Source organism: Typopeltis vanoorti, chromosome 6, assembly GCF_054136105.1.
Source record: "Typopeltis vanoorti isolate ZY-2024b chromosome 6, IOZ_Tvanoo_1.0, whole genome shotgun sequence".
In the NCBI taxonomy this organism is placed as follows: domain Eukaryota; kingdom Metazoa; phylum Arthropoda; class Arachnida; order Uropygi; family Thelyphonidae; genus Typopeltis; species Typopeltis vanoorti.
In genome coordinates this window covers 77,580,042-77,652,130 of record NC_143554.1, presented here as the reverse complement: position 1 = coordinate 77,652,130, position 72,089 = coordinate 77,580,042, and the positions used below count along the sequence as shown (strand labels likewise).

Below are 72,089 nucleotides of genomic sequence, written 5' to 3'. Positions count from 1 at the left end.
CGGGAGTGTTTCGATTTATTTATTTTTCTACTTTTTTTAGACTAACTGCTTGTGCCAATTTTGTTGTTGTTTTATATATGTTATAGTCGTTTTTGATATTCTTCCTCAGTTTTTTACAAATAATTTTATATTCTAGACTGTCTTTTCCTCTATCTTTCAGTGTTCTTCTTTTCTTCAATAGTTCTATTGTTCTTGCTGATAGGCGTTCCCTGGTCTTAGGAGGAAGTTCATATTAGGTTCTTTCTTTGCAATTCATTAATTGATTGTCAAAGTTTGATAAATCTTCGTCGATGTCATTTTTTAATTTCCAGTCGGTTTCTTCCAGCTTTTTTCTAAATTCTTCTGGGTTTATCTGTTTTGAACATTTTTTACGGTTGGACTGTGCTCGTATGCGTTCTTCATTTTTTTATGTATTTTGAGGGTGGCCCTTATTGGACGGTGGTCTGAAGGAATGTCGCAGTAAGTTTTCCCAATGACCTCGACATTTTTTATTACTCTTTTGTAATCTGTTAGGATGAAATCAATTTCATTTCTTGTCTCTCCATTTGGAGATTGCCAAGTCCCTCTTTTTCCAGTTCTCTGGAATAAATGATAAAAGATATATTTAATATATTTTATGTTAAATATTATATTATGTTAAATGCATGTATTCCAAGGCGATTTGTGTAATTTGAGAAGGAAAGGAAACAAAGCTCGTTTGTGAAAGAAAAACATCCAACTGCGTAAAGAGAATCCTTAACTTGCCAACAGCAAAATAAGCCTGACACGCTTGAACGCATCATTAAAAGTATTATCAAACGGCACGTGGTGTCCTTCGCAGGATTAGTAAGAGGAAAAGGTCACTATAACACAATTACTGATTCAGATCACCTTTCTCTCTGTTAATTACTCTAAACCAAATATGTTAATGTGTCATTTGGAAAAACTCAAGAATGATCTTGCAATTTTGAAGTTAGAACACGGGAAGAAAAATGTAATTTGCTTCTGAACATATTTCTCTTCTGTTGCATCCTTTTATGGCAAATTGCCCAAATATCGTGCTGTTATTGCAGTACTTATTACCTTCTTATTCTCTTTGCAGATTTACTAAGACATATCCACCAAGATGGCTACGAATTTCAGTCTAGGAGTGGTTGATTACGTTATTATAGCCGCTGCTCTTCTCATATCCATCGCTATTGGAATCTACACGAAGCTTACAGGCGGGAAGCAGACGACAACGGAAGAATTCTTACTGGGGGATAAGACAATCGGAATTATTCCTATTTCCATTTCTTTAATGGCCACGTCCTTATCAGGCACAACAATTTTAGGAATTCCCTCCGAAGTATATAGATTTGGAGTTGATCCGATATTCTTTGTTTTATCATTTGATGCAGGGGCCATCTTAGCGGGATTTTTTATACTACCAGTTGTTTGTAGCACTACAAAATTCACAATTAATGAGGTATTTCTAATCTACTTTATTTCTAATAATAGTATGATTATTTTTCATTTGTTTACCCATTTTTATTAAATAGATGTTTTCGATTAAGACATGGTCGATAATCCAAAATAATAATCGGTAATATTATTCATTTTTCACACCACTGGAAGAAGAAAAAGTAATTTTTTTATGTATGTCAGCTAAGAGACGTACAGAACTTTAATACTTTGGGTAGATGAAGGTGATCCTTAGGATGCAGGTTCAAGGAATATAGCGCAATCGCTACAGCATATTAAAATTGTTAAGTTCAGTAATTCCCATTTAATATCAAATTAAAAAAACTCATTTTAGTTGGTACAATTTCAGACAGTCGCATTTAATTACTTTCACTAAGTTGATGATCTATTAAATGTTATGAATTTATCGAAACCATGAGCCTAAAGTCAGAAATGACAACAGCAGGATCATCAATTTAAGAAGATTTAACTCTTTGTCGTTGCCAATGATTTCGTATTTTGTAATGTGGTTGATTGACTGATGTTGTTTCTTGGGAAGAAGAAGAATCTTCTCACTGGAGGTTGTTGACTGACTCTTCAAAAGTAAGTTTAAATGAGATTAAATTATATAAACGCTTATCCCAATTGTCATGAGAGTCACAAACGTGCAGCTCTCATCTTATCTTCCCCCTTAATATTAAGTGAATGGTCTTTCACGTCAGAGTAATTTAGCTTCGCTTTGTAACACGTATTTCTCTAGAATTAGGATACTTTAGATGGATACCTCAAGTGGAGATAATTTATGTTATATCGAATAGTACTGCTGCTATATAAATAAAATTAGCAGCTTCACTGTTATCCCAGTAGGTTAATAAGTAGCCAGCGTATTTGGTATTAACATGTTGCTGTCTCATATGCAAAATAATATGGAATATAAGATTAAACTAAATTCCAATCCCATTTATCAAACCTTTTCTGTTAATTGCCCATTTAATAAGTGTTGAAAATAGTTTATAAACGTGAACTATTACTTTATCGCATGCTTTTAGAAGTTAATTTATTCATGTTTTATAAATTGTGATTCATTCTCTTTCACATTTATGTGCCAACTGCATATAAGAAAGAATCACATAAAAACTCACCCTATTTTTTTTCAGTATTTAGAGAAAAGATTTGACAAACGAATCAGGATGCTCTCCTCCATTGCGTTTTTGATTCAAGCTGTAAGTATTCTTGTAAAAAGAAAATACGATGAGGTTAAAAATACTCTAATGCCATGTAATTATATTCAGGGAAAACTCCAAACAAAGTTGTGAATATTAATGTAGAATCATTGGTAGTAATAGATTTTATACATGAGATATTTCGTGTATTTCTGTTTAAGTCGATTATTTGTTTTGTTTTTTCAGATTTTTCATTCTGCTGTTGTGTTGTACGCTCCCGCGGTTGCTTTGAGTAACATAACAGGAATGACAGACTGGGTATCAATAGTTATTGTTGGGGCGGTATGCACTTTCTACTGCTCAATAGTAAGTCGATTTTGTGGCATGTCCATATAAAATTTTATCCTGGTTTATGTCAACACCCCCTCCCCTCAAAACTCTTCCCACAAACACACACACACACACACACAAACACACACACACACACACACACACACACACACACACACACACACACACACACACACACACACACACACACACACACACACACACAAAGCATCTTTTTATTCTGCTTTAGAACAAGATCTATCCCTTTAGTAAGCATCTAGTTCAACAGTAAAAGCGAACATAATACCAACTGCAAATGGAATCCGAGTACTTACTCTCTCTCTCTGTTTCATAGGAAATGCCAGTTGAACCCTACAACCCATTCACTTATAATTACTTTCATTATAGTTCCGTAAGCATTTCTGCGACCTAATCTATTTGATTGGTATCAACGATATCTTGTTGCATTCTCCACGTCTAATATTAAACCTTTGTGTTCTTCTTGCTTAACCTAAGTTATAATTGAAATATAGTTATTCAGTTTATTATAGCTAGACTTGTTTTTCTATTTATTCCAATTTGCAAAAGTGGCTTTAAGAAACTTTAGGATTTATATTTAGGATTACACCTTGAAACGCTTGATTATGTTTCCTGTAAAACGTACATGTAAAGATTACGGACCAACATTTTTCAGTACTGTTTTTTCTAGAAGTGGTCTTAGTTAAGTATAATAACTTGCAAAAAATACAACAGTATCATATATTTGTAACTATTATCAACAAGCAATACTTTAGATATGTTTGATTTCCTATCCTAATGTTTCCATGACAACAGTAAGTTCTGCATATTCATAATATACAATGTGCATGTTTCTGTTATTATATGTAAGATATTCCATATAGACAATGTTTTTATTTTTAAGAAAATTGCTTCATAAAAAGAATGCAACTGGATATGTGAGCAGAACGTTCCAATTCCAACGCAATGTTAAGGTCTAGTAGCGCGCTAGAAAGAACTGTCAGATGTATACATTTAAATTTAGAAATTATCAAAATGAAGAGAAAAATAGGAGTGAGTAACAAGCAAGTCACGATTTTTAACAGCTACCTATGAACACTTTTATTTGAAAGGCTTCATGGCAAAAAACAAATTACAGACATTATATTAAAGTGATTAATTGGGATGAATTGGCATTGCAACTGCTAGAATGACACACACTAGCAGTTGCAATGCCAATTCATCGTATCATCTCATTGCCTCTTTGTTTTTGGTTAGTTTGTTTGCAAAATAAAAATAATACAATCTTACTAAATTATCTTCATGCGAAGGAGTCTTTCCAGACATTCATCCAACAGAGAGAGAGAGAGAGAGAGAGAGAGAGTAATAAGGTGATTCTTTCGTGTTTGCAATTGCTTTCACAAAAAATAATATGCTTTGTTATAGGAATAAAGTCACACGAAAAGAGATGTTCCAATACGAACTGTTTTTTTTCCAGGGAGGAATGAAGGCTGTGATGTGGACTGATGTGTGTCAAGCTGTTCTCATGTTTCTTGCTGTATTTCTAATAATAGGAAAAGGGTCTGCTGATATTGGAGGGTTCGAAAATGTCATTGATATCGGATACAGAGGAGATCGGATACATTTTCCAAGGTAAATATAAAGCGAATATAATGTCTAACAAAATTAAGTTGTGTAGTTGCTAACGTTTCTTATGGATTCTGTGTTGATTATTTTTTATTACAAAATATCTTACAGTTGTAAAATTTTGTAAGAGGTGTGCTCAAAAACATTTGTTTAATTAAAAATGTAGTCGAAAATCACTTTCATAGAAGGTATATTTTCTCATGAGAAGTGTGCTCAGAAAGAAGTGTGCTCTCATTGGAAATTACATCTGGACTATAAGTCCATGAAGTAACGTGATCTTTTTGAAAACTGGCGTGTTATTATTATTGTATATTGACCTGAATCCGATAGCATGCATCTGTGGATATAGGAGAACACATGCGTTGCACGTACAGCAATAATTATTGATTGCATCATAAACAAATTAATTAATGTAAATTGTATTTGCTAATGGCAAAGGTAGTTGAACAAGGATTTTGGGAGTAAGTCCAATCCTTTCAATGTCGAGGAAATTGTTAAGTTAGGAACATCTTGAAGGTCTTTCAAATGTGATATATGACCTAATCAATGTCTAATTTAAAGAATATCACGTCAGCAAACGACTACCAAGTTCGATCATGACAAGGCAATTTTTGATTCCATTTCACAGCTCAGAAATTCTGGAAATATGAAGGAACTGCTGACATAAACAAAACACGGGAGCATTAAATACGCCAAAAGGAGTATTGGGAATGCATTCATCAATGAACAACAGCGATAGTCTAATTTTCAGAAGATGACTTCATTAACTATCTAAAAGTAAAACTGCTATTTTTCGCATTATGCTTTAAACATAACTCCGACGAATTGTAAGTAAAATATTTGGTTATGGGTTTTGTTTAGGATTTACAGCCGAAACAATTAAGGCTATAAGGCCTTATTGTGTCCGTAAGCTGCTTCTGTTCTTCTAACTGGCTTGTCTGTTGAGGCTAATTGAATGAAAATTGAGGCTAAAATAATCAAAGATTTGATTTTTTTAACGATACTTGTGACATAATGATTAGAAATATATTCACTTTAGCACGAGAATGACGTTTAATTTGCGAGATATTTTGGTCTGAATATTGAAGACCATCTTCAGTGGCTACATAGGAATAGTTTTTTAAAAAACAAAGTGGAATACGAACAATTGATCATTCATACATAGAACGCGCCGCGTGATGTCATATCGCTAAGTATTAGAAGAGTAAACATTTTTAAAAAACATAATTAAAGACATAATTCAGAAATTCATATAATGATCTTACATAACAGTATATTGATAAATAAAAAATTAATGTGTTATCCTGATTAAACTTTCCCAAATTTTTGATATAGATATACAGTCATTACGATTCAAGTTAGGACTTTGAAGTAAGGCCTCCACACTTTCTTTAAATAAACGTTCAAATGTGTAGCGACATCTGTGTAAGAGGAGAGTCTTGGACCAAAGGATGTTGTGGTTTGTTTCTAATCCATGCTGAGCTAATCCAGATTTCTCAGGTATGTTCGACTATCAAACATCACATGAAACTAAATGGCTTCTCTGAAAAGAGTACACAACATCTTTTCGATTCTTACAAACCAACACAGAGCAACCAAGATTCAATACGTCGAGTTCCAATTCCTTACATTTCAGGGATTTCAGAACCAATTTCGAGAATTCTGAAGAAATATGATCTAACAGCCACTTATACACCTATTAACAAATTATCCACCCATTTTACTTCATCTAAAGATAAACGCTCAACCTTGTCTCTATCTGGTGTGTATCAAGTGCCTTGCAATTGTAATCTTTCTTACCTTGGACAAACTGGACGTTCCACAGAAAAACGATTTCAAGAGCATCAGTCATCAATTCAACAAAACATACCTGAGAAATCTGGATTAGCACAGCATGGATTAGAAACAAGCCACAACATCCTTTGGTCCACGACTCTGCTCCTACACAGATGTTGCTACAAATTTGAACGTTTATTTGAAGTAAGTGTAGAGGCCTTACTTCAACGTCCTAACTTGAATCGTAATGACTGTATATCTATATCAAATATTTAGGAAAGTTTAATCAGGAAAACATATTAAATTTTTTTATTTATTTTTTTATCAGTGTTATTTAAGAGCATTATATGAATTTCTGGATTAATATCTTAAATTATGTTTTTTAAAAAAGTTTACTCTTCTAATACTTAGTGATATGACATCATTTCTATGTATGAATGATCAATTTGTTCGTATTGCACTTACTTTTTTTTTTTTTACACTAGTCCTATGTAGCCACTGAAGATGGTCTGTAATATTCAGACCGAAATATTTCGCAAATTAAACATTATTCTTTTGCTAACATGTATATATTTCTAACGATCAAAGATGTCTCCCAACCAGAGTCAGACATTCGCGCTGAAAGCAGTGATGATGAAGCTGGGCAAAGAGGATTGCTCAACTTCAGAGAGTAAGGGCAAGGGCAGATTATTGCAATATAAATAATGTTCTGGGACAACAAAAACTGCTGTCTTTTGTTGTCCGTAAAAACAAAAGAGACAACAAATAATTTCTCTTTTGTTGTCCCTAATTTGTTTGACCATCGTTTTTATTACATTTTCTATATGTTATTCACAAAATATCAAAATTAATTATTTTTATCTGATTACCCTCCACAGATTGTTGTAACTTATAATATATTAGCATTGCGAATGGGGTGAGTTTATTAGTTATTATTATTTTTTAATTTACTTTAATTTTTACGTAATCCGCCAACTCTGCTCTTCAGACAAAAGATGAAGGTTTCCAAGCTACTTCATCACTCCCATATAAACAGGGAAGTGAGAAGTGGATGGTGTTTATATGGAGATCTTCTTCTTCCTCCTTTCACAAACATTATAATTTCTGATGATAAAGAAGATAAATACGAGTAAACTATGAAGAACATTCATCAACATCTTATGATCTCAGTTTCTAAAAAAAGTTTGGGTTCTAAAGAATCCCATTTTATACAACGATGATAATTTTTAATTGGCAATTTACTCACTATTTAATATGCAGAGATGCAAACTTATGATACTTTGAATGATGCTGAATAGCTTACAGTAGTAATGTTACGTAAGTATTGATTCCAAATCACTTTGAATCCGATCAAAGTACACTGGCGATAATCTGATAATTAAATTTTCCCGTACTTCTCTCGAATTATGTTTTATAAAATTTTACAGAATTGAACAGTAGCATACAAGTGGTTCAACCATGACTCCACGGTTGTCTTAAACAACAAAATTCATGAACTTACTAAATAAAAGTAAATTATTCGCCTATTGTGTGTGTGTGTGTGGAATTCACCACCAATAGCGGTCAAGGGAGTATTACTCATAATAAGGTAATAAGATTTTTAGATTATAAAAATCGCAATATAGTGATCTTATTTGATAACTGCATTTCACTTTTACATTTTTAGTATTGAATTTGACCTCAAAAAACGATACACTTTGTGGAATTTGCTGATTTCTTCTTCCATCATTGGTGCCTCAAATATTGGAACCAATCAAGCGAGAGTACAAAGGATTCTTGCTGCCAAGTCATTTTATCATGGAAGATGGTAAGTCCAACATGATCTCACAATTATTCTCAGAGAATGCTGTCATACATTAAGAAAGTAATTTGTATTTTTAAATGCAAATCATTCTCATAAGTCCTTATTAAGATATTTTCTTTTTTTAATGAGTAGGTCTGTAAGGTTTCATTCATACTTTTTCTTGGCCACTGAATCAATGCAAATCATAAACTTCCAATTCTGTCAATAATGATTTCGTTCATTAAATGCTTCATTAAAGGTGATAAAGCTGTTGAAAGGTATTAAAGGTATTAAAGTTGACTTCGTTAAAGGTACGAATGACTTCATTAATAACTTTAATGAAATGAACCCCTAAACTGCTCAATTTCAATTTCATTTTTATAAACGAAGTGCTGTGAGACATTAGAAGAGAAACCCGAAATTGAATTTATGAAAGAAGGAAGTGGACATCTGGAATACGTTGAGCAAAATCACATTCTTGTATCGAATTAACATTAATGTAAAGAAATCCATTTTGTAATTTTTAGCAAAATGGTAGCGAATTATTCTAGATTAATTTCTTAAATTAAAATGTTTCTTGATTTTTCTATCCCTTTCATGCAACTATGTTGTAACGTGTGCTTCTTAGAAATTTAATAGAAATTTAATATCAGTTAGAAACTGTAGTGCAACTCCTACTGAACCAGTCATTCGTCTAAATGTACATCAATATCAAAAAAATTATAACAGATAGCTAGAATAAATTGCAATTTTTTGTGCAGGGTATGGCATTATATGTTTCATCATGCTACCAACAGATGGCCTTATATGGTGCTGAACAGCACATATCAATATCGTTTACGAGATGACAGTACAAAAACTAATTTCCCTTGGTAGTAGTGAGAAGCATGATTTTATTATTATTATTATTACTATTATTATTATTATTATTATTAAGAGATGCCTCCAGGGAGTCAGGGACTAATGGAGGGAGGCGACATACTACACGCTCTTTTGTTCTTTTGTTCTTGAATTCATTGACACTGCTTACACTCACAATATCCAATGGAATTCATTCCAATCACGCACCACACTATGAGAGAAAAATCTAGACCACACATCCTTCTTGTCGGCCTTCATTCTCGGTTTCCAAGGATGCTCAAATAGATCATCACTTGAAAGGTGGCGTCTGTCAATAAGTTACGTTATAATTTGTGCTCCCACATTTTATCGCAACTGCAAGTGTTTTTTGTGTAAAATAAGCAGTAAACGGAAAACTAACAGACGGTACTAAGGAAACGATTACTTCAGCACAACTTGTAGTACCCATAGTCCATCAAATCAGTTATTTTTTACAATTAAAGAACAGCCTGATGAAAGCGACCATTATGCCTACCGTGCGAAGTAAAGATGGCAGCAAAAAATGCCAACAACGAAGGATTACCTCGAGTCCTATCAGCGTAGCGCCGAGGACCACCAGGAAACCGAATGCCAATACCAACTGGCGCCGCTGTGAAACCGAAGTTACCGAACGCCAAAATGGAGACAACAGTTGGATCATAGACTACAAACAAACCAATCTAGTGCAAAATCTAAGTGACGTCACTAGTAGCCACCAAGGACACCAGTATGTAGGCAGTGCATAGGAAACGTGCAATCCCTTGTGGTCAAATCCATGCATCACAGAACCTTGCATATCCACTTCACCAATATCCATGGTCTCAAGTCCAACCTTAATAGCATCCACTATAATACCACTAACCACTCTGCGCTTTTTCATTTCCTCTATTTAAAAGTTTATTTTCTCCAGTCCCATTCTCCTAACAGTGACATCATTCTCCTGTGTCATAACACTTTAATGTCCATAACACTAATTGGTTTTCCTATTCTAGTTGTACAGATCCTGCAGGTAGAGAGATGCTGAGACATTTGCCATCACTAACGATCTCATGGAAATTGTTCAAAAGCCGACCATAATACCAGATAAACTGAACCACTCCCCAAATACTAGATTTCTTCCTTACTAATGACCCCCCTCCAAATATACAGTGAATGTAGCGAGCCTTCTGGGTAATTCTGACTACCACCTAGTACTCATCTCTTCTCCAATGCAACAACGTTTACATAGTGGCTTCCACACAAGATTAGTTTGGCGTTATAACAGTGCCATCTGGGACAGTCTCCGATGCTACTATGCTTCATTCCCATGGTTGAATTATTGTTTCCGGTCTTCCAGTCAAAACGTATGCACCGAACGTATCACCAAAGTAATCCTCATTGCCAATTAAACATACATTCCCCACACTACTCTGAACTGCTATCCCCTATCTAAACCCTGGTTCTCCAAAAGATCTACAATATGGACATATGAAAAAATCAGGCATGCCACAACTGGCTCAAATCAAAAACCCCATTCTCCTTCAATGCCTACCCAGCTATTAAGCGACCACCAGTACAGATTCCGTCGATGCCGATCAACAGGAGTTCTAATCTCATACATCACGCATGGCTGGACAAATACCATGGAGAAATTTGGCGAATCCGAAGTAGTTTCTCTTGATATCTCTAAAGCTTTCGACCGAGTCTGGCACAAAGGGCTTACTAAATAAACTCCTTTCATTCGGACTGTCTCAGCACTTCTCCAGATGGATTGCCAGCTTCCTGTCTGGACGCACCCTATGTGTGATGGTAGACGGCTCAATATCCTCTCAACATTCAACTAAGGCAGGACGAATAAGGGGCCCCACAAGGTTCAGTTCTCTCACCGACCCTCTTCCTTCTGTATATTAATGACCTACTTCAGTCGACCACCAACCCAATACACAGTTTTGCAGACGACAGCACGTTGAACTCCTTCCTTTAATTTCACAAACACTTACCATACACACTTCAACTCACAGATCATCAACCACCAGTGCCTTCAATTCTAACCTTCAAGCCATCCTCCAATGGGGTTCCGATAACCTCGTCAACTTGATAAAACCCAGACATGATAAAACCCAGTTCTGTCTTAATATTCCCCAGGATTATTTTTGATAACACCCAACTTCCAAGACATGATGAGATTTCTTTTCTCAGAATTACCCTGAAATCAAGCCTCTACTGGCAAAAACATCACAACCGTTGCATCCTCAGCTTCCAGAAAACTAAGTTTTTCTCTTTCGCTCAAGGCGATACTTCACCTCTAAATGGGGGGCTCCTAATAGCGCCTTCAAAATTCTTGACTCAATACAGAGGAGAGCGGTTAGACTGATAAATGACCCATCTCTCACCAACTCGCTCCTCTCACTTTCACATAAACGCTTGGTCTCTCCAAGCTGTATATTCTATAAATATTTCCATGGGAAATGTTCATCTGAAACAGCATCAATAATTCCCCCACTCTTTGCTAAGCCCATTGGAACACGTACAGCTGCCGCCCAACATTCTTTCACAATGCCCCTTGAAACTCGCAGAACAAGTTTCTTTTTCTCATTCTTCATCCCTTCTACTGCTATACTGTGCAACGGTCTTCCTCCTGACGTATTTCCCAAGAAATACAACATACAGATTTTTAAATCAAATGTAAATAAATCTCTCTTTTCCCAATCCACTACCCATATACGATACTAACGTACTATAGGTACTAATAACATAAAATTCCATCAACTGAAATCCTGTATCACATTTTCAGACGTTTGTAAGTCTCAATCATATCCATCCTCTTTCTTCTGTTTAGTAGTGTCCACAGTCTACGAATTCTCAATCTGTCTTCATAATCTGTATTCCACAATTCCATCATTTTAACACTCTCCTTTGTACTCTCTCCAACACATCACAACGGAAACCAAGAGAAAATAGCTGCGCATGATAGACCAAGTGAGATCTTATCAAGGTATTGTAAAAGAGGCAAAATGACATTCTTATCTTTACATGTGAACGTTTGTTTCAGCATTGCAATTACCCTTTGAGTTGTATTTGCAATCTTTGCTACATGGCCCTGAATTTCTACTTCCTATCTACTAACACTACAAGATTCCTAGCCTCATCAGTTTCTTCTAGCCTAATCCCACCAATATAATACGACATTGAATATCTGATCACGCCGACGTGAATGACTTTACACTGAACTGATATCCATTTTTACACCCCCACGATTCCAGCCCATTCAAATCATTCTGCAAATACTGCATATCAGCAGCATTCCTGATTACCCTACCTATCATTGCATCATCAGCAAATAGCAGTATATCGCCTGTCAAATCCTTTCCAATATCATTTAGGTACAGATTGAATAACAGTGGACCAAACACTGATCCTTGCGGTACACCACTGGTTACTTTAAATCTTGCAGACTCACATTACCCCGTATACTACTTTTTGATATCTGTCAAATTTATATATATACTAAGGGGACTACGGCGCCCAACCCCCCCGTGTTCGAGACTGGTAAGCAGGTTCTCCTTGAATCCTGATGATTTGAAAGGGAGAATTCCCCCCCCCCCCTCCCCCACGGCGCCTACAGCGCCCTACCCCCCAAGTTCCGGACTGGTAGACTGGTTCTTCTTGAATTCTGATGTCTCGAATTTCGAAAACTCGAAAGGGGATCCCTCCCCTCCCCCTTGGCGCCTACAGCCCCAAACCACACCAGTTCCGAGCTGGTAAGCCAGTTCTCTGAGGTGGTAAGCTGGTTATTTTTGTATCAGATGCTCGGAGCTAGCTCCACCTTTGCCGAGAGTTGCTTCCCCTTCTTGCACTAATTCCGAGTTGCCCTCATGTTGCGCTACTTGCTAAGACTTGAAAACAGCCATTTTTGTTCAATATTAGCTTGGTCTTATATATCTATAAAAATAGTGCAAGCTTTAATATTTTTCTATTTAAAAAATGTATTATTTTCCTCAAATATTTTATATAAAAATAATTTCACTTCCCACACCAAATTATTATTATTATTATTTACTATTAAATATATATTATATTAAATATTTATTGCATTAAGGTGAAGCGGGAGGCTGAAAAAGTCCTTTTTAGGACTTCCAGGGTAATTGCCATTGCCAAATGGCAATGCTGTAGCCAATGAAGCTTTAACTGAGGCTCGGCTATTGCCGTTACCCAGCCATGACTAGAGCTTTTTAGCTCAATAACACTCCATCCACACAGATTATCTTCATTCAGATGACGGGATAAAGAATCAAGGACTCAGTCCATCGCCCAGTTCTTTTAAGAACTTTAAGAATTTATTGTATTAAGAAGCCGGACAACAAACGTGACATAAAAACGTTGCATAAAAATGCTTATCATTTTATATCTATAGGGTAGATATATATAGAAATCTATCAGGTTTTTATATGTCAGCGATAAAACAATGACTGGAATTGGTCTCATGTCATAAAGTGCATAGACATGATAACAAGTTTGTGATTTGGTTTTGAAAATAGCTTCGTCCAAAGAACTCATCGGGAATGCTGGATGCCGAGCACCTCATGAAGAGTCAAAAGCTTCGTTTGCATATGGAAATGTTTAATGCATTTTTACAATAACGGCTTTTCAACTGTACAAAAGAATAGTCATCATGCTACAACCCGAAAGTCGAAGCATGGTGTGGAACATTAGTCATCAACAGATGTCTCATTTTAGTGTTGAAGATATTAAATAACAAATTTTTCTACAACTGAATGCATGAAGGCCATGACAGGACAATTTATACCCATATTTGACGATTCTATGATATATCTTCGTTTACATCTTTGCAATCTAGGAAACACAACCAGTTTAGGTTAACCATGATATTCATTTTTTCTGGATTGGTTGTGCTACGTTTTCACATTTCGTAAACACCTCTTCGTTTTTTCGTTTAGACCATTCGCTTAATCAGTTATTTTAATCACACCTTTTTAATGAGAAATTAAGCAAAATAATACACGATTTATACAAGTTTTGATGTAAGTTTTATTTCATTCCAAATTTGTATTAGTTTTTGAACATCATTGCAAACTGTACATTTTTACGATTTTATTCAACATTCACTTAATTATATAAATAATCAACGCCGGATAATACAATCTATTACAACTGCGATCTTTTTTCCCAGGAATTATGACTTTTCCTACGCACAAAGCCACTCCATCATTAAAACACGTGAAATCGATTTATAAAACGCACTGACGACTTTACTGATTAAATGTTTGAATGCTAATTTAGTAAACTACAACGAGGTATATAAGTAACCCTGTCGTAAGTGACATTTAATAAATAATATAATATCTTCGTCTTTATCAATGAAATACTGCGCAAATTTGTTTTGGTATCAGCTTGATTTGGTTTTTAGAAGAAAGAACAAAATACATCTAATGAGGTTTCTGTGAATTTTTAAAATTATGCACGCACAGGTGAAAATGTTAAGGATATCTCAGAAAATTTCCAACGTAAATGTACTGTAATTATTATTATTATTATTATTATTATTATTATTATAGACCTAATTATAGAGGGCGCTGTGTAGGCATACGAACGGTCGCACGGTGATATCGCTGCTCCAGTTTTTTATAGTTTTAAAGTGGTTCCAACTCCTGTTTTAAGTTGAAAGTGCTCCCAAGTAACCCTACTTATCACGCCGAAGACAGTGATATAAAATTCAACGAGATCGGCTAAGAAGAAACCAAGTTTTGAAGTGTTGAAAAGGGAACAGAGAGGACCGTGGTCAACAACCAGCGAAGAACAAAGGACGTCGCCATCTTTATAATCACGCCTCACTGCCTAAGGGAAGAAAGGTGAGTCATGAAGTGTATCAAATGCCTGGAGGAGTTATCGTCCAACGGAAATAATATAACTTGTACGAAATGCAGTAGGATTCTACACTTAAAATGTGCCGGCTTTTCAGAAACAACCGGGCAACATAAATATGAACCCGATGTAACACGTGAGGAATGGAAGTGTGTAATCTGCTTGAGGAACAAAGAAACGCACCTAAGGCAGCCACCTACGATGCAGCCGATTATACCGGAGGCAAAATCAGATGACGAACTGAGCAGACAAAAAAACGCAGGTGAGTCCTATAATTTAAACTCTTTAAGTATACCAATAGAAAACGGTCTAGTGACTATAAAAGCCAGCTTAGTAGATCTTGTGCAAGAACTCTTTAAGAAACAGAACGAACAAATAACAAAAAAATCTAGCGAATATGAAGATTTGGTAAAACATAACAATTTAGCAGTTATAGAAGTGTTGCAAACGGTAAAAGACATTAAAATGAGCATTAACGCACTAAAAGACAGGCAACACAATTTGATGAAAGAGACATCCGAACTCCGTCAAGAACTTCATTCTCTAAAACTACAATACGAACGTTTAAATTAGCAACAACATAAAAAAGATCTTGTCATAAACGGTCTTCCTGAAACTGCACCTACAGAAAACCTCAGAGACGTGGTTTTAAAATTAGGCCATGTAATTGATATCCCCCTACAGCTTAACGACATTCAGACCGTAAATCGGATTCCTAGGAAGAGCAAAAACCAAGGCTTCCCACGACCTGCACCAGTCATAATTCGTCTTAAGAGCAAGTCCACAAGAGACAATCTCATAAAAGCCAGCAGGCAGAAAAAACAGTTGCCAAGAACTTGAACGCACAGCAAGACAATACACCAATCTTCCTATCCGAATGTTTAACAACATTCAACCAGAATCTGTTGTACCAAACAAGAAAAGCAAAAATTGAAAAAAATTACCAATTTTTGTGGACCAGAGATGCCAAGATATTCACAAGGAAGTCACAAACTTCAAAGTCGATACAAATTAAAAGCACAGAGGACATAGAAAGGCTGCCACTGTGAAGAAAAAAGCCTCCTAAATAGTTCAAAAAGAAGCCCACAAAAAAAAAGAACGTGAACCATCAAGACAGATGCAATAACACAGGATATATCGGCAATTTCACTTTGATCCGACCTTTCAGATCATTCATTTGACCTCCCAAAGATCTGCCTACTTCCAACACAGCAACCAAATCAATAACAAATATATATATATATAACCAGTATCACCCTCAGATAAGCTAATTACAAATCTTCGAGGGTGCAGTTGAGTTACATCCCAGTAGTAGTATTTATCTAACATTATTCACTTAACATTCTGTAATGAATTCTAGTAGTAAACAGAAAATGTGATAGTAATACTTCAGTTACATATTTAAGTTTAAAATTATATATTTAATTTACAATTTAAATTTTAAAAAAATTATTATTATATAAACTGCAACATAAGTAATATTGTTTAACTTGTGAGTCATTAATAATAAACACGATTACTATGATTATTATTAATGGTAATAATACACACTTTTTACTCTTGTGTCAATGAGAAATTCTGCAATGATAATGATATTAAGAGTAATTATAATCTTTACTGAACCATTTTGCAAGAAAAAGATGCATTGTTGCCTAAATGTTAGTATATTCATGTAATTATTTGAGAGATAATAAACTAAAAAATTATTATTATTATTATTATTATTATTATTATTATTATTATTATTATTATTATTATTATTATTATGTATATTCGAAATTCAAAAATTCTGTATAATCCTTATTGTAAATATTGTAAATATTATTATTGTATGTAATTTATACTGAGACATAATAAAATGTTTAAAAAAAATTATTATTATTATTATTATTCCTAATACCACCATTTATTGCAAATTGCAGATTATCTTTCTCATTTTACTCCTCAGATTAGTTATCCAGCGACTTTTGTTAATTTCATTTACATCTTCTAGCCCTTAAGTTGTAACTATATTATGGAAAGATTGATCTTATTATGGTGATTTAAGAAAGATATCAAGCTTTACTTGTCTGCATTCAGAACATATAATTTGTAAAAATTATTTTGTAAAAATTGTAAACATTTGTAATTTGAATTTAGAAAAAAAAAATATTTTTTACATAATCTTAACGCATAATAATCAAGAAATTAAATATACTAAACAAGTTAATTTTTAAAAATTAAAAGTAAAAAAATGAAAACAATTTCTTACACCTCTAATAATTATACATAATATTTATTATTAACATTTTGGAAGTAGTTCAAGATGAGGGATTGAATCAACCGTGAGATGTGGTGAATAATACTCTTGCAGAGTAATGGATGGCAATGCTGTAGCCAATGAATTTCTAACTGAGGCTGGGCTATTGCTGTTACCCTCCTGCCATGATCACAGCTTTAATAGCTCAATAACTCCTTATCCTTACACTGTCCTCTACAGACAACGGGGAAGATGAAAAGCATTCTTGCTTCGCCCCTTTAAGCCAGTCCTGTTAAGTACTTTCAAGATGTAGTAAACATTTTTGCTTCCGTAATGTACTAGAATCTTTGAAATCATTAGATTTCAAAGATTCTAGTACATTACGGAAGCAAATTCTAGTACATTAAGGTATAGTATAACATAAATTGCTGTTTAAATATGGTTATTCAAATATTATCATATTGAAGTAATTTTATGATTTCAAAGATTCTAGTATAAATTGCTGTTTAAATATGTTGATTATTCACATGTAAAAATGAATATTCTAATATTATCATATTGAAGTAATTTGAAGAAAAAAAATAAATAAAAAGTCACAAATATTTTGTAATTACCCATAGGGCCTTGTTTATAGGAATAGGGCTGATCACATGTTTTTCTTTTTCTTGTATCGCTGCTGGCCTTGTACTGTATGCTAATTTTTACGGATGCGATCCACTACAAGATCCGAAAAGTAATGTGTCGTCTCCAGACCAAGTAAGCAGTAATTAATTTCATAATTTAAAGATTTGTCTACAATATTAAACTAGAGAATATAAACATTCGGGGTTAAGTTAAATATTTCACTATATTTAGGCTACAGAAATAATTACATTTGGAAAACAACTGTCTTTGGGCCTTCACATCGGTAGCAATCTGAAATGGAACTCTCACATCACATTTTCGACATATAAGTTGAGATTGGTAATTAACAGAATATTTAATAAGCTGACGCCTTTTTATTCCCGTATACGGGGATAATCGAAATAATTAGAGTAGGCGAGGCCATTTAGCCCTATCTAACCTTTTGAAGACTGAGTGGGCAGTTCAATCTCCACTGGTACCCAATCAGAGATTGATGGCCAAAGGCTATCACTAATTAAGCGGTACACAGTGAAGAGAGACGGCTCAACATGTGCCGACATCTCGTGGTCCCTAACCCTAAAGCAATATTTTAATGTCTGAAATAATGTAGGTTCTACGGTCGATTTTCTTAAGTTTACGGGACGAAAAACCCGAGTTTCCGGGAGGAAAAACCCGCTTGCCCGTGCCAGAGATCGACTAACTCGGGAGCCGGTCGAAGAAAGGATTAGAAAAATTTCCTCTAGTCGCCGACTAGAATCGAAAGCAAGTCTTCCTTCGTGCGATTAAGCGCCGTGGTGTGCACACGCCACATCTACTGTGCTGTTAAAATATTTGTAAATGCATCATTCTTAAGATGTTTATTGTATTCTTGGGTTAAATACTCACTGCATTATGGGATTGGCTATTGGTGTGGAGATTACCACAACAATCTGCTTCCTTTGATTCTAATAAAAATCGAAATAATTAGAGTTTTAGCCATTACTGACTTCGCACATCCAACCAACGATCTGTTTGCTATTACAGAAACTCTATCTCTATGGCTGTATATTATATGTAAGAAAGATGGTTGTAAGTTTTTATACATATTATACATTATACATTTTATATAATGTAGACTATGGTTTACGGTGTGGCCAGAACGTGCTGGTAGCACCCAAGGCAAATAAACACATTTTTCATAAATCCTTTGAATACCTTGTAACAAGCAGCTACAATAAACTCCCAAATGAAATCAAATCTATATTCTCAGAATATGCTTTCCGAATAAAGATGAGAGACCAGCTTATGTGACTAAATAATGTTGGCTTGTATTTTAAACGTATATTATAAAAGATCACTATACTTACATATCATGTCCAATTATGATGCTAATATATGAACAATGATATATACCATGTTCTGTGAGCCCTCATAGATACAGTCACTGGATTTTGCCGGGACTGTATCGAGCTAATTTAATTTTCTAGTAACCAGTATGGCTGCGGCAATCATTAACTTATTTTAAATATTTTTATAAACTACAAAAACTATGTGATAATGTATTTTATCCTATTTGTATAAGTAAGTAAAATATTTTTATTTTTCTATAACAAAATAATCAGCCAAAACTAAATGTAAAAACCAATGGAAAATATGATAGTAATATTTGCATTGTATATTTATAAATATTACTTATACATAATGAGAATAATAAACTTTATATTGTATTCAATTGTATTTCAAATTATACCATGGAATACGAGATGCATATGATTAACAGGAAAGGCCTAGAATTTGCAATTCAAATGCACCTTACTTCTTCGCTGTGATTATGTTCCGAACGTTTTGCATCAGGCCATGTGGGCACAATAACCATCCGTATTTATCAATCAAACTCTGCTGACAACCATTTTAAAACCGATTGTGCACAGTTACGTAACAGCGCGCTTTTTTCGACTGAACGCTTTGTTGAATAGTTTTAATTTACACGGTTATTGTGCAAGGAGAAACCGTTCGACAAAGAAGTACGACGACAAACTGCAAAATGTTGCCACATACCGCTGGAAATCTGAATGATAGCGGGCAACCTCGGGGAATTCATAATTGATTGACTGTTCTAACTGAAAGACAGCTATTTTAAGTATGGAGGAAGAGAGTATATTTATCGTTTACTTTTCAGTATTATTCAAAGTACATTGTAATTAATTATTACAATAAATTTTTTCAATTTATTTCAGCTTTTTTCGTACTACTCTATGGTTGCGTTCTCTGCCTTTCCTGGACTTCCTGGTTTGTGTGTTTGTGGAATCTTCAGTGCCTCTCTGAGCACAATTTCATCTTCGATCAATTCTTTAACCACGGTGACTGTGGAGGATATTCTTAAACCTTTTCCTGTCTTCAAGCGTATTTCCATGCGAACTGCTTTCCTAGCCAAACTGCTTGGTAAAGATTTTTACTTCTGCTAATGTTTAACGATTTAAATTTAAATATTTTCTTAAACTGCTGCCGCAGAGTCATAACTATAGTTACTACTTGAATATATCAAGAAAATTACAGACATAATTATAAATAAATAAATAGAAAAATGAAAGACAATACCTCTCGCTCGCTCTCTAAGTCTAAACATGAAATAGTTTGATTTGATGTATTATATTTACATATAATTTATAAGGCTTATTATACTAGTATACCTTATTTATCTTAAAGATCATAATATGTCTTGTCTTAAGCTTTTTCACGAACCATTGAAGTTCTTTAGCTGTGGACTTCACAACTGCCACGGTCTCAAGGATAAGGTAATTAGCCCTATTCCTCTCGCTGTGTCCTATGTCTGTACATGGGTGTGTTAACAGGGCCGGTTTCCGTGTTCTGGGAGACGAAAAAGCCCAGTTTCCGGGTGAAAAAACTCCCTATGAGAACGACTAACGCACCTTTAGTCGAAAGAGACCATCGTCAAGATTTCTCACGTCACTGACGGGAATCCAATCGAGGTCCTTTCGACCAAAGCGATTCATCTATATTGACTGAGCTACAGAGGCTCAAAGATCATAATAGAAGTAAGTAGCATAATAGCTTGTGTAGTTCAGTGGAAGTGGCGTGTGCGCTTAACCGCATAAAGGAAGACCTCGTTCAAATCTAGTCGCCGACTAGAGGAACATTTTCTAACCTGTTTTCGACCGGTTCCCGAGTTAGTCGATTTCTGACGCGGGTAAGAGGGATTTTTGTCCCGTAAAAAATTTAAGAAAATCGACCGTCGAACCCACACCATTTTCAGACATTAAAAATATTGCGTGGATTAGGGACCACGAGATGGCTCTTGTTAGCCGTCTCTTGATTAAATTCGTGATAGCCTTGGGCTAGCAATCCTTGATTGGCTACCAGTAGAAATTGAGCTCAGTCTCCAAAAGTTAGATGGGGCTAAAAAGGCTTCTCCTACACCCTATACTGGAATAAAAAACATTAACTGATTTTTTATTTGATATAACTAATATACTTTGATGAATATTTTAACCGATTTAAAATTAACGCTTAAAAGTTTGTTAAACACCTTTAAATTTTTTATATCATGATATTACAATAATTTGTAATCAATTGCTTTGGGAGTTTTGTAAAGGATTGCCTTGGGAGTTTTGAAAAACCCTGGGAGGGTAATGGATGGCAATGCTGTAGCCAATGAAGCTCTAACTGAGGCTCGTCTATTGATGTTTCCCTCGAGCCATGATCAGAGCTTTAATAGCCCAATAACACCTTATCCCTACACTGTACTCTACAGATAACGGGGAAGATGAAAAGCATTCTTGTTTCGTTAAGTTTCCTTATATAAGGATATATATATAAGGACTTTGGGAGATTTAAGTGCAATGATTTGCCAAATTACTTTACTGAGCTTATGGGTTATGTCAATGGGGAAGATTTTGTTACCCAGCGTATTTTAAAATTAAGCGATTAAAACAGATGCATGTCGGCATTTAGGAACCGATAAAAGTCCTAATAATGCGTTATTAAAATTCAGGTTAACCATAACTCTACAATAAATCAAAGTTTTTTTAAATGAAAGAATGTATCGAAATAATTTTCATATCAGAGACAGTGCTGATAATACAAAAGATAGATCACCAGCAATATTGATTACATTTGAGGAGAGTTGAAATTTGATATACTGTATTTGAAATTTAACTCAGCTGATATATCAGAAGTCACATCCATGTAACCAAAAAAAGGTTCGGGCATGATAAAAGTCTTCTTAAAAAAAAAAAAAAAACCAAAACCAGCAGTACCAGAGCGCTTTCATGATTAAATGAATGTATTGGTATCACATTCCTTACTAGATTAATGCGCTCATCCACGACTTCAGTGGGATTCGAAACTACTGGAGTTGGTAGGAGAGAAGATGTGCTAATGACTCTGCAAAAAAGTTGAAGCCTTAAAGATTTCAATAATGGCTTGGACAATTGTGAAATATTTTTTCAGACAACAAATGCAACATTTTCAAAATTACATGATTGTAAATTAGGCATATTATAATTCTTTTTGGATCTATAAAATGACGCGTATTGAATAATATAGGCAGTGTTTGAAGAAGCTGTCAAAATTTCAATGAAAAAATAATTTATTATAATAATAAGGTGCAGATGTAATATATGATGCATGTGTGTGTGTGTGTGTGTGTGTGTGTGTGTGTGTGTGTGTGGAATTTGAAAGGAATTTTAACAATAAGTGATGAAATCTAATTTAATACTCCAAATATTTGTTAAAAAATGTTTAGTGGTTTATTTTTCTCTCTTCATTCAGCTTTGTTTTATGGATTGCTGTGCATCTCCTTGGCGTTCGTGGCTGGTTTATATGACGGAATCGTTGAAGCAAATCTGATTATGCTGGCAATGATAGGAGGACCAATGTTGGGTTTATTCATTCTTGGTATATTCACCATCAGGACAAACCACAAGGTGATAATTAAGAAAAAGCATTTGAACGTACGTAAATGAACTCCGGAAAACTGTCCTTTTGAACTCAATGCTTAACATAACAATTTAACTATAGAAGATAATTTTTTACAAAAATTTCATGTATACTAGGGTTTCATCAGACTTTGTATTTCCTTATTTTCTAATGACAATGCTCTCAATTATAATATTCCATTAGATTATAATTCAGGACGCTCTGGGGGAATCCCCAAATGTTTAATATATATTGAATAGTTCGGACTAGACATGCGCAGATTGATCCCTAGGGATGAACTAATTTATTTAAAGAACATTTCAGTAGATAATCAAACTCAGTCGCACAAGATAGTGTAATTTTTGCAATAAAAACTTAAAAATCCCTAAGTTAAAAGTGAAATATAGAAGTGAGAGTATTTGTAAGAAATCCTTTCTTATCTCTTAGGGTGCAATGATTGGAGTGATAGCTGGGATTGCGTTCGCTGCTTGGATTGGCTTTGGAATTGCATCCACTCGACGAAAGTTTTCAGAAATTTTGCCATTATCAGTGGACTCGTGCAATCACACATTCATCAACAGTAGTTTACCCACAGAAACGTCACCACTAATCTATGCTAAGAATTCATCGGAGACTATCATATTACAAGAACAGTAAGTCATTGTATTCAATGAAAGTTTTTAGTGGACAGCTATAATAAGGAAGTATTTAAAAACGTCTTAATTAGCTATAAACAATCAAAATATAGAATAAAGTTGTCCTGATTATATAGCATTATGACGATAATTGGATCAATTACGTAATTTCAAATACAGGATGTAACAGATTAATTTATTTATTTATATTATTTTTTTTTTACTTAAGTATAACTTCGATTAATTTTTATTGTTTTTCACATTAATTGTTTTGTTAATAAATTAATGAATTTTATTTTGGCGCATAAAATACAAGAATTAATCACGCGCAAATTTTCATGTGATGTTACAGATTTATGTTTATTTGAACTTTAGGTATGTATTTCCGTTATACAAAGTGGCGTTCATGTGGATTGGTTGTTTTGGATTACTGACAACAATGGTGATTGGTTACCTGATTAGCGTCCTAACAGGTCAGGATTTCATGACTTCGTTTCGTTTTCGTATTAAAAAATAGTTGAGAACACATTTTATCATTAATTTAAATTTTAAACAAATTTTATGAGTAAAGTAAGTTTAAGCTTTCTGCAAAACTCTCTGAACATTTCGTCCAGGTACCACACACACACACACACACAGAGGTATTTATAAAAAGTTTTGTACATGAATAAAAACATTCTTTTATTGTGTGTAGGTTCCCATGAGAAGATTGAACCAACCCTCTTAAGTCCATTTTTAAGAAAGCATCTTAAAGATAGAAACGAAGACACAAAAGAGTGGTAAGATTTCACTTTCTTGTATGTTCAAGGGTAGTGAGGAGTAAGAGAATTTTGAAGTTCGTGGCAATGAATGATGTCCGGTATATCAGAAGCACTTTTTTCATGCACAGCACGTAAAAATCAAACTAACACCCGATTAATTATCAATGTCTATCTCTGGGCCTTATAATCTATTTCTGAATTCTTTAGATTGTCACTGCGATGAAACAAGTTAAATCCGTATATTCTAATTTCTGAATAACAGTAGGCTACGCTTTCTTATGTGACTTAGAGAAAGAAAACTCAACAGAATGTTCATATCCAAATACTTACCTTGCAATGAAAGAACTTCCTACCAGTGCACTTGTGAGTAGCACATTTCATTAGTGGTGGTTCTGATAGTTAGTAGCAGAGTTACCATTATAATAATATTATAATAAAGTCTTTGGATAGAGTTTAGTTCGTGATATTTTATTTTATTTTTTTGATAACGATGGATACACGCACACTGATGCAACCAAAAAGTCAGTAATTTTCTTGGAAGTACTGAATTTGTAAGACCCTGAAATAACTCGTTTAAGATTGGGCCATTCAACTTTTTTAAAATTAATTTATTGTTATTTTTTCATATGTGATATTCCGATATACTCTCAGAAGATATTTTAGCTGTTTGTTGGAGATAACAATTTGGATATTTTAAATTTACAGTTTCACTTCTTTTTTTTTTTTGCAATTTAATTTATGTTCTTACACATTTTATTCTTACTTAGTTTCATCTATTTATTTTTGAGTAAAATAAGTATTATTTTAAAAACAAATATACACTGATAGTAATTTTATTTTGTTTTTCAGGAAAGACTCGAAAGCAATTCCACTACTTTAAATGGAATTGAATTTAAAATGAAGAAAAACGTGTTTTTAAACGATATTGTGCATTGTAAATAGAATTACACAATAAGTGAATAAATTACTATTTTGTGAATAGAATATTTTAAATAAATACATTATGTAGCCAACAGTTATATAGAAAAAGCTCCATATGAAGCTCATGATATTTGAAATTATTTACACAGTACAAACTCAATTTGTTAGATTTTAAAGACTTTTAAAGTTTCACTCGTAATCAAGGGTTTACTTGGAAGTCGTCTAATATATTTAAATGAACAACTCTGACATATTAAAAAACAATTTGCTGTGATGGATAAATGTAAGTCTGAGTCATATATATATATACAATAAGCGAGCATCATATATTAATTGATATAATTGCGATTGATTTGTGCGGTCAGCTATTTTGCATTTGTTACGCTATTTTTGTTCACGGTCTCAAACCACAAACACTTATCCTCAAATTTAATTGTATATCTAAAAGAGCGACAAAAATGTTCTGCTTCGAAATTATGACAAGAGAAATAATCTGACTTACCTAAAATTTTTCGATAATTTTTCTAAAGAAAGTGAAAAAAAAAGATCAATATAAATATTTAAGCAGAAAAAAAAGAAAAGCAATTGAAGAAATCGACGTTGAAAAATGGCAAACATAAAATATAGGGAAACCTCGCTTAACGCGAATTCGATGTGCGCGATAACAAGTTAGCGCCATTGAGTGATATGATACCATTTTCCGCTTTTAACGAGTGATTAATTAGTTACCAGGATTTGAAATTATTTACTTTTTGGTTGCCAATCTGCAGCAAGCGGAAAAGCTGGAAGTCATTAAAAGACATGAAAGTGGCGCTAGTAACGCCATAACCGTGCGAGACCTGGGATACAGCGAATCTATCTACAGTTTGGACTATATTAATTATAAGAGCAAAGATCAAGGAAAAGTTGCTACTGCTTCTAAAGCATGCAGATCACCTGAAATAGAAGAAATTTAATGATCGAGATGGAGCGTGTTCTATCACTCTGGATTGAGGACTATATAAAAAAATAACACCTCTTAGTACAGGGAATATTCAGGTAAAAGCTCTAATTATTTTTACCTCATTGAAAGAGACTAAATTTCAAGAGTAATGTGAAAGTTTTGCTGCGAGTTTTGGATGGTTTGTTTTAAAAATCGAACGGGACTGCATAACGTAATAATAACGTGGGAATCTGCTAGTGCTGATAAAGATTCTGCTGCCAAGTTTCCCGAAGAATTACAAAGCATAATTCAGGAGAGTGATTATGACTATCGGAAAATACTCACCATCGACGGAGTTGGTCTCTTTTTGAAGCGTATGCCAAACAGAATCTTTCCTAGTTAAAACTGAAGCATCTCAACCATCATGCAAAGTATCTAAAGATCGCCTTTTATATTTATGCTTTTATTAAGACGCAATGCATAGGCTTTAAACTCAAGCTTATGTTGGCTTATCGCGTGTAATATCCAAAATCTAACATTACTGAAGAAATCAGTACAATTGGAAAAGAACTTGGATTTAATGAACTCGGTAATGAAGATGTGACTTGCTCAAATATCATTCAAAACAGTTAAGCGAGAATGATATCATTCAATTAGAACAACAGCGTTCATATGAACAAGATGATAAGGAGTGCAAACAAGAAGAGAATGTTACGACTAAGAAGCTAACTGCAAAAGAACTTGAGCTAGCTTTCAGTCATGTTGAGCATGCTAAGGAAATTTTGTTTGATGCTGATCCTAATATGGAACGTAGCTTCGTAGTCCGCCGAAATATTGATAAAGCGATCGCCAGTTATCGCAAATTGCATGACAAGATGAAAAAGTCCAGCACGATTCAAACATCTTTACTTAATTTTTTGTTTTTGTAAAAGAGTATCTCAAAGAAATGTTTAGACATTAAATAAAAATTGAAGCAATTGAATTTTATTAACTTCGATGATTTTATCCTCTAATATAGCTTATACTGTATTTTTTAAAATTTACGCTAACTGTTGAATAAATTATAATTATTCCCATTGTTTGTGGTATTCGCTTAACGTGATTTCACTTAGCGCACATTAATAAATGGATTAATTAATCGCGTTAAGCGAGGTTTTCCTGTAATCCAAATAATATGAACATAAAATAAATGATAAGAATCCTCTGACAGTGCTTATTGTTGCTAAAACCAATTTAAATAATCTATTTATTTTACACAATTATAAGATAGACGTGTATTACATTTTAAAGTTATGCGTATATATGAGCATTAATACCTCAATAATACATTTAGCCAAATGTCTGGGGGAAAATACCTTCACCCATTCCTCAATTCAAAATCCATATTTCAAAACAGAATTTGGTTTCTGGACTTGTTGATCTGTCACCCACAAACGTGTTTAATTATTTTTTTTTAGGTACTGTCAATCCGGGAAATATTGTAAACCTATAATAAAAATACTGCATAGGGATTTTTGTTAAAAATTTGACGATTTTTATTTATATTCATATAATCCGGAAATAATAAGACCACTTGAGGTCTTTAATAACAGGAGCAGTGATCTTACACCGGTCCCCATCTAAAGACAATCACAAATTCCCATGATCACGGAGAGATTTGAACACAGCCTGATGGTCGTAGAAGAGTGATTGGCTAACCACTCGGCATCCAGATCGTCGAATTTTAGTATAGCGTTTTTTGATATGAACTGTGCGCTGACCAGTAACTTTCAGAACTCTGATTTCTTCAAACTATGTGGCCACACTTTTTACATTCTTATGTGTAACATTAATTACTTGACGCTCCATTCAGTATCTTACTATCCCGCCTCTATATCATCGCATCATATTCTGTTAAATGGTGTTCATTTACAAGCCGTTTTTAAAGACATCAGCCATATTTGATCTTTAATACTTAGTGTGCTGCAGCAGCATAATGTATGATGACTGTCCATGATGACATTTTTGTGGAGGTCCGATAATTCTAATTCACTTGCTTTTTTCGATACTGTAAGGAACTATAATAATTTAGTGTATAAGTATTTAATACACCAGATAAAATTCTTCTTATATAATATAGAGCTACTGTCCTATCCTCTCTGTGTAAATATTAGATCTATATTAATAGGTCTTCTATTTGTTGATATATCAAACTGAAATATGATCATAGCCAGTTATTTGGATAAGCAACTAAGTAAACACATGGGCAGTTAACTTTAGAAGGGAAAAAAGCCTTCATCATCTTAACTGCCACTGTATAATAAATTGTTTACTACTGCCGTATAAATTCACATGAATACGTTTTACAACGAATACACTGATGATACCCTTCGTATATTAACTTTATTTCGTTCATTTATTTATCATATACTAATTATGTACATAATTACATTTCACGAGTAGTTTAACTACTTACTTGATTTCGGAAGACAGGGATAGATTGAATGTATTGCATCAAATTCAAATAATAAACAAAACCGTGTACGTTACGCGAAATACATCAATGCAGATCAGAAAAAAATTTGCTTTTAAGAATCATTCCCATTAGAAGAATCGTAGAACGGGAACGAATGTAAGAGAATTCCATTTGTAAGAATAAATCGTGAAGTAAGAGATATAAACGCTGTTAGATCATTCACGCGTCAAACAAACTACTCACATTCTAATTTGATTGAAAACTAAAGCACGTGACTATATAATATCATCGATTCTTCATGCATTTCTGGAAACAAGCTTACCCTTCAACATACTTGGTCGTACGCACCGAGAACATTTAAAGAAATGAAAGTTATTTCAACCAGAAAGGTTATTACGATTTGTTTTCTAAATGGAAAAGCAGTAGACCGAGGTGGAGATAAAGAGATTGGGGGCTATATTTCATGGGATGATTACTTATTTCGCTAAAAACATTGCACATCATATTTTACATTTTACAAGCTCTGTCCGCTACTTCTTAAATATGTCCAGTAGTTTAGGATATGCATTACTCCATGCTTAAAGAAGAAAAAAACAAAACGCTGGAGTATTATAAAATCTTGAAAAGCTAAGTAAAATGGATTTTACAGTTGAAAATATGGGTCTTTCGTGTTCCCAATCGAATGGGTTCAAGTGATTGTTTCATATATGTCACGATAGCAAGTTTTTAGAAAGGGGAACACGTAGGAGGCTACAAAAGGTGCGTCTGGCAGGAGATGGGAGACCACTTCTTTAATCAGGAACATTATTATTGCATTATGAAATCTCTGTATGATTTAAAGCTCGACTTAGTTCCATATGGTTTTAAGAACTCAAACGTGCTGAGTTCAGATCATTGACGCCTAGGAAGCGGAATTGCACTACTGATATCTACTTCATCATAGAGACACCTCGTTAACTGACCTCTTTAGGAGTGTTTGTACCAGATTGATGCTTGGAGTCCTCCTAATTTAACCTTCAATACCTGATACATTCAACTTAATACAAAAAGGACGAAAGAAATTTCGTGTATTAAGTTGAATGCAAAAATTTTAATGCAAAAATAATGCAGACATGTGGGTGATCTTGAACAGTGTCAATCATGATAAACCGCATTGCACAAGAGGACGTAAATGCAAGGAGTAAGCAGTGTTGAAATGCGACGTACACTGGTAGGTCACTCGAGATCGACGGTATCCGATTCTGGAAACTGAAATTGTTGAAAGAGCCTCAAGATACCTTTAGATAGAGTGTATAAACTTAGGCAATAAAAGTGGGTAAGGTTTGTTCTTCTTCTATTCCAAAACAGGAGAGAAGAATACGTCAGCATGCATTCGGCTCATAAACTTTGTTGCTTCGGCCGTATTTTAAAATAGCGTAATTCACTACAATCGAATATTGCTTCGGTTTTCATATAAAGGCAGTTGTGAATGTGTTACAATCATTGGAAACAATGCTTGGGATTGATTTACTCAAGGTTCGCCACTGTTTGAAAGCTTCCATACAGTATACATTAGTTTGAACTATAGTCGTAGAATTGGAAGATGTGCCACTGAACTATTCAAGTTGCCCATGTGAACCTTTTAATGGTGATGTGCAGAGACGATTCAGTTGTACGAAATGTGTATCATGCAATGCTGGAAAGACTGGTGACATCGTCTGGGTGGATAGAAATGTTACCGTGGTCAGAACTGAACTCAGAACAAGTCTGAAGCTGAAAAATTATGAGGGATTAGAACGTTGGTTGCGACACCTGCACCGAGGAAAGTGAAGCCATTTCACTGTATCTTGTAAAACATAGATACAACTCTCTGCTTCAACAGAGATTTTTCTGTTGCTTCCATTAAGATTCGTGTATAAAAGCCAACTATCCTGCTTGCATTGATAAAGTATGTTGGTTTCACGGTTGCGCCTTTGAGAACTAAGTATAGAAGAATCATTCAATTTATATAATCTTCATACGAGTATTAGCATAGTAATATCTGTGAGCAATTAAAGGTGTTAAATAATTTAAAATGAATGGGTGTTTAAAATCACTGTTCCAAAAGATGTGATACAGTATATTATCTGCAGAAAATAGATCATCCCATAAAAATATACGTACATTCGAATTTTTGTTCCATTTCAACATTTCGAACATCACGCTTGCATTATTGTGAACAGCTTTTTAAAATAAGTGAGCAAGAGGTGGTTGAAAAGATTATTTACATATCTAAACTTTACTTTGAAATTCAGTTTTTCTATCATGATTCTAATTCCACCATTTGGTGAGAAAGAAACTGATTATTCTCTTCCCATTAAGATAAAGGATTTCGAGAATATTTTCCACCGAGATTCAACAATTTAAGAAAGAGCCCAGTTTCAAAGGAGACACGGTCCTCACATAGAAGTTTCTAGTGAAGTATAATTCTTTTTTATTTTTGATTTTTGTTTTTTTCAGTCATATTTCTATAAATTTTGAAATTTTAGATTTTGAATCATAAAAAAAAAAAAAAAATTCAACAATATGAATTTCAACAAAATTTCTGTTTGATAGGTTTCTGAGTGGTATCCATAGTAACTAAAGAAAATAGACATGCAGGTTTCATACATTTCACATTTGGTGATGACGGAATGTTATTAATATCGCAAATGTTTGTCAAATAATCAGAATGTGGTTTACATGGAAACAACCAATGACGAGTGGAAGGAAATACGGTTGCCTACTGAAGAGGTGGAAGCTCGAAGCAACTTGAAAAATTTGGTTGCAGCAGATGACGATATAGCTATTATTTTAATCCATTCTCTTCTCATAAAAGAAGATATGCAAAGCTGTTTTCTTGAGTTCTATTATAAAATTAAAAATTCTTTTTTTATAGGAAAAAAAAGCAATTTGTCAAAATATGTAAAAATTGCACTAAAATACTCATATATCAATAAAGATTTCGTTCCACAAAGATAATCCAAGTTGTGTTGGTACGAATTCAGACAACAGCGTTATAAAATCACGTCATTTCTTGCCTAAAAAGTAAAGAAACTGAATATTCTTCAGTGCAGTGGTGAACTACACTATGTTGACAAAAGTAATTGAACATCTAGTTGCGGTCATAAAATGCGTTTGGATTACATTTCCAATACCGAATGCGACCACCTTTGGCCTGAACGACAGCAATTACTCTTCGAGGAATGCTTTCAACCAAATTAGGATACGTCGCAACAGGAATATTCTTCTAATCCTCTCGGAAAGATTCCTCCATTGCAGAAGCTGATGACGACGTTGTGGTTTGAAACAAATTCGTCCCAGAGTTGTTCGATGGAGGTTGAGGTCTGGCCTCTGAACCTCCATGCACGACACTTCAGCTTGGTTTGTGAAAACCAGTCTCGGACATGCAGTGCACTACAGCATGGAGCATTGTCATGCTGAAACATGCAAGGTTACTGCCGAAGCACTTCCACAGCGTCGGAAGCATGAAGCTCAGGTGGCCATTAAACATCATGGTTTTCGGCACGTCGACCAAGGCACCAAGCCACACCCAACCGAAACACCGCCCCCCATTCCATTAGCCAGCCTTCACCAAACTTGACAGTTGGTATGATACAGTCCAGACGTTATATTTCCATGAGTAATATCCAGATCCAAACACGATCATCAAAGTGAAACATTTGGAAGCGTGATTTTTTTAGCTCCACATAACCCTTTTCCAATCACCTACAGTCTAGAAACGGTGTGCAAGACACCAGTCCAAAGATCGTTTAGCATTGAGGGCGGGTGATGTGTGGCTTGTTCGCAGCAGCTCTTCCATCGAACCTAACGGCATGCAACCTCTCTCTCTCTCTCTCTTTCTCTCTCCCTCCCTCCTATATGTGCTTATATTATTCAGTCTTACTTGGAAATTTGTAAACTAATAAACAAGAGCCAATAGAGATTCCTCCGCTGTTGATCATCAAGGAAACTTTTAACTTAGTTTGTTAATATTTGTACAAATAGAACGGAAAAATTGGGGGAAAAGATTAAGTATTTATTCTTGATATGTGATTATCGTTTTTTCGGTTTAATACAAAAGCTTATTAAGAAATCTTGTGGTACCGTTTTCTTGATTTCCGCAAATAGATTACGAGGTTTTCTCCCCAGTCTTTCGCATTACATTTGGCGATCTATGAATTATTATCCACAAACTTTGCAGCTAAAGATGCTTCGAGTGTTGTAGAAAGTTTCGAAGAAACTTATTTTGTACAAATCCAAATAGTTTGGTGGAGTTTTTAATTGCTGGTATAATTCAGGAAGTCAATTTAATTGATATCACACTTTATTATATAATGACCACTTTATTATTATGTTTAAGCTTCAGCTTGGAAAATATGCACTGCAATCAAAACATTTTTAGTCAATTAATTTACGCAATGCAATATAGATGGCAGCACTGTATTGCTTGAATTTCTTATTGAAATTTGAACACATTAGTTGTGATTCACTGAGTAAACTTTACCGGAATTCTCTTATTCATTTCATTCTCTATTTTGGTTTTTACTCGAAGCAGCTAATTAAAAAGAAAAGCCAGTGTTACATACGTGAGATGTGTTTATTCTGTTGCGTATCTCTCCATTGCAGTTGCAGATGAACGAAGCACAGCCTCTAGTAGTAACATATTTGTTCCTTTTAACTAACATTCAGTAATGTGCTGCCATCTGGTACAACACATGTCAAATTGATCAATCTCTGAGCATTGAGTAAAAGAAGTGCTGAAGGAATGATTAATTTTTAATGTTCTCATTGATTCAAAATTCACCCTAATAATCTAGGAGGATCACAAAATATGAAAAATTAACTAAATTACTTGTACACTTTTTTGCTAGTTTCCTATACTATTTTGTGCAATATTTTGATAGACAATAGTTAAATTAGAAGGAGTGTATCAGAGCTTGAATTGTCAAGACACTTTGAAAGACTCCTCTTTTCTGATAAAGCTGTAATGCTCCAGGTACGGCTTTTTCTGTTGTTTGCTATAAGACAGGAAGATCTTCGTCGGTAGTATCACATAATCAGAGAATATACCAGATTTGTGTCTTCTTTTTAATTATTATGTTTTCCTCTTTATCCTACAAACAATTCTCTTCATATCTTCCGATTTGACCTACGTAGCATATTCGATGAAGAGTGTATTTTATAGACATTTTGGTTCGCGTTAGAATAAAAAAATTTAATATCTTACATATATTGATAAAGATTACTTATATGTTATGTTGTCGCACTATATCAGAACTAAAATTTAAGCAAGGAATACCAAGGATGCAGTAATCCTTCCTCATTTCCAATATGAAAAGGATGAAATGTCTGAAATACTTCCATATCAGAAAAATATTATATAAAATTAGCCTTCACCCCAATATGTAGTGCGCCGGATTTTTACATCCTCCTGAAATACCTCATCCAGTCCCCTCACTCACACAACAACGAGAGCTGTAAAATACACTGTTCATGTAGAATACGTTATATAAGATAATAGGAAAATCCAGTAACATTCGCTTATCAGGGCATGTTAAATATGTGAAAAAGAAAGCAAAACATTAATGCAGATTAGCCTATGATGCGATCCACAAAGCCATCCCATACTCGACATTAAACAGAAAGTCCATAAGTACACCATAAATGACTTGTTAAATTCAAAGAAGCTTTTGAACGATTGCGCACACTTATTCAATGATTCCATCATCTTACGTCGAGTGTGATCATCGTCAATAAAGAATCTCCCATGCCATGACGCCATGTTGCGCCTTATGTTTGATACCTGATAATTTATATTTGAAATGTGCAAACACCATCATGCGTCCAATGTTAAAACCAATTTTCAACTTTTGATTAAATTCTAGATCTCTTGTCATTTTTCCTGACATCTGACAAAAAGACCCGTCTACACCTAATAGAAATAGAATGATTTTTGTTTCGTCACACATTTGTATTCTCAATTTTTTTATTTTATATTTTTTTAACAGTTGCTTACTTACTGATCATGATTCTGTAGACAAAGAAAGACAACGTAAGCAGCACGTTTCTGCTCATCCAGTTGTGCTGATTTCATAAATCTGCTAAGAAAGAAAAAAAGCTGCTGTTTCTGTGATCTTGCTTTGCTATATGTGAATAACTTTATGACATCATACCCCGGACTGCTTGTAAGGTGATCGTGGCAGTCATATGACTGTGTCGAATTAAGTATTAATTAAAGATTTCCATGTAAAACCTTTCTCAACTCCTGCCTTCCAACATTTCAACGTTACTTTTTGTTGCTTCTGAAATTCTCTAATATTTTTTATAGAATTCCTCTCTATATTAGTTATATATGAAGGGGGGGGGGGGACTAAAAGGTTCTGATAAACAATTAGAACAAAAACGAGTAGTTTGTGCAACAAGAGAAAGTTTTTTCCTGGAGGTGATTATGATAACGTCTCAGCCCACCCTCGTATGCCTTTGATAATCAGATGACACTTTAGGTGCCATGTCAATTTCGGATCCTCCGACATGCAATTATTCAGGAAGTGTCTGCGTAAATCTCGTAGTAAAAAGTGGTAGGATGTGCTGCATGTTTCACACTGTACTCGACGTCAAGATGCCACCTTCAGCTGAACTGACAAACTTCCAAAGTAGGATAGTAGTTGGGTGTCACATCGGTTTTTATTCTCTCGGTGATATTGCTATCCATCTAAGTTTCCCTCCCCCCCTTCTTTATGTCATTCGTAGACGAAACCTTGATCGTGCTACCACAGCAGGAATATGCCCTGCGAGACCATCCACCCTTAATGACCGAGATCGACGAGCTCTGCCTTGGAATGATCGAGCATCCCGCACGTCATCAGCAGCGAACCTCACTGTCTACCTTGAAATTGCTGCAGGGACATCCATCAGCTCTAGAATTAGGTTCTATTGAACAGCTGCTGAGATTAAGCCACACATCACCAGCCCTCAATGCTAAACGATCTTTGGACTGATGTTTTGCATACCATTTCTAGACTGTAGGTGATTGGAAAAGGGTTACGTGGAGCTAAAAAAATCACGCTTCCAAAGGTTTCACTTTGATGATCGTGTTTGAATCTGGATTTTACTTGGGGAAATATACCGTTAGGACTGTATCATTCCAACTGGCAAGTTTGGTGAAGGCTCGCTAAGAAAACGGAGAAGGTTTCGGTGGATGTGACTTGGTCCCTTGGTCGACGTGCCGAAACCATGACGTTTAATGGCCATCTGAGTTTCATGCTTCCAACGCTTTGGAAGTGCTTCGGCAGTAACCTTGCATGTTTCAGCATGACAATGCTCCATGCTGTAGTGCACTGCGTGTCCGAGACTGGTTTTCACAAACCAAGCTGAAGTGTCGTGCGTTGTGGTTCAGAGGTCAGACCTCAACCCCCCATCGAACATCTCTGGGACGAATTTGTTTCAAACCACAGCGCCGTCATCAGGTTCAGCAATGGAGGAAGCTTTCCGAGAGGATTAGAAGAATATATCTGTTGCGACGTATCAGTATTTGGTTGAAAGCATTCCTCGAAGAGTAATTGCTGTCATTCAGGCCAAAGGTGGTCGCACTCGCTATTGGAAATGTAAAATGTAATCCAAACGCATTTTATGACTGCAACTAGATGTTCAATTACTTTTGTCAACATAGTGTAGTTCACCACTGCACTGAAGAATATTCAGTTTCTTTACTTTTTAGGGAAGAAATGACGTGAATTTATAACGCAGTCGTCTGAATTCGTACCAGCATAACTTGAATTATCTTTGTGGAACGAAATCTTTATTGATATACGAGTATTTTAGAGCAATTTTTACATATTTTGAAAATTTACTTTTTTTTCCCATAAAAACGAATTTTTAATTTTATAATAGAACCTCAAGAGAACAGCTTTAAATATATTCTTTTATTAGACGAGAATGGATTAATATGACATCTAAATCGTCATCTGCTGCAACCAAATTTTTGAAGTTGCTTCGAGCTTCCAACTCTTCAGTAGCCAACCGTATTTCTTTCGTCCAATCGTCATTGGTTGTTTCCATGAAAACCAAATTCTGAATATTTAACAAATAATGTATATCAAAACTTACGATATTTCTAACATTACGGTTATCACCAAATGTGTGAAATCTGCATGTCTATTTTCTTTAGTTACTATGGGTACCACTCAGAAACCTATCAAACAAGATATTTTGTTGAAATTCATGATGTCGAATTTTTTTTATTTTTATTATTCAAAATCTGAAATTTCAAGAATTCTTTAAAAATGATTGAAAAACCAAAAAAGAAAAGAATTATACTTCACTAGAAAATTTTTTGTAAAGACTGTCTCCTTTGAAACTGTGCTCTTTTTTAACTTATTGAGTCTCGGTTGAAAATGTTCTCCAAACACTTTATCTTAATGGGAAGAGAATCAGTTTCTTTCTCACTAAATGGTGGAATTAGAATAATAACAGGAAAACTGAATTTCAAAGTAAAGTTTAGATATGTATATGATCTTTTCAACCACGATTTGCTCACTGATTTTTAAAAGCTGTTCACAGTAATGCACGCGTGATGTTCGAAATGTTGAAATGGAACAAAAATTCGAATGTACGTATATTTTTATGGGATGATCTATTTTCTGCAGATAATACATCACATCTTTTCGAACAGTGATTTTAAATACCCATTCATTTTAAATTATTTAACACCTTTAATTATTCACAGATATTACTAAGCTAATACTCGTATGAAGATTATATAAATTGAATGATTCTTCTATACTGAGTTCTCAAAGGCGCAACCGTGAAACCAACATACTTTATCAATGCAAGCAGGATAATTGGCTTTTATACACGAATCGTAATGGAAGCAACAGAAAATTGAGTTTAAATCCTATGCATTGCCTCCTAATAAAAGCATAAAAATGAAAATTAAAGACGATCTTTAGATACTTTGTATTTTGGCATACGCTTCCAAAATAGACCAATTTTGTCGACGGTGAATATTTTCCGATCGTCATAATCACTCTCCTGAATTATGCTTTGCAATTCTTCAGGAAATTTCGCAGAAGAATCTTTATCAGCACGAGCAGATTCCCAAGTTATTATTACGTTATGATCCAGTTCGAGTTTTAAAACAAACCATCCAAAACTCGCAGCAAAACTTTCACATTACTCTTGAAATTTGGTCTCTTTCGATGAGGTAAAAATATTGAAAGCTTTTGTCCGCATATTTCCTGTACTAAGTGGTATTATTTTTTTTATTATAGTCCTCAATCCAGAGTGATAGAAGACGCTCCATCTCGATCATTAAATGGATTCTATTTCAGGTGATCTGCATGCTTAAAGAAGTAATAACAACTTTTTCTTCTTCTATGCTCTTATATTTAGTACAGTCCAAACTGTAGATAGGCTCGCTGTACCCCAGGTTTCGCACAGTTATTGTGTTACTAGCGCCACTTTCATGTCTCTTAATGACTTCACGCTTTTAATCTGGCGGCAGATTGGCAATCAAAATTTTTAATGACTTCCAGCTTTTCCGCTGGCAGCAGATTGGCAACCAAAAAGTAAATAATTTCAAATCGCGTTAACTGATTAATCACTCGTTTAATGCGGGAAATGGTATCATTTCACTAACTTATTATAGCGCATATCGAATTTGCGTTAAGCGAGGTTTCCTTGCATTTTATGTTTAGCATTTTTTAACTTCGATTTCTTCAATTGCCTTTTTTTTTCTGCTTTAAGATTTATATTGTTCTTTTTTCACCTTCTTTAGAAAAATCATCGAAGAAATTTAGATAAGTCAGATTATTTCTCTTGTCATAATTTCGAAGCAGAACATTTTTGTAGCCCTTTTATATATACAATTAAAGTTGAGGATAAGTGTTTGCGGTTTGAGACCATCACAGAGAAATAGTGTAACAAATGCAAAATAGATGGCAGCACAAATCAATCGCAATTATAGAAATATCAATTAATATATGATGCTCGCTTATTGTGTAAATGGTTTTTTCCTCAGACTGACGTTTATTCATCATAGCAAAGTGTTTTTTAATTTAATCAGCGTTGTTCATTTAAATATATTAGACGACTTCCAACTAAACCCTTGATTACGAGTGAAACTTTGAAAGTCCTTAAAATCTAGCAAATAAGCATAGTTAAACATGTCTGCAGTATAATGGAAAGAGTTGATTTATTTGAAAGAAACATGTATCCAACCGGATATTTCTTATAACTAGGAGGGACTGTCAAACTTCGGGGAATGATTCTGTGAGTAATTTTAAGCAAAGATTTTCATGTTAATATGAATTCGATTCCAGAAGGGAGGAGGGTACTGAGTAAATAATTTGAAATACCATGAGCTTCATAATGAGATTTTTCTATATAATTGTTGCTACATAATGTATTTATTTAAAACATTCTATTTACAAAATAGCAATTTATTTCCTTATTGTGTAATACTATTTACAATGCACAATGCCGTTTAAAAACACTTCTTTTTTCTTTTTAAATTTAATTCCATTTAAAGTAGTGGAATTTCTCTGGGGTCTTTCCTGAAAAACAAAATAAAATTTCTATCAGTGTATATTTATTTTTAAAATAATACTTATTTTACTCAAAAATAAATAGATAAATCTAAGAAAAAGTAAAATGTGTAAGAACATAAATTAAAATGAAAAAAAAAAAAAGAAAAATGTAAAACTGTACATTTAAAATGTCAAAATTGTTTTCTCCAACAAACAGCTAAAAGATCTTCTGAGAGTATATCGGAATATCACAAATGAAAAAAAAAATAGTAATAAATTAATTTGAAAACAGTTGAATGGCCCAGTCTTAAATGAGTTATTTCAGGGTCTGACAAATTCAGTACTTTAAAAAAAAAAAATTACTGACTTTTTGGTTGTACTAATGCGGGTGTATCTACGTCATCCAAAAAATATACAAAAATAAAATAAAATATCACCATCTAAACTCTATTCAAAGACTTTATTATAATATTATTATAATGGTAACTCTACGACTAACTATCAGGACAACTACTAATGAAATGTGCTACTCGCAAGGTGTTTGGTAGAAAGTTCTTTCATTGCAAGGTAAATATTTGGATAAGAACATTCTGTTGAGTTATCTTTCTCTAAGTCACATAAGAAAGCGTAGCTTACTGGTATTCACAAATTAGAATATACGGATTTAACTTGTTTCATCTCAGTGATAATCTAAAGAATTAAATAAGAGACTATAAGGCCCAGGGATAGACATTGATAATTAATCGGGTGTTAGTTTGATTTTAACGTGCTGTGCATAAAAAAAGTGCTTCTGTTATACTACTTATCGTTCGTTACCACGAACTTCAAAATTCTCTTACTCCTCACTACTCTTGAACATACAAAGAAGTGAAATCTTACCACTCTTTTGTGTCTTCGTTTCTAACTTTAAGATGCTTTCTTAACCATGGACTTAAGAGGATTGGTTCAATCTTCTCATCGGAACCTACACACAATAAATGAATGTTTTTATTTATCAACAAAACTTTTTATAAATACATGTGTGTGTGTGTGTGTGTGTTGGTGGGTGGGTCTGGTTAGGTGTGGTACCTCGATGAAATGTTCAGAGAGTTTGGCAGGAAGCTTAAACGTAATTAATTAGTAAATTTGTTTAAATTCGCAAATTAATGATAAAATGTGTTCAACTATTTTTTAATACGAAAACGAAATCATGAAATTCTGACCTGTTAGGACGCTAATCAGGTACCCAATCACCATTGTTGTCACTAATCCAAAACAACCAATCCACATAAACGCCACTTTGTATAACGGAAATACATACCTAAAGTTCAAATAAACATAAATCTGTAACATCATATCAAAATTCGCGCATGATTAATTCTTGTATTTTATTCGCCAAAATAAAATTCATTAATTTATTAATGACAAAAAATTAATTGCGTTATGTGATTTGTGTACAAGTGTGTTCTCTTTTTAAATTCACAAAACAATTAATGAAAAACAATAAAAGCTAATCGAAATTATTCTTAAAAAAAGCAAATATATATATATAAATTAATTAATCTTTTAAGTCCTGTATTTAAAATTATGTAATTGATCCACTTATCGTCATAATGCTATATATTCAAGACTACTTTATTCTATAATTTTATTGTTTATAGCTAAGTAAGATGATTTTAAATAATTTCTTATTATTGCTGTGCACTAAAAATCTTCCTTGAATATAATGACTTACTGTTCTTGTAGTCTGTTAGTCTCCAATGAATCGTTGGCATAAATTAGTGGTGGCGTTGCTGTGGGTAAACTACTGTTGATGAATGTGTGATTGCACGAGTCCACTGATAATGGTAAAATTTCTGAAGACTTGAGTCGAGTGGATGCAATTCCAAAGCCAATCCAAGCAGCGAACGCAATCCCAGCTATCACTCCAATCATTGCACCCTAAAAGATAAGAAAGAATTTCTTACAGACACCCTCACTTCTATATTTCATTTCTTACTTTTTTTTTCAAATTTTTATTGTAAAAATTACACTCTCTTGTGCCACTGAGTTTCATTTTCTACCGAAATGGTCTTTAAATAAATTGGTTCATCCCTAGGAATCAATCTGCGCATGTCTAGTCCGAACTATTCAATATATATTAAACATTTGGGGATTCCCCCCAGAGCTTCCTGAATTATAATCTAACGGAGTATTATAATTCAGTGCATTGTGCTTAGGAAATAAGGAAATACAAAGTCTGATGAAACCCTAGTATACTTGAAATTTTTGTAAGAAATAATTTTCTGTAGTTAAATTCTTATGTTAAGAATTGAATTCAAAACCCTGTTTTCCAGAGTTCATTTATGTACGTTGAAAGGCTTTTTCTTAATTATCACCTTGTGGTTTGTCCTGATGGTGAATATACCAAGAATGAATAAACCCAACATTGGTCCTCCTATCATTGCCAGCATAATCAGATTTGCTTGAACGATTCCGTCATATAAACCAGCCACGAACGCCAAGGAGATGCACAGCAGTCCATAAAACAAAGCTGAATGAAGAGAGAAAAATAAAACAGTAAACGATTTTTAACAAATATTTCGAGTACTAAAATTTGATTTCATCACCTATAGTTCAAATTCCTTTCAAATTCCACACCCACACACACACACACACACACACACACACATACATGCATCATATATTACATGTCTGCACCTCATTATTATAACAAATTATTCTTTCATTGAAGTTTTGAAAGCTTCTTCAAACGCTGCCTATATTATTCAATACGCGTCATTTTATAGATCCAAAAAGAATTATAAACTACCTAATTAACATTCATGTAATTTGGAAAATGTATTTGTTGTCTGATACAATATTCCACAATTGTTCAAGCCATTATTAAAATCTTTAATATATTATTTATCTCTTGATTTTATTCTTCTATCCATTCAAAATAAATCTATTTTTCATTTCATACTTTTATGCCAGCCTTGTTTGCCGAGTCATTAGCATATCTTCTCTCCTACCAACTCCTATGGTTTGGAATCCCACTGAGGGTGTGGATGAGTGTGTATTTGTCTAGTAAGGAATGTGATAGTATCACATTCCCTACTAGATAACTGAAGTCGCCAATAAACGTTGCATGTGTAGTGTCTATATTATGTAACCCATGTCCTGCTAACGGTATTAATATTAATGTGCTATATAGGATCGGCATCGGACTTGCATTGTATATTCACCTTTTATTAATGCATTTGATAAAGGTTTCTATTTAATTTACATCGCCGAAATGAAGTCTTATAGGTCATTCTTTGAGAGTATTTTTGCATGTTCAATTTTTATCAGCAGTCCACTCGATAAACTGATTGAATGTATATAAACCAATCAACGGTACGAGATTTATTAGCAATAAGAAACGTCATGCTAATTCTAGTTATTAGAATATATTCTAACTCTAATCCTAATTATGGACTGCATCTCAATAGTTTGGTTTCAGTTGTCTGGAGATAGCTTTGTTCACCGAGCATGCTGAAATGCAAATTCAAGAAAACTTAAGCAATTAGGGTGGAAGCAAGTTGTGTGAAGGCACCCATGAAGCGCGTGATATTCAGAATGACCAAGTGAGGAATCTATCTCTCAAGCGAAAATATTTAATAGGGTAGTCAATTCAGAAAGTAACGTTGGGTTTGGAACTAAAGGAAAATTGCAGTTTCTATAAGCTAATGCCAGAATTATCGGAAGCAAGATGAAGGAGTTTTTGGCATTGGTTAGTGCAACCTTGCTAAAAGTTATAGGCAATAGTGAGTTTTGGCTCACAGCAGATGATGTAGCTACAGGGATTAAATGTGAAGGGTTTAATATTTTCAGGGAAGATAGAGAAGACAGGATTGGTGGAGGAATATTGCTGATGATAGCAGATGAATAAAGCCACCATCCTAACTGTCTCCAAAACAAAAAGGAAACGGCAGGAGGATGGCTGTTCATTTGAAGCAATCTGGTGTGAAATTAAAGCCAGTAAGACAGAATATACAGTTAGTTGTTGCTATAGGCCAGGGGGGGGGGTCTTCCATGGATGATCTGGAAGACATGCATCGCCAAATTAGTACAGGTAGATTGATTATTATGGGAGACTTCAACTATGGAGATATAGACTGGAAGGAATAAAGATCACATGGCAGAAAGGCAACATAATTTATACTCCTGCTGAGGGATAGTTATTTAAGGTAGCATGTGATAGGAGGGACTACGCGTGGGAGAATACTCGACCTGGTCATATGATCAAAATAGCTATCCATAACCAAGGTGACAACATTGCCTCCAATTGGTGAAAGTGACCATGCAGTCATGACTTGGGAGATTGTAAAACATGAGAAATATTCTGTCAAGAACGGGCAATTGTGAAACTACAAGGCGGGTGATGATGACAAGCTAAGGAAGAAGCTTAAATCTGTACCATGGCATAAAAAACGCAAGGTAAGGATGTTAGTAGTGCATGGGATATAGTTAAGGGTCATCTACAGGAAGCAGTATTAAGTTGTATACGTAGGATAAGGAGAGTTAATTGGGTAGGAGTTAGATGGATGAATGATATCATTAAGCACGAACTGCAGAAGAGGAAACTGCTGTGGAGGGTATATAAAGACAAAGGTGACCAGCAAACTCTCGAACAGTATAAGGCTTAGGCAAGAAAGGTGAAATCAGATTATAAGACGAATCTAGCAGAGCAGACCAAAGGAAATCCCAAAAGGGTTCTTGCGTTATGCAGCAAGTAAGAGGAAGAACGAATAGTTATGGAAGATTAACCTTAATGAATGATGATCATCATGAGGAGGCAGAAGTGGATAAAATAGTTGAGGTACCCAGTGACCACTTTTCAAGGTTATATCATCCTAGTGAAGTTGCTGTTTTAAAATATTTGACAGACACTAATGTGGGAACAGGGATGGATGAATTGCAGGTTCTTAGAGTATTGCAGAATCGCAATATAAATACAGCTGTGAGATTGATGAAAGCCCACTTTCACCCTGAAACTTGGCTTTTTCGTCTCCCAGAACAGGTAAACAGGCCCTGTAAACACACGCATCCCCAGACATAAGACACACCGAGAGGAATAGGGCTAACTACCGTATCCTCGAGACGTCCGCGGTTTTGAAGTCCACAGATAAAGAACCTCAATGGTTGGTGAATATGTCTTGTCTTAAGCTTTTTCTTTATGATCTTTAAGATAAATAAGGTATATTAGTATAATAAGCCTTATAAACTGCATGTAAATGTATTACATGAAATCAAACTACATACCTCATTTTTAGACATAGAGAGAGAGAGAGAGAGAGAGAAGGGTATTGTGTTTCATTTATATATTTATTTATTTATAATTATGTCTGTAATTTTCTTGATATATTCAAGTAGTAACTATAGTTATGACTCAGTGGCAGCAGTTTAAGAAAATATATAAATTTAAGTCGTTAAACATTAGCAGAATTAAAAAATTTTACCAAGCAGTTTGGCTAGGAAAGCAGTTCGCATGGAAATACGCTTGAAGACAGGAAAAGGTTTAAGAATATCCTCCACAGTCACCGTGGTCAAAGAATTGATTGAAGATGAAATTGTGCTCAGAGAGGCACTGAAGATTCCACAAACACACAAACCAGGAAGTCCAGGAAAGGCAGAGAACGCAACCATAGAGTAGTACGAAAAAAGCTGAAATAAATTGAGAAATTTTATTCTAATAATTAATTACAATGTGCTTTGAATAATACTGAAAAGTAAACGATAAATATATTCTCTTCCTCCATACTTAAAATAGCTGTCTTTCAGTTAGAAACAGTCAATTATGAATTCCCCGAGGTTGCCCACTATCATTCAGATTTCCAGCGGTATGTGGCAACATTTTGCAGTTTGTCGCTGTACTTCTTTGTCGAACGGTTTCTCCTTGCACAATAACCGTGTAAATTAAGACTATTCAACCAAGCGTTCGAAAAGAGAGCTGTGTTATGTAAGTAACTGTGCACAATCGATTTTAAAAATGGTTGTTAACGTAGTTCGATAGATAAATACGGACGGTTATTGTGCCCACATGGCCTGATGCAAAACTAGCGGAACACAATCACAGCGCGTAAGCGAGATACAATTAAAATTGGAAGTTCTAGTTCTTTCTGGTTAATGATATGCATCTTGTATTCCATGGTATAATTTGAAATACAATGCAATACAATATAAAGTTTATTATTCTCATCACGCGTACATAATATTTATAAATATACAATGCAAGTATTACTCATATTTTCTATTGGATTTTGCATTTATTTTTGGCTGATTATTTTGTTATAGACAAATAAAAATATTTTCCTTATATATACAAATAGGATAGAGTACATTATCACATAGTTTTTATAGTTTATAAAATGTTTAATTTTATTGTTTAGGTCATTACGTTTAAAATAAATGTCAACATTATTTAGCCACATGAGGTAGTCTCTAAATCTTTTTTCTGAAAGCATAATCTGAGATTATAGACTTGATTTCATTTGAGAGATTATTGTAGCTGCTTGTTACAAGGTATTCAAAGGATTTATGAAAAATATCTTTCTTTGCCTTGAGTATCACCAGCAGGTTCCGGCCACAGCGTAAATCATAGTCTACATTATATACCAAAACACTTTCAATTATCTTTCTTACATATAATATACAGCCATAGAGATAGAGTTTCTGTTACAGCAAACAGATCATTGATTGGATGTGCGAAGTTAGTAATGGCTAAAACTCTAATTATCTCGTTTTTTTATTCGTATCAAAGGAAGCAGATTAATGTGGAAATCTCCACCCAAACAGGCGATCCATAATGCAGTGATTATTTTACCCAAGAATAGTTTAAACATCTTAAGACTGATGCATTGACAAATATTTTAACATGATATATTCTGTTAATTACGAATCTCAACTTATTTCTCAAAAATGTGATTATGAGAGTTCCATTTCAGACTGCTATCGATGTGAAGGCCCGAAGTCAGTTGTTTTCCAAATGTAATTATTTCTGCGGCCTAAATATAGTGAAATATTTAACTTAACCCCGAATGTTTATATTCTCTAGTTAAATATTGTAGACAAATCTTTAAATTATGAAATTAATTACTGCTTACTTGGTCTGGAGACGACACATTACTATTCGAATCTTGTAGCGGATCGCATCCGTAAAAATTAGCATACAATACAAGGCCAGCAGCGACACAAGAAAAATAAAAACATGTGATCAGCCCTATTCCTATAAACAGTGCCCTATGGGTGAACAAAATATTTGTGACTTTTTATTAATTTATATATATTTTTTCCAACTTACTTCAGTATGATAATATTTGAATATCCAGGTTTGCATGTGAATAATCAACATATTTAAACAGCAATTTATACTACGTACAAGAATCTTTGATATATTAACTTTTCAAAAACAAAAATGTTTACTACATCTTGAAAGTACTTATAGTCCTTATAAGGACTAGCTTAAAGTGCGAAGCAAGAATGCTTTTTATCTTTTCCGTTATCTGTAGAGGAGAGTGGAAGGATAAGGTGTTGTTGAGCTATATAAAGCTCTGATCATGGCAGGTGAGTAACAGCAATAGCCGAGCCTCAGTTAGAACTTCAGTGACTACAGCATTCTCATCCATTACCCTTCCAGCGTACCCATTTTAGTCGCCTTGTACGACATGCATGAGCTACATTGGAGCTTTTATTATAGTAAAGCCATCTCTAAAAATTAAGACGACCTCTATATCACTCAATAGTGGCCGAAAAACCGTCTAACTCAGCGTTGGTTCCACTGAGTGGAACCAACGCTGAGTTAGACGGTTTTTCGGCCGTCTAAGCGTCCACCGACGATGCCCCTCACGGGCCATGCCGTAGAACCCCCTCCCCAGAGACACAAAATGCTCTCTCAGGGAAACCCCCGAAATCTAAGCCCCAATCAGCGGGAGCAAAATTCCCGAAGAAACTTGAGGGAGCGAAACTCTGCGTCCATTTATTCGCCTCTTACGACACTCATGGACTTGCGGTGGAGGTTATTAAGTAAACCGACTCTAAAAATTAGGACGATCCCTAGACTACTCGATAGTGACCGAAAGACCGTCCAACTCAGCGTTGGCTCCACTCAGTGACAGACTCCCCCACCACCGAGCAGAACCGCTCATATTCCAGGGAAAGGCATCCACCGACAAAGTCCCTCAGCAGGCCCTGCCGGAGAACAACCTGCCCGGAGATTCAATATGCACTCCCAGGCAAACCTCCCGAAATCTAAGCCCCCTCACCGGGAGCGAAATTCCGGAAGAAACCTGAGAGAGCAAAACTCTCGGAACTCTGCGTCCAATTAGTCGCCTCTTACGACATGCTTAGATTTGCATTGGGGCTCATATTTAAGTAAAGCCGTCTCTAAAAATTAAGACGATCTCTAGACCACTCAACAGTGGCCGAAAGACCGTCTAACTCAGCGTTGTCTCCATTCAGTGACGACCCCCCCCCCGCCACCGAGAAGAACCGCTCATATACCAGGGGAAAACGTCCACCGACGACGCCCCTCACGGGCCATGCCGTAGAACCCCCTCCCCAGAGACACAAAATGCTCTCTCAGGGAAAAATCCCAGAAATCTAAGCCCCCTCACTTGTAGCAAAATTCCGGAAGAAACCTGAGAGAGCGAATCACTGCGTCCATTTATTCGCCTCTTACGACACGCATGGATTTGCGGCGGAGATTATTAAGTAAAGCAGATCCTAAAAATTAGGACGATCCCTAGACTACTCCATAGTGGCCGAAAGACCGTCCAACTCAGCGTTGGCTCCACTCAGTGACGGGCTCCCCAACCACCGAGCAGAACTGCTCATATTCCAAGGAGAAGCATCCACCAAAGGGCCCCTCACGCGCCATGGCGGAGAACACCCTCCCCAGAGACTCAAAATCATCTCTCAGGGAAAATCCCCCGAAATCTAAGCTCCCAGCCCTCACCGGGAGCAAAATTCCGGAAGAGACCTGAGAGAGCAAAAACTCTCGAAACCCTGCGTCCATTTAGTCGCCTCTTACGACACGCATGGATTTACGTTAGGGCTATTCTTATCCCGGTCACTACACGGGTGTTTGTCACTTGAAACTACTACTACTTCCAAAATATTAATAATGAATATTATGTATAATTATTAGAGGTGTAAGAAATTATTTTCATTTGTTTTACTTTTTATTTTAAAAATTAAATTGTTTAGTATTTTTAATTTCTTAATTAATTTGCGTTAAGATTTTATAAAGAATATATATTTTTCTAAAATCGAATTACAAATTTTTACAATTTTTACAAATTATATGTTCTGAATACAGACAAGTATTGCTTGAGATCTTTCTTAAATCATCATAATAAGATCAAAGTTTCCATAATATAGTTACAACTTATGGGCTAGAAGATGTAAATGAAATAAACAAAAGTCGCTGGATATCAAATCTGGGGAGTAAAAAGAGTAAGATAATCTGCAACTGCAATAAAAATGATAGTACATTTACGTTGGAAATTTTCTGAGATATCCTTAACATTTTCACCTGTGCGTACAAATTATTTTGCATAATTTTAAAAATTCACAGAAACTTCATTAGATGTATTTTGTTCTTTCTTCTAAAGACCAAACCAAGCCGATACCAAAACAAACATGCGCAGTATTTCATTGATAAAGACGAAGATATTATATTCATTATTATATGTTACTTACGACAAGGTAACTTGTATACCTCGTTGTAGATTACTAAATTAGCATTCAAACATTTAATCAGCAAAGTCGTCGGTGCGTTTTATAAATCGATTGCACGTGTTTTACAGATGCTGTGGATTTGTGCGTAGAAAAAAATCATAATTTTTGGAAAAAAACATGATAGCAGTTGTAATAGATTGAATTATCGGCGTTGATTATTTAAATAATTAAGTGAATGTTGGATAAAATCGTAAAAATGTACAGTTTGCAATGACGTTCAAAAACTAATACAAATTTGGAATGAAATAAAACTTGTATAAATTGTGTATTATTTTGCTTAATTTCTCATTAAAAAGGTGTGATTAAAATAACTGATTAAGCGAATGGTTTGAAAAACAAACGAAGAGGCGTTTACGAAATGTGAAAACGTAACGCAACTAGTCTAGGAAAAAATGTATATCATTATATATTTTAAATAGGAAACACAATCTACACTGGTTGTGTTTCCTGGACTGCAAAGATGTAAACGAAGATCTATCATAGAATCATCAAATATGGGTATAAATTCTCCTGTCATGGCCTTCACGTAATCAGTTGTAGAAAAATGCATTACTAAATATCTTCAACACTAAAATAGGACATCTGTTGATGACTAATGTTCCACACCATGCTTCGACTTTCGGGTTGTAGCATGATGACTATTCTTTTGTACAGTTGAAAAGCCGTTATTGTAAAAATGCATTAAACATTTCCATATGCAAACGAGGCTTTTGACTCTTCATGAGGTGCTTCGTGAGTTCTTAATCACAAACCTGTTACTATGTCTATGCACTTTATGACCTGAGTCCAATTCCTGTCACTGTTTTATCGCTAATATATAGAACAGATTTCTATTACCCTATAGATATAAAATGAAATGCATTTTTATGTAACGTTTTCGTGTCACGTTTTTTGCTCGGCACCTTAATATAATATATATTTAATATATATTTAATAGTAAATAATAATAATAATAATAATAATAATAATAATAATAATAATAATAATAATAATAATAATAATTTGGTGTGGGTAGTGTAATTATTTTTATATAAAAACTTTGAGGAAAATAATACATTTTTTTTAAATATAAAAATATTAAACGTTGCACTATTTTTATAGATATATAAGACCAAGCTAATATTGAACAAAAATGGCTGTTTTCAAGTCATAGCAAGTAGCGCAACATGACGGCAACTCGGAAGTAGTGCAATAATAAGACGACTCGGAAGTAGTGCAAGAAGTGGCAGCAACTCGCGGCAAAGGTTTAGCAAGCTCCGAGCATCTGATCCAAAAGTAACCAGCTTACCAGCTCAGAGAACCGACTTACCAGCCCGGAACTGGGGGGTTGGGCGCCATGGCGTCAGGAGGAGGGGGAGGACATCCCCTTTCGAGTTTTCAAAATTCGAGTCATCAGAATTCAATGAGAATCGGCCTACCAGTCCAGAACTTGGAGGGTTTGGAGCCGTAAGTGCCAGGGGAATGGAACTCCCCTTTCAAGTCATCAGGATTCAAGGAGAACCGACCTACCAGTCCCGAACACGGGGGGAGTAGCTCCCTAGTATATATATAAATTTGACAGATATCAAAGAGTATTATACGTGGGGATGTGAGTCTTCAAGATTTAAAGTAACCAGTGGTGTACCGCAAGGATTAGTGCTTGGTCCACTGTTTTTCAATCTGTACCTAAATGATATTGGGAAGGATTTAGGTCGAGCACGCAAAGATAAGAAGGGTAATCAGGAATGCTGCTGATATGCAATATTTGCAGAATGATTTGAATAGGCTGGAATCGTGGGGTGTAAAAATGGATGTCAGTTCAGTGTAAAGTCATTCACTTCGGCGTGATTAGATATCCATTGTCGTATTATATTGGTGGGATTAGGCTAGAAGAAACTGATGATGCTAGGAATCTTGTAGTGTTAGCATATAAGAAGTAGAAATTCAGGGGTCATGTATCAAAGATTGCAAAGACAACTCAAACGGTAATTGCAATGCTGAAACGAACGTTCGCATGTAAAGATAAGAATGTCATTTTGCCTATTTTACAATGCCTTGATAAGATCTCACTTGGTCTATCGTTCACAGGTATTTTCTCTTGGTTTCCGTTGTGATGTGTTGGAGAGAGTACAAAGGAGAGTGTTCAAAATGATGGAATAGTGGAATACAGATTATGAAGACACCATTGGAGGATGGCTTGGAGGTTAGAATTGAGGGCAGTGGTGGTTGTTCCTCTGTGGGTTGAAGTGTGTATGGTAAGTGTTTGTCAAATGAGAGGAAGGAGTTCAACGTGCCGTCGTCTGCAAAACTATGTATTGGGTTGGAGGTCAACTGAAGTAGGTTACTGATATACAGAAGGAAGAGGGTCGGTGAGAGAATTGAACCTTGTGGGACCCCTGCATTAGTTGAATGGCGAGAGGATAGGGAACCGTCTACCATCATACATAGTGCGGTTCCAGACAGGAAGCTGGCAATCCATCTGGAGAAGTCCTGAGGCAGTCCGAATGATGGGAGTGTAATTAGTAAACCTTTGCGCCAGACCCGGTCAAAGGCTTTAGAGATATCAAGTGCAACTACTTCGGATTCGCCAAATTTCTCCATGGTATTTGTCCAGCCATGTGTGATGTATAAGAGTAGAACTCGAACTCCTGTTGATCGGCATCGATGGAATCCGTACTGGTTGTCGCTTAATAGCTGGGTACATTCATGGTAGAATAGGAGTCGAGAGTTGATGGTTTTCTCCATCACTTTGGATAGGACTGAAGTTAGTGAGATATGGCTGTTGTTAGATAGCAGTGATTTGCCATCCTTTTTAGGAATGGGTTGAACATAGGCCAGATTCCAGGCTTTGGGATATGTACCAGTGGAGTATGAGAGTATGTACAGACGGCATAGGACAGGACAATTGGAGGAATGCGATCAGGGCCAGGAGACGGTTTTGAGTCTAATTTAGACAACAGGTGTATTTGGGCATTTGCCATTGAAATTTTGTGTGCATTAGAAGCAAATTGTGAAGCCAGGAGGTTAGCATTTTCTGTGGGTGATGTTGCAATTGAGCCATCTGGGTATCAGTTGTCATGGCAAAAGATCAAAAGGCATGGCTTCCATTTGGACAGGCTGCAAGTTTCCTGCTTTTTGTCCGTTCAAATTCTATTTTACAAGCATTGATCATTTTCATGCATAAGTATTGGCTTCAGTATACGCATTGAAAGAGAATGGGGTTCTTTATTTGAGCCAGTTGTGGCATGCCTGATTTTTTCATTTGTACAGTCTTGATACATCTTTTGGAAAACCAGGGTTTAGATAGGGAATGTCAGTTCAAAGTAGTGTGGGGAATGTATGTTTTATTGCCAATGAGGATTACTTTGGTGATACGTTCGGTGCATACGTTTGGACTGGAAGACCTGAAACAATAATCCAACCATGGTAATGAAGTATAGTAGCATCGGAGACTGTCCCAGTTAGCACTGTTACAATGCCAAACTACTCTTGTGTGGAAGTGACTGTGTAAGCGTTGTTGCATGGGAGAAGAGATGAGTACTAAGAGATTCACTCTATATTTGGAGGGGGTCATTGGTAAGGAAAAGATCTAGTATTTGGAGAATGGTTCAGTTTATCTGGTATTATGGTCGGTTTTTGAACAATTTGTGTGAGGTCGTTAGTGATGGCAAATGTTTCATCATCTCTATCTGCAGAATCTATACAACTAGAAGAGGAAACCCAATTGGTGTTATGGACATTAAAATAACCCAGGAGAATGATTTCACTATTAGGAGTGTGGGACTGGAGAAAATAAACCCATAAATAGAGGAAATGAAAACTCGCAGAATGGTTACTGGTATTAGGAGAGCGATAGAGATAGCAAATGAATTTTTCTGAGTGGGGAAGGGATATTTTCAGTCAAAAAAAGGTCGAAGTTGGGCGATTCTAGGTTAGGTGATCTCTGGCAGAGCACTTGACAGCAGATATATGCACAGACGCATATATTGGGAAAGCCTGGTGAACTGCAGATGGTAGTGGATGCTATTAAGGTTGGAGTTGAGACTAAGGATATTGGTGAAGTGGATATGCAAGGTTCTGTGATGCATGGATTTGACCACAAGGGACTGCACGTTTCCTATGTAGTGCCTGCATACTGGTGTCCTTGGTGTCTACTAGTGGCGTCACTTAGTTTTTGCACTAGTTTGGTTTTTGTAGTCTATGATCCAACTGTTGCTCCATTTTGGCGTTTTTCTTCTAGTTGTCGTCTTTGTTCTCTCTCTGGGCGTTAAATCAGGTCGAGCACGTACGCGTGAATAGGGGCAAGTGTCCTTTAGCTTATTGTTTATTGCCATTATGAATTTTGGATGTGTTTGTGGGTGTGTTGCAGGTCGCTTTCACGAGACTTGGAAAGTTCGTTCCGTCCTTTCTTTTGTTTATGAGTCCGAAACTATGGCATTTGACTATATTTCTGGGATCAAAAATCTTGTGCTAGTTTTTCGATGTCTTCTTTTATTGTTTTACCGTTTTCCGTCAGAAAGTTCAGGATAACGGCGTTGAGTTTCTTATTTTCAGCCTCGAGCGACTCGTGTGCCGTTGATGTGATTAGTTCGCGAAGTTCGTTAGCAGGGACAGGTGCACGTGAGATCGGTCGTCGCAGTATCTCGAGCTTAGATTCCAACTTTTGGATTTTGGAGAAGAAGGTATTGTTCATAGTATTAATCTGTTAAAGTTAAGGTGTTAGTATTATGGCATTAACATTTGGGTGTTTTCAACATGTTTGGCTACGTTTATTAGCTGTTTTATGTAAGGAATGCAAATCGTATAGAAATAAAGCAGTTTGAGATCGGTAAAAAGCTTGTGCGCTGATTCATCTATTTTCGCACATGGAGTATGTAGACAGTGGCAAACAGAAATTGCACAATACACTTTTTTTTTTTCTTTTGGTAACTTCGGTTTCACAGTTGCAACACTTCGTATTGGCATTTGGTTTAGTGGTGGTCGGCAGGGCTACGCTGACGGGATTCGAGGTAATCTTCCGTTGTTAGCCTTTCTTGCTGCCATCTTTACTTTGCACAGTAGGCATAACGGGCGCTTTCACGTGGATATTTTTTATTTGTAAAAAATAACTGATTTGATGGACTATGGGTACTTACGAGCTATGCTGAAGTAACCAGCTCCCTGGTACTCTCTGTTAGTTTTCCGTTTACTGCTTATTTTGCACAAAAAGCACTTGCAGCTACGATAAAATGAGGGAGCACAAGTTTAAAGTGACTTATTGACAGGCGTCACCTATCAAGTGATGATCCATTTGAGCATCCTTGGAAGCTGAGAATGAAGGCCGACAAGAAGGGTGTGAGGTCTAGATTTTTCTCTCATAGGGTCGTGCCTGATTGGAATGGACTTCCATTGGATGTTGTGAGTGTAAGCAGTGTCAATGAATTCAAGAACAAGTATGATAGCTAGTGCGTGTAGTATGTGGCCTCCCTCGATGAGTCCCTGACTCCCTGGAGGCCTCTCCTAATAATAATAATAATAATAAAATCATGCTTCTGACTACTACCAAGGGTAATTGTTTTTTGTTCTGTCATCTCGTAAACGATGTTGACATAAGGCCATCTGTTGGTGGCATGATGAAACATATAATACCATGCCCTGCACAAAAAAATGCAATTTATTCCAGATATCTGCTATAATTTCATTGATATTGATGTACATATAGACGATCGACTGGTTCACTAGTAGCTACACTACAGTTGCTAACTGATATTAAATTTCTAAGAAGTACAGGGTAAAACATAGTTGCATGAAAGGGATAGAAAAATTATGAAAATTTTAATTTAAGAATTTAATCTAGACTAATTCGCTACTATTTTGCTAAATATTACAAAATGGGTTTCTTTACATTAATTTTAATTTAATTCAATACACGAAAGTGATTTTTCTCAACGTATGCAGATGTCCACTTCCTCCTTAGATAAATTCAATTTCGGGATTGTCTTCTAATGTCTCATAGCACTACTTTTATAAAAATGAAATAGAAATTGAGCAATTTAGGAGCTAATTTCATTAAACTTCATTAAGGGTATTAATGAACCTTTATCGAAGTCATCTGTAATATCTTTAACATCTTTCAACAGCTTTAACACTTTGAGTGAACATTTAATGAACGAAATCATTCTTTAAACAGACAAAATTGGAAGTTTATGATTCAATGGCCAAAAAAAAGTATCAATAAAACCTTACAGACCTACTTATTAAAAGAAGAAAAAGAATATAATAGGGACTTATGACAATGATTTGCATTTAAAATTACAAATTACTTTCTTAATATATCAGAGCATTCTGTGAGAATAATTATGAGATCTTGTTGGACTTACCATCTTCCATGATAAAATGACTTGGCAGCAAGAATCCTTTGTACTCTCGCTTGATTGGTTCCAATATTCGAGGCACCAATGATGGAAGAAGAAATCAGCAAATTCCACAAAGTGTATCGTTTTGTGAGGTCAAATTTAAGACTAAAAATGGAAAAGTGAAATGCAGTTATCAAACTAAGATCACCATATGGCGATTTTTATAATCTAAAAATCTTATTACCTTATTATGAGTAATAAGACCGTCCGTTACTGGTGGCGAATTCCACACACACACACACACACACACACACACACACACACACACACACACACACACACACACACACACACACACACACACACACAATAGGCGAATAATTTACTTTTATTTAGTACATTAATGAATTTCGTGGTTCAAGACAACCGTGGAGCCATGGTTGGACCATTCGTATGCTACTGTTCAATTCTGCAAAATTTTATAAAACATAATTCGAGAGAAGTACCCGAGATTTTAATTATCAGATTATCGGCAGTGTACTTTGAACGGATTCAAAGTTATTTGGAATCAATACCTACGTAACATTAATACTGTAAGCTATTAAGCATCATTCAGAGTATCATATGTTTCCATCTCTGCATATTAAATAGTGAGTAAATTGCCAATTAAAAATTATAATCATTGTAGAAAATGACATTGTTTAGAAACCAAACTGTTTTTAGAAACTGGGACCATAAGATGTTGATGAATGTTCTACATAGCGTACTCGTATTTATCTTCTTTATCATCAGAAATTATAATGTTTGTGAAAGGAGGAAGGAGAAGAGCTCCATACAAACACCGCCTTCTTTGATTTCCCTGTTTACATGGGATTGATGAAGTAGCTTGGAAAACCTTCATCTTTAGTCAGAAGAGCAAGGTTGGCGAATTATTTAAAAATTAAAGCAAATTAAAAAATATTAATAATTAAAAATACTCATCCGATTCGCAATGCTAATATATTATAGGCTACAACAATATGTGAATTGTAATCAGATAAAAATAATTAATTTTGATATTTTGTCAATAACATATAGAAAATTTTATAAAAACGATGGTCAAATAAATTAGGGACAACAAAAGAGAAATTATTTGTTATCCCTTTTGTTTTTTACGGACAACGAAAAACAGCAGTTTTTGTAGTCTCTAAACATTATTTATACTGCAATAATCCGCCCACGTCCTTACTCTCTGATGCTGAGCAATCCTCTTTGCCCAGCTTCATCATCACCGCTTTCAGCACGAATGTCTGGCTTTGGTTCGGAGACATCTTTGATCATTTTAGCCTCAATTTTGAATCAATTAGCCTCAACAGACAAGCCAGCTAGAGGAACAGAGGCAGCTTACGGACATAATAAACTGGCCTTATAACCTCCATTACTTCGGCCGTAAATCCTAAACAAACCCCATAACGAAAAATTTTACTTACAATTCGTCGGAGTTCTGTTCGAAGCATATTGCAAAAAATAGCAGTTTTATTTTTAGATAATTAATGAAGTCATCTTCTGAAAATTAGACTGTCATTGCTGTTGTTCATTGCTGAATACATTTCGAATACTTCTTTTGGCATATTGAATGCTCCCGTGTTTTGTTTATGCCAGCACTTCCTTCATCTTTCCAGAATGTCTGAGTTGTGAAATGGAATCAAAAATTGCCTTGTCATGATCGAACTTGGTAGTCGTTTGCTGACGTGATGTTCTTTAAATTAGACATTGATAAGGTCATTTTTTACAGTTGAAAGGACTGGACCTATTCCCAAAATCCTTGTTCTACTACCTTTGTCATTAGCAAATACAATTTACATTAATTAATTTGTTTATGATGCAATCAATAATTATAACTGTACGTGCAACGCATGTGTTCTCATTTATTCTCAGATGCATGCTATTGGATTCAACTCAATGCACAATAATAAAAACACACCAGCTTTCACAAAGGATCACGTGACCTCAAGGACAAATTAATTATCGCCCAAATGTAATTCCCTACAATAGCATGTGGATTAATTCAAGTCAATGTCGCTACGTCTTTCTGAGCATACTTCTGATGAGAAAATATACCTTGTATGAAAATGATTTTCGACTACATTTTTAATTAAACAAATGTTTTTTGAGCACACATCTTCTTACAAAATTTCACAACTGTAAGATATTTTGTAATAAAAAATAATCAACACAGAATCAATAAGAAACGTTAGCAACTACGTAACTTAATTTTGTTAGACATAAGAATATTCGCTTTATATTTACCTTGGAAAATGTATCCGATCTCCTCTGTATCCGATATCAATCACATTTTCGAACCCTCCAATATCAGCTGACCCTTTTCCTATTATTAGAAATACAGCAAGAAACATGAGAACAGCTTGACACACATCAGTCCACATCACAGCCTTCATTCCTCCCTGGAAAAAAAACAGTTCGTATTGGAACATCTCTTTTCGTGTGACTTTATTCCTATAACAAAGCATATTATTTTTTGTGAAAGCAATTGCAAACACGAAAGAATCTCCTTATTATTCTCTCTCTCTCTCTCTCTCTCTCTCTCTCTCTCTCTCTCTCTCTCTCTCTGTAGGATGAATGTCTGGAAACATTCCTTCATATGAAGATAATTTAGTAAGATTCTGTTATTTTTATTTTGCAAACAAACTAACCAAAAACAAAGAGGCAACAAGATGATACGATGAAATGGCTTAGCAATGACACAATTGATTGTGTCCTTCTAGTAGAATGACACAATCACTTTAATATAGTGTCTATAAATATTTTTGCCATGAAGCCTTCCAAATGACATTGTCCATAGGTGGTTGTTAGTAATCCTGACTTGCTTGTTTCCTCACTTCTAATTCTGTCTTCATTGTGATAATTTCGAACTTTAAAATGTATACATCTGACATTGGAACGTTTAGCTCACATATCCCGTTGCATTCTTTTAATGAAGCAATTTTCTTAAAAAAATGCATTGTCTATATGGAATATCTTACATATAATAACAGAAACATGCACATTGTCTATTATGAATAAGCAGAACTTACTGTTGTCATGTAAACATTAGCATATGAAATCAAACATATTTCAAGTATTGCTTGTTGATAATAGTCACAAATACATGATATTATTGTATTTTGTTTTCAAGCTATTATACTTAAGTAAGAACAGATCTAATAAAAAAGAGTACTGAAAAATGTTGGTCTTTATACGTACATTATAGGAAACATAATCAAGCATTGCAAGCTGTAATCCTAAATATAACTCCTAAAATTTCCTAAAGCACTTTTGCAAATTACAACAAATAATAAAACACGTGTTAGCTATAATAAATTGAATAATTATATCCAATTATAACTTAGGTTAAGCAAGAAGGACACAAAAATTTAATACAAGACGTGGTGAATGCAACAAGATATTGTTGTTACCAATCCGATTGAGTCGTAGAAATGGTAGCGTAGCAATAATGAAAGTAGTTATAATTTGTGTGTGTGTGTGTGTGTGTGTGTGTGTGTGTGTGTGTGTGTGTGTGTGTGTGTGTGTGTGTGTGTGTGTGTGTGTGTGTGTGTGTGTGTGTGTGTGTGTGTGTGTGTGTGTGTGTGTGTGTGTGTGTGTGTGTGCAGGAAGAGTTTTAGGGGGGGGGGATCCTGACATAAACCAGGATAAGATTTTATATGGACATGCCAAAAAATCGACTTACTATTGAGCAGTAGAAAGTGCATACCGCCCCTACAATAACTATTGATACCCAATCTGTCATTCCTGTTATGTTACTCAAAGCAACCGAGGGAGCGTACAACACAACAGCAGAATGCAAAATCTGAAAAAACAAAAGAAATAATCGACTTAAACAGAAATACACGAAATATCTCATGTATAAAATCTATTACTACCAATGATTCTACATTAATATTCACAACTTTGTTTGGAGTTTTCCCTGAATATAATTACATGGCATTAGAGTATTTTTAACCTTATCGTATTTTCTTTTTACAAGAATACTTACAGCTTGAATCAAAAACGCAATGGAGGAGAGCATCCTGATTCGTTTGTCGAATCTTTTCTCTAAATACTGAAAAATAATAGGTTGAATTTTTATATGATTCTTTCTTATATGCAGTTGGCATATAAATGTTAAAGAGATGCTTACTAAAGTATAAGACGTAATCACAATTTAAAAACATGAATAAAATAACTGCTAGAAAAGAAGCGATAAAGTAATAGTTCACGTTTATAAATTATTTTCAACACTTATTAAATGGGCAATTAACAGAAAATGTTTGATAATTGGGATTGGAATTTAGTTTAATCTTATATTCCATATTATTTTGCATATGAGACAGCAAATATGTTGTCTATTTTGTTAACCTACTGGGATAACAGTGAAGCTGTTACTTTCATTTATATAGCTAGCAGTACCATTCGATGTAAGATAAATTATCTCCACTTGAGGTATCTCTAAATTATCCGAATTCTAGAGAAGTACGTGTTACAAAGCAAAGCTAAATTACTCGGACGTGAAAGACCATTCACTTAATATTAAGGGGAAGATAAAATGAGGAGATCTGCACGTTTATGACTCTTTCAGGTAGAGATCATGACAATTGGGATAAGCGTCTATATAAATTTATCTCATTTAAACTTACTTTTGAAATGTCAGTCAACAATATCCAGTGAGAAGATTCTTCGTTCTCCCCAAGAAACAACATTAGTCAATCAACCTCATTGGCAACGAAAAGAGTTACAATCTTTTTTAATTTATGATTCTGCTGTTGTCATTTCTGACTATAGGCTCATGGTTTCGATAAATTCATAACATTTATCGAAAATTCAATCGATAATCAACTTAGTGTAAGTAATAAATATTCTTCTTGACAGAAAATTCGAAATTCGTGAACTTTTCCAAAATAATAACTTCAGTTTTGGGGTTCAATTCATGACTGACCTCTTTGCAAAGTTAGTTCTTATCAGTGCTTAATGAATAGTTTTAGAGGCAACAGTCCCCCTAGAAAGTAAAGTTTGATGAATAAACTTAAATTAGGATCGCGACTATCACAAATTATACCAACTAAAATGAGTTATTTTAATTTGATATTAAATGGAAATTACTGAACTTTACCATTTTGATTTGTTCTAGCGATTGCGCTGTATTCCTTGAACCTGCATCCTAAACGTCGCCTTTATCCACCCAAAGCATTAAAGTTCTGTACGTCTCTTATCTGACATTACATAAAATATGACTTTTACTTCTTTCAGTGGTGTGAAAAAATTAAAATATTACTGATTATTATTTTGGATTATCAACCATGTCTCAGTCGTTTAATAGAAGTGTTTAATAAAAATGGGTAAACAAATTATAAATAATTGTACTATTATTGGAAATAAAGTACATTAGAAATACCTCGTTAATTGTGAATTGTGTAACGCTACAAACAACTGGCAAAATAAGAAATCCTGCTAAGATGGCTCCTGCATCATATGATAAAATAAAGAATATCGGATCAACTCCAAATCTATATACTTCGGAGGGAATTCCTAAAATTGCTGTGCCTGATAAGGACGTGGCCATGAAAGAAATGGAAATAGGAATAATGCCGATTGTCTTATCCCCCAGTAAGAATTCTTCCGTTGTCGTCTGCTTCCCGCCTGTAAGCTTCGTGTAGATTCCAATAGCGATGGATATGAGAAGAGCAGCGGCTATAATAACGTAATCAACCACTCCTAGACTGAAATTCGTAGGCATCTTGGTGGATATGTCTTAGTAAATCTGCAAAGAGAAAAGGAAAGAATAAGTAATTTCAATAATAAAAATATAAATAAATCCTTTGCAGGTAGGCCTAACAGGAAATTTAAGGCATAGAATGGAGTATACTTGGAAACTGTAGCCATTTCGTGATCCTGAATCGTAACCGATATTATTGCGTGAGGTCAGTTGGTAGATTTCTTTGAACTGTTCAGTTTAAGAACTGGAAATGCTGGAATACCAGTTCATAATAAACAGTTAAGGAACTAGAAAAGTTTCCTTCAAATTACAGTCTTGCGTTTTAATTTCCAGTGTGATTCAAAATGTTTTTGATATTGTCATGTGACCAACCACACAATGTTAAAATTAATAGTCAGCCTCTGGAAAACATTTATCTATGAAATTTCTTCCTAGGTGTTTACGAGAAGAGAATTTCTGTTTAGACAACGCGCGTATTCATTTCAAAAATTTTTGGTCGTTGATGCCACCATGGGGAATCTCCTCATACACAAATTTTAGAAAGCACATTTTTGAGCAACGTACTAACACTACTGAATTTAAAAATACACATTAAGAAATAAAGGACTATAAAATATGTATATATACACACACATTATATATATTAGGCCACCTTATATTGTGCGTGTTGTAGTGTTTTCCGATAATTCAAACATTAACTTATACAGCACCCATGCTATTTGAATTATGAAATTAAAAGGACTGTCTTCTGTTGCTGGTAACAGAAGACAGCCTGGATTTAATCCCCCAACCGGCCATGACGTCTACAGAAATCCAGCTAAATCTGGCTACGATTCTGTAACACCCGTTGAATAACATGGATAAGAAGTGCAATTAAGTCTCACTATTTCTTCCACCTCGGCCTGTAGTGAGGTTTGAGTAGCTCAATAACTATAATATTCCATCTATAAAACATTCTCAAAATTGTTGTTTTCACAACGATCACTGAAGAGTGTAGCAGTGCATTTGTGATTGTCATTGAACATTTCTCGGGCATCTGTTATTATTAATATCAACCTGGCAGTATTTAAATTCCATTTTATTTTTTTCTTTCTGAAAAATTGTTTCCCACAGTTCATTTCGAACTTTATATTTCAATCTGGACAGACAAAGGAGCAATGTGCTTTCTTACTGTAGCATTTCTCATACAAAAAGTAACTTACTTTCGGCAACAAATCTTTCTCAGATGTATGACTGTGTTTCTGCATGTCGCGTACAGGGGCGGCTCGTGCATAGGCACTGCGAAACTGCAGCACCCCAATTTTTCTCGATATATAAATATATTTATTAATTTCTTTATTGCTTGTAATATTTAATTTTATCATCAACAATTCTATACAATTCTCTTATTTTGTATAAAAAATAATAAAAATCCATCTTGTAGCACTAAGGAGGGCGAAGGACGCTAGCAGCACTGTGTTTACCACAGTATCATATTGCTACGCGCGCAAACTTACGCACGTCATAGTAAGATGCGAGCTATTAGCGTAATGAGGCACTGTCCGTCGTGCAGTTCCACTGTTGTTTATATGCAGTTTTCGCCAGTAGTAGAGAGTTGGTAGTGCTTATCGTGTTTAGTCCGTCTCTTTAAATATTTGGACATTACAATTAAAGACATGACATTTGTTATAGTTTTTATTTTAGAACGTTATTGGGGTCACGATAATGGATTTTATTTTTAAGTAATTTTGTATTATACCAAACTATATAATTTTACCGATAATAAACTATTTTTTCATGTTTCCTTTTTTAAAAAAACGTTTACCATAATTTTGATATTTTATCCAAACACGTATACGCTGTACTTACCGTGTGTATGTATATTTCGAAAGTTGGAGCACCTCCACGATTTCACGCCACAAGTCCCCACTGGTCGCGTGATAACTGTATTACAATTTTCACATAATTAAGTCGTAGATTTCTTCGTTATTTTGATAAAGCGACCTCGGTGTGATCTTATTAAAGAACGAAGGATATTTCTTTCCAACCCTCTCGATATAGACTTAGACTATTTTGCACACTCGTAAAAAGATGTCATTGTAATAATTATCCCTTCTCTTTTAATCAGATAATTAATCATGGAGAACTCTTACAAGTTCATGACGCAATCATGACCCATGCCGCATGTTTGCGTCAGCACTAATCTAATCAATTACATGTATAAATATGCAAACGTTAACGAAATTTAAGAGTATTTCTATGGTAATCTAAACATCAATGCACTTCATGAAAACCAAGCATCTACAGATATTAACGGATTTCAGTGTGCTTTGTTAATAAATATTGTTTCAAACTATAAGTTACCCATACACGCCATATGAACTTTCTCTAAATTCCTCTAAGTATTACGATAACACTTACCTCGTGTAGTGCGGCAATAATTTTCGAACTCACAGTGAATCTTCAACGCATCGAACTCTGAAGGCTTCTTATAGGCGTTGGCGTTCCACAAGAGTGAACAAGAAAAACCTGATGAGATAACATCGTTGCAGACAAAATTGCTTCTATAATGAAAATAAATTTATCAGACGCGATTCGGTTATAATTAAACTAGATACATCAAACAAAAGAAACATCTACTGCCTCACTACGGAAGGATGTAACAGAAGAGAAATATGTTCAGAAGCAAATTACAGTTTTTCTTCCCGTGTTCTAACTTTAAACTTGCAAGATCATTCTTGGGTTTTTCCAAATGACACATTAACATATTTGGTTTAGAATAATTAACAGAGAGAAAGATGATACGATATAGAGAACTTTTTCTCTTACTAGTCCTACGAAGAACAACACGAGCCGTTTGGTAATACTTTTAATGATGCGTTCAAGCGTGTCAGGCTTGTTTTGCTGTAGGCAAGTTAAGGAGTCTCTTTACACAGTTGGATATTTTTTTCTTTCACAAACGTGCTTTGTTTCCATTCCCTCTCAAATTACACAAATCGCCTTAGAATACATGCATTTAACATAATATAGTATTGAACATAAAATATATTAAATATATCATTGAATATATTCTCTTTACGGTCTTATATGTCCATAATGATCCTAGATAATGCCTTTTGTCGTGTGTGACAAATTCAAAAATCATTCTTTCTTATACAAGTGAGGGGTCTGGAATCCTCTGATAACCACCTAGAACAAAAGTGACATTAAAGCAACTGATATATCCACAAGAAAGAACATACGAGGATATAAGAATATAAGAGCATAACTTACCTCTTAACTCTGCTACTGGCATGTTCTTTAATATCATTTTGTTCTAGTTGTTTATCACTTTCCAAGCCTCCATCGTAAAACCACACGTCATAACAGCATGCATCTGTTTTGTATATCAGTCATTTTTATAGCCTAGAAAATATGGTTTTTATCTCTAACTACACCTTATCAAAATTTTAAAATGTAAGAAATACGATTACGTAATAAGGAATACTGAAAATCTGCATTAATTAAATTCATAATATTTACCGCCACCAATCTGTGGTAACACTAATTCAGATTGTGTGCTTGATAAACATTTGCACAGCTGCTGAATTTTCAAAGGTACATTATTAATAGCATGATGGAAGGTACGAGTCTCTTCACTAAACTGCATCACAATCTTGATTTCTGCCTGAAGATGGATGAAGATGAATAAAATCTTTCACTTTTCGACTCAGACTTATACTCCTCCTTCCTCAATTTCTGAGATGAATTGACCAATGCCAAATAAATCCTTGATTATATAGGGCCCAGCCTAATTCACTATAGATAACTAATTTTTGAGACCCACATTCGCTTCAATCATTAAGTACGCTATCCCGATACGTTCCTCTTGACGTTATTCACGTAAACCTAAAGCGCACACAATTTTCTCACACACACACACACACACACACACAGCGTATCAGACTCGCAACAAACAGCTCCATTTCTACCCACAGACCTCCCCACTTTAAGTTATCATTTCCGTTCTGTGCATTGGCAGCTTCCGTTATCGTACGCTTCAGCACAAGTGATAATTCTTGAACTCGTTATTACACAACTACATGAGAGGAAACCTTGAATTAAGGCAAATTTCCTTTCAGATAAGTGAGTGGTAAATTTCTCTGCTTATCTCAATAAAAACAGGACAAGACTGAGGTTTTAATACAACAAAATAGTCACTGTATAATAAGCTGATATAATTAAGTTATATAATTTGCCTGTTTAACTTTTCTTTAAAGTTTTGAAAACAAATTTATTCACAGACAATCCTTCCTTCGTCTTGTTAAATTGATATAAAAGATATACACTGCTTGAAAAGAAGCCCACGAACAACCCTCTTCCCCCCCCCCCATGGACAAGGTGCATCGTGCTAGGTAACGAGTGACGTGTTTGTAGCTAATTGGAGGAATATTATGCTCCCAAGTCTGTTTCCGGGTGAAATGACTGCGAGTAGGGAACTGATGGAACTTGAAAAATTGTGATAGGATGTCATGTTGCTGGCCTATCTCTTTGGCAAATTGTTAACAAATTGGACCATCCCAGGTCAACAGTCAGTGATACCATACTAAGATGCAAGTGCAGAGTGTCAACTGCAAGCTACCCGCACTGAACGACCCAACACACTCACCGAACGTGAACGTAGGGGGCTACGAAGGATAATACATAAAAACTACTATCAGTCGACTGTCACGTTGAATGTAGAGTTACTGGAATCCACTGGAACGGGAATTCGCACAAAAACATCTCAGAACCGAGGCTCATAACATGGGTTTCACAACATGCGGTCCTACCATGGTTTTTCCATGGGAGGACCGCAATATGCAAGCCCCACGTTACACGAACCAACATCCAGCGTCGTTTTCAGTGGTGCAAAGAGCTTGTAATCTTGGACAGCTGTGTTATGGAGCGAGGGCGATGGACGGGTATAGGACCGCGAATGCCCGGTGAACGTCTCTTAGCAGTGTGCGTAAACCGAATTATGCAATTCGGAGGTGGCGGTGTGATAGTATGGTCCTGTTTTTCCTGGTTCGTCCTGGGACCTCTGTTGGTGCCACGAACATTGAACTCCGAGAGATATCTAGACATTGTGGACAATGGATTACTTCCTACTTTGTGGCGTTTCTACTGAAATAACAATTGTCTGTTTACGCAAGACAATGCACCGTCATAAGACTTGCTGTAACTGCGTGGATTGTGGACGTGAACGTCACTACAGTTGATTGGCCTCCGTAGAGCCTTGATCTCAACCTTGCTGAGCATCTACGGGATGAACTGAAGCGTCCTTTGAGGTCAAGAGACGTTCGCCACACAACAGTCCAGGATCCTATTACATGCCTACAGGATGAATGGTCGAAAATTCGCACTGATCACTAACTTACGCTTCTGAAAGTATGCCCCATAGGATTGCTTCAGGCATCGCAGTGAAAGGAGGTCATGGCACCCTCCTTAATAAGGTGGGTGCCATGACTGTTTTTTCGTCACACGATGGTGTATGTTGACCTCTGCGCAAGAAGTATATGTTAAAACTGATGAATTTCAATGAATAATTTTTGATCGATTATATTTCGATTTTGTGCATATTTTCTCATGTTACTAGGTCTCCTAGCATGCAAAGATATGTCAAGCGTTTGTTGGGTTAAAATTCTATAGGAATTCCAATAAAATTACACTTTAGTGTAATTTCATATAATTGACCAGAAATAAAACTTATACAGGGTGATTCAAAATAAAGTACCCCTATTCAGAGCCATCTGTAACGAGAGAGAGACAGTATGACTTATCTCTTACCAACTCACTACTCCCACATTCGTTCTGACGATTGGTTTCCGCATTATGTGTATTCTACAAATATGTCCATGGGAAATGCTCAACCGAAATAGCATCAATAATTCCCACACTTAGTACTAACGCGTGTAGCAGCTGCACGTGTTAGTACTTTCGTTGAAACACGTGCAGCTGCTGCTCAACATCCATTCACAGTGCACCTTGAAAACCACAAACAGGTTTTTTTTTCCTCTTCCTTCATCCCGGCAACTGCTGTATTGTGGAATAGTCTTCTCTCCTGTTGTGTTCCCCAAGGAATACAATACACAGTCTTCAAATCAAATGTGAACAAGTACCTTCTTTCCCAACCCACTACCCATACATGCAGGGCCGTTTCTACATTTTTGCGGGGCTCTGTGCGAAATGAAAAAGCGGGACTCCTGAAAGTTAGTAACATTTATGGAAATTTTAAATGGAAGAATATCTTGTTAATTAATTAAATCAAATATGAAAATATTTATGCACATAAATAAACAAGTATGCTCTTTAGCATCAATTTAAGTAAAGGTAAAAATTAGTTAAAAAATAAATGTGTTTGAATGTACATGATATATTATTTTATTATGTAAGTACACGTTATCATATAAATCCAGAACAATGATTTATTTAATAATATAAATAATAATATAAAAATATGAAAAAAATATCAATTTTTACTATAAACAAAGAAATATATGTATAACAACTTATAAGATTTAAAAGAAATCTTAATATATTAAATTTTATTTAACCTAATGCGCTTATTATTAAAATCATTTATAAGGCTATCAAAATTCAAATTTTTTGCAATTTCATGCTCTATAGATATTATTGCCAGGGACGACAAACGTTCTTGAGACATAGAAGATCGCAAATAGGATTTTATTCATTTTAATTTGGAAAATGACCTTTCTGCTGATGCGACCGTAACTGGACTGGTCAATAATATTTTAAATGTCGTAGTAATATTTGGATAAATATCCGACAAATTATTTGCAGTTATGAATTTTAAAATATTAATGGGTGCATCTTCTGTAACAATATTTTTAAAAATAATTAATTAATTGCAAAATTCAGATTCATCAATATCTGTATTTAATTTTTGAAACAGCTGTTTGCAGCAAAATTTTAATTCATTTTCTGTCTTTTTTCTTTTTAATTTCATATCATGAAGAAATCCAAATAATTTTGGGTGAATTTCATACAATTCAAATCTTTTTTTGATAGATTGTAAAGCAGTATCTAAAATTAACAAAAAATAAATTTATCCTAAAATTATCTTTGTTATCACCTATGTGTGATTCATCAGGCGTTTCATAATTAATTTATAATATCATACTTTTCTTCGACGTACTCGACTTTCTTTAAATTTAATTTCTATTTCTAATAGATTGTCAGTTCTTTAGCAATCTCAAAACAGCTATCAAATCCTGATATTCCCTACTCTTCAAAGTACTGCACTAACTCTTTAATATGCTTAGTTGCTATTTCTATGGGAATTTTTGCATTTTGTAATACTTCACTTACTAAATTAACTTTTGACAAAAGCTCGTACCAAATTACAAGGCTTAGTATAAATTCAAATGAATCTATTTGTTCATATATTGAAACCACTTCTACTTTGATAGTATTATCTGATGCAGTTTTAAATAGTGCATTTTAGTGCACTATTTAGTGCATTTAAAAATTCTGGAATTTGAAAACGTACAGCTCTAACTGATTCTATTCTACAAACCCATCTTGTATCACATAACGGTTTTGGAGTTAATTGTTTAACAAATTTCTTTAATATGTCCCAACGTGCAGTTGAGGCAGCAAATAATGTATATATTTTTTGTATAACATTAAAAAAAGATATTGCTATAATTGATGATTTTGTGACAATCAAATTTATATTATGACAGGCGCAAGGAGTATAAAATGCCTTTTCGTTTTCATTTGAAATGTAAGCACGGACTCCCTTTTATGCTCCTCTCATATTCGTTCCGTTATCATCCCCTAGCCCTCTATAATATGAAAATTTAAGATTTTATTTATTCAAAAACGTCAAAACGTGTTCACGAATATGTGTAAAACATTATATATATTTGAATTTGTATTCAAATATATGTAAAATTCTAAAAATTACTGAAATTTGCTCCTGATGACTAACATCAGGAGTACAATCGAGAATTATTGAACAGTACTTTGCCTGTCGTATCATACTTGCAATATTTTGTTGAATTTTGGTTCCCATATCAACAGTTAATTAATTTTGCAGAATGGGTGATAGATGCGAATTTTGTTTCTTACCTATAATTTTTTTTCCGAACATCGCATTAAATGATCTTTTAAAAGTGGATCAAATTCTGCAATTAATTCTATGATTCCAAAAAAATTACCATTATGGACTGTGTACAAAGTATCAAAATTACCTCTAAAAGCTAAATTATGTTCGGATAAATAAAGAATTGCTGCGACTATTCGTCTTAAAACATTTCTTAACCGTTCGGCTTCAACTTTGATTTGCCTGATCAATTGTATTGTGATTTTTTTAAATTACATTCCATTTGTGTCCATGAATACATGCATTTCATGTGCACTGGATTTCGTTCGTGCAACTTTAATCTTTCACTTACATGTCGCCAGTCAGAAAAGCCATTATTAGATAAAAAATTATTACCAGAAGAAAATAATTTGCAACAAAAACAAAAAATAGAGTTGGAAGAGTTAGAATATACAAGCCATCTTCTGTTTTGCTTCTTTCCGTTTGCAATTGTCCTAACATAGTAGGCTGTGGAAAAACACCTCTTCTTGACATCTGTTGGAAAATCATTTTCAATCAGAGGAGACGGTGGACCACGTTGTACAATTTGTGCTGGTGTTGCGTTGTTCAAAATTTTGGGCGTTGTTGCTCGATCATCAATAGTAAATAGTTCGCCTTCCTCTGGTGTCTCAGCTTTAGGATCTTCAATACTTATTGTTTGACCAAACGCGTCATGTTCTCCGCTTCCTTTGAGTATTTCAGAACTCTCATTATTAATTAATGTTGAAGCCGAAGAACTGTTTGTAGTTATTTCAGAACTCCCGTTATCAACTGATATATCTGAACAAATATATGAGCTCAACTTCATAAATTTAAACAGTGAATTTCTTTGACGTTCCTCAGCCGCTTCTTTTTCTTGTTTTCGCTTTCGTTTTTCATGCTCACTTGGGTATTTTCTTCCACAATGATCTCTCTCACGACTTGTCATACTCTAGAATTAAATACGATAGATTTAATTATAAAATAAGTTAATAAATTAAAACAAATTTACTTACCTGCTAAATAAAATATATCTAAAATAGATAATATTATAAAATAAATAAATCTAATATAGATTGAAAACTGCTATTGAAGAAAAATTCTGATGTCGGATAACCTAAAACCAGTTTACAAAATATATTTTTTAAAATGTTTTGCAAGTAATGTCACATAAAAAAATTTCAACGACAGTACGTATATACTTACTTGTTCATAAAATCATAAACTAAAATCAAAAACTCCTTAAAATTATTAAAAACATCTGTTTTAAAATGCACTTTTCCCTATTTAACACTATGTTGTACGATACTGTTATATATCTTAGAGTAGTTTCAAATACTACCGCTCTAGTGCTACGATCTTATTTCGCTTACTATAACAACAATAGTTACTTGTAAAATTATATACATATATTTTCTATATAATAATATTTTTTATATAATAATTACAATATTAATTTATATAATAATTAAAAAAATAATTGATTTTCTTTTTTCAATTTCTTGCACTTTGCGGGGTCCTGTGCCACGGCACAGTTCGCACACCCATGAATACGGCCTTGCATCCTCTAGTACTAATGTACTATAGGATGATCAACCAACCTTTCATGTATGGGCTCAACATAAAATAATAATAATAATAGTAAGTCCACTAAATACTCCCAAACCCTAACCAGATAGGAAAGATATTTTATAATAAAAATTATTTTAATAAAAATTATTTCAAAAATTACTGATATGGGAAATATGGCGTTGTGAACGAGAAAATATAGTGAATTTTTGTATATACCACATGAGCAGTACAGCAGTATAAAATACACAGCGGATCTGATTCTACAATATCATTGGACTTGCGCGAATGCTTATTGACATAAGCATTGCTGAAGACAATGCTTATGTCAATATCAGCTGTTGGTTTTCATAAAGACCCACACATTGAATGTCACCTCCAATGATTATCGGAATCTCCTTGCTGCACGTCAGCTCTATCTGATATCATATCGTATTATGATATTTTATGAAATGAACGAAATGAACATCATCGAATAACTTCATTTGTGATTCACCTGAATCATTTTACAATGACATACCATCCGGTTCATATTAATGCAATTTTCTCCCGCTCACAGTGAAATATTTTCCCTTAAAATCATTTTTTATTTTTTATGTTATTTTATGTTAGATGGGGACCTCTAATATCTTCCATCTCGACGATTGTAAAAACCCGATATGAGATTCCTCACGTCATAGACAAGGTTAAAACTCGAGTCTTTCAAACTCGGGTTCGAATCCTATCTATGAACCGGGGCTCATCTATACAAACTGAGCTTTGGAGTCTCGAAGCCTAGAAGGGTTTCACCATTAATTACAGTTATGATGTGAAGTACGATAATTGAAGAGAGCGAAAATGTTGAAATAAATGGCATGCCGATTGATTCAATGACAGTCAGAAAGAAGTTTCATATTGTTATTAGATATAAAGAAATAAGGCGACTAACCCCAGAGAAACAGTGTATGAATCATGCTAACAGATGGTTATTCCATATGTTCACTAGAAGGCGTTGTGGTACAATGCCATCAACGTCTTTAATCTTCTGTAACCGGCTTTGTCACGATGATACAGAAAGGTCATTGGCAATACGACGCTTAAAAAGTCCTGCTAACAACAGCCATTTTTATGCTCCTAATCCATAAGTGGATTAAGGTCGACCATTTTAGAAAACAAAAATCCACTTATCCTGCATGAAATTTAAAATCTTTGATTATGTTCTCATTAATTATATTTAAGGAATGCTGTGGAGAGAAAAATTAAAGCACAAACTTTATATTTTGTAAATGAACGCGATATTGATTTGTGAGAGAAGTGGAAAGCAGCAATCAGTCCATTTATAAAACTAATGCCTAATTAGTTGGTCAATGTTCTGTAAATAATTCTATGTTAAAAATGAACTCACTTCTCTTGGTGCATTTTAAATATTAAATAAAATAATTTATTTAAATGCACTTCATTTAAGTGCATTTAAAAAAATAAAATGCAAATTAAACTAAATAATTGTATTTGCATTTTCAAATGAACACAAGATAAGGATTAAAGAAGCTTATTTCAAAATGACAAAGATAATAATGTTGGAAGTTTATTTTGACTTAGTTAGACTATAATAAATTTAGTTTAATCCTTTATCCAAGTGTGAGAAAACAAAGTTTGCGCCTGAAAATATCTTCAGGACTGTAGCAAGGTGGTGCAACTGTTGGCAACTCGGAGCAAAGGTGGATCAAGCTCTCATCACTCCTTGTCTCAGTATCTCCCACCATGCAAAGCACATGTCCTTGCGGACATAATG

At 34.7% G+C, this 72,089-nt stretch overlaps 2 protein-coding genes across 4 annotated transcripts in view; one reads left to right on the top strand and one right to left on the bottom strand.

Annotated features, from left to right (window-relative positions):
• LOC150105599 (sodium-coupled monocarboxylate transporter 1-like) overlaps positions 1-24,253 on the top strand; it is a 26,242-nt gene extending 1,989 nt beyond the window's left edge. Inside the window, exons 2-12 of the mRNA XM_090394938.1 lie at positions 1,082-1,447; positions 2,580-2,645; positions 2,832-2,951; positions 4,411-4,565; positions 8,002-8,142; positions 17,719-17,854; positions 19,939-20,143; positions 22,493-22,647; positions 23,087-23,292; positions 23,650-23,747; positions 23,969-24,253. Coding sequence (XP_090251064.1) covers positions 1,106-1,447; positions 2,580-2,645; positions 2,832-2,951; positions 4,411-4,565; positions 8,002-8,142; positions 17,719-17,854; positions 19,939-20,143; positions 22,493-22,647; positions 23,087-23,292; positions 23,650-23,747; positions 23,969-24,057 — 1,713 coding nt within the window. The 5' untranslated portion in view covers positions 1,082-1,105 and the 3' untranslated portion in view covers positions 24,058-24,253. The remainder of the gene's footprint in view (positions 1-1,081; positions 1,448-2,579; positions 2,646-2,831; positions 2,952-4,410; positions 4,566-8,001; positions 8,143-17,718; positions 17,855-19,938; positions 20,144-22,492; positions 22,648-23,086; positions 23,293-23,649; positions 23,748-23,968) is intronic.
• Positions 24,254-38,720: 14,467 nt separating this feature from the next.
• Positions 38,721-69,204, bottom strand: LOC150105598 (sodium-coupled monocarboxylate transporter 1-like). Of its 3 annotated transcripts, none has more exons than XM_090394269.1 (14): positions 69,186-69,204; positions 63,064-63,206; positions 60,343-60,708; positions 58,948-59,013; positions 58,642-58,761; positions 57,204-57,358; positions 54,939-55,079; positions 45,966-46,101; positions 44,322-44,526; positions 41,217-41,371; positions 40,574-40,779; positions 40,062-40,159; positions 39,739-39,823; positions 38,721-38,886 (listed from the first exon to the last, which is right to left on the bottom strand). In XM_090394269.1, the coding sequence occupies exons 3-14, from the start codon at positions 60,682-60,684 to the stop codon at positions 38,856-38,858; spliced, it is 1,740 nt and encodes a 579-aa protein (XP_090250395.1). In that variant the 5' UTR covers positions 60,685-60,708; positions 63,064-63,206; positions 69,186-69,204; the 3' UTR covers positions 38,721-38,855. The 3 variants fall into 3 exon arrangements, with proteins under 3 accessions (XP_090250395.1, XP_090250394.1, XP_090250393.1); XM_090394268.1 differs by lacking the exon at positions 69,186-69,204 and adding an exon at positions 63,916-66,539 and having other exon boundaries at positions 63,064-63,171; XM_090394267.1 differs by lacking the exon at positions 69,186-69,204 and adding an exon at positions 64,165-66,539 and having other exon boundaries at positions 63,064-64,047.
• Positions 69,205-72,089: the final 2,885 nt, after the last annotated feature.

Excerpts from the sequence above, each read along its gene's own strand:
- LOC150105598 (XM_090394269.1), bottom strand. The coding sequence starts at position 60,684 with ATGCCTACGAATTTCAGTCTAGGAGTGGTTGATTACGTTATTATAGCC. Across the intron at positions 41,372-44,321 it reads TTTCCTAGCCAAACTGCTTG|CTTTGTTTTATGGACTGCTG; the intron begins GTAAAATTTTTT and ends CTCTTCATTCAG. Across the intron at positions 39,824-40,061 it reads CCTGATTAGCGTCCTAACAG|GTTCCGATGAGAAGATTGAA; the intron begins GTCAGAATTTCA and ends TATTGTGTGTAG.